The sequence below is a fragment of the Sciurus carolinensis genome, chromosome 8, assembly GCF_902686445.1.
Source record: "Sciurus carolinensis chromosome 8, mSciCar1.2, whole genome shotgun sequence".
In the NCBI taxonomy this organism is placed as follows: domain Eukaryota; kingdom Metazoa; phylum Chordata; class Mammalia; order Rodentia; family Sciuridae; genus Sciurus; species Sciurus carolinensis.
Genome location: NC_062220.1, coordinates 102,543,873 through 102,614,892, shown reverse-complemented (window position 1 = coordinate 102,614,892; position 71,020 = coordinate 102,543,873). Strand labels below are relative to the sequence as shown.

Below are 71,020 nucleotides of genomic sequence, written 5' to 3'. Positions count from 1 at the left end.
CTCTAGAACAATGGGGGAAATCTTAATATGGGTCAGATTATAGATTTTACAGGTTTTCTGAGTTGTGGTAAGCATTGGGTGAGTACAACCTTCTAGGATTCATGCCTAAGTCCTATAAGGAAAAATTTCCTATCACAAATCTGTAAGACATGCATGAGCTAGGCACTGTAGTGCATGCCTGTAATCCCAGCAACTCAGGAGTCTGAGGCAAGAGGATGGCAAGTTAAAGGCCAGCCTGGAAAACTTAGACCCTGTCTCAAAATAAAAATAAGGAGTCCTGGAGATTTAGCTCAGTTGTAGAGTACCCCTGGGTTTGATCCCAGATACAGAAAAAAAAAAAAAAAAAAAAAGCCTGACTCACTTCCCCAGAAGTGGTTCATGATGACGCACAACTACAATCCCAGCTACTTTGGAGACTGAGGCAGAAGGATTGAAAGTTTTAGGCCAGCCTGTCTCAAACTAAAAAATAAAAAGGACTGGAGATACTGGAGATATGGTTCAGTGCCCCTAGGTTCAGCCCCCAGTACCATTTAAAAAAAAAAAAATGAGTACCAAGGAGGAAGACGAGGAGGAGAAGGAGGAGAAGAAAAAGAACAAAGAAGAAAGAAGAAGAAGAAAGCCCCTTACAGGTATCCTATATAACAGTGGTTGTATAATCCCTTTGTATGAAATGGACCTAATGACTTCCCTGTAACAGAATACAGCAAGAATACAGCAAAAGAGATAAGCTGTCATTTCTGTGACTAAGCTATTAAGTTACAAGATTACAACTTTCATCTTGCTGGACTCCATTGCCTTTCAGATTGCTTACTTCTATAAAGCAAGCTGCATGTTGGAAAGTCTTTGTGAAAAGGATCTCAGCACAATCTGTCGACATCCCACAAAGAATTGAATCCTGCCAAAATCCATAAGAGTGTGCTAGGAAGGAGATCCTTTCCCACTGGAACCTTGAAACAATTATGGGAAAACTTGACTGCAGCCTGCAAGACACCTTGAAGCAGAGGACCCAGGTAAGCCATGCCCAGATCCCTGACAGACACTGAGATGTTGCCTAAAGTCACTAAAATTTTGGACTAAATTGTTACACAGCAATAATCAATATACTTTGTATAACTCACAGTACAAGAATTTTAGGTTCGATTCTGAAATACTTAAAACAGGACTCTTCAGGGAACCTATATTCAACACAGTTCACTGAACCATTTCTTGTGAGCGTCCCTGGACCAAGCACTGGCCTAGATGCTGGAACCACTGGTGAACAACTTAGTCTGTGGTAAGATTTTACATGCTAACCGTTCACACATACACATGTGCAAGTCACTCAATTCATTTGGTTATATGAATTGCTAACAGTTCTCAAAGGATGGGTGTGGCAAACCCACACTATCAGCTTTGAAACTGATTTCCATGGGCATCCATGAAATCTTCCAACCAATGGAGAAAGATTCACCTGGTTACCTCTTTCCTTCCCTTCATGTGCCCCCTTTACTTAAGGCTGCCTTTTGGGGTTTTCTGACCAGGTTAACTCTTATTACATATTGGTAACATTATCAACTCGACATCTGATCTGCCTTTCCCCTAAAAGCTCTGCAAGGGAGGAACCTGCCTACTTTGGCTCAAGATCCTTTTCATAATATCCAGTATGATGCCTGATGTCTAGTACCGAGTGCAATAAACACTTGAATAAGAAGTGACTAGCTGTAGTCACAGAGGACTAATGTACACATCAAGACAAAGATTTGGGTTGTTGAAAGCAAGGTAGGGTAGAAGAAATGGGTAAGAGACTAACATGAAAGACTAACTTAAATTTAGAAAAGCTCCATGTATACCTTCCCTTTTGCTCCTGTTTTCCTCCATGTCTGAATTCTTAAAAAGCCCATGAATTTTAAGAATATTGTCTATGCTTACAATACATTGCTAGTTTATACAATGTATTTTCTTTAAAGAAAGCCACAGGTAAAATATTAATATGCTTACAATACATTGCTAGTTTAAACAATGTATTTTCTTTAAAGAAAGCCAAAGGTAAAATATTAAGACTTGCAAGGGTACATTCCAAACATTGATTGGATTACATTGACCTGGAGCTTCTAAAAGAACTAGAACACAAGGACCCAACCAGTGGTCAATGATTACAACTAAGCTCATCAGGATGTCAACTCCAAACACTTCACATGTTCACCAGTTTTCTTTGAAAATTTTCAAGACCCCAGAAACTTGTCTTCCAATTTTCTCCCTTTGTGTATCTTGCTTATTGCTTGCTTTTCTAAATAAATTGTGTCTCCTGACATATCTTGAAATTGTTTTCAGTGGCTTAAGAACCTGCTAGGGCTGGAGTTGAGGGTCCCTTCCCCTTCCTAGGAAAATTTCCTTAGACCTCTGTCCAGTTAACCAAAGGATGTCTCATCTCCAGGACTCAGCTAAAAAGCACATACTGAGTTCACTGACCCTAGCAAATAACCCATGTTTTATACTGGGGTTTGAACCCAGTCACTAGGCTACATCCCCAGACTTTATCCTTTTTGGAGACAGGGCCTAAATATAAAGTATCCTGATGTCTGCACATCCCTCATGTTTAAGGTGTGGAGCATCTTTTCCTGGTGTCACCTAAGGCCTTCAGCTAAGTATGTTTTGGATAAGTTGTTTGCTGGTACTGGTAATTGAACCTAGGAGCCCTATCACTGAGCCACCATCTCCAACCCTTACTTTAGCAGTGCTAGGGATTAAACCCAGGGCCTTATACTTGTGAGGCCAAGTACTCTACCAACTGAGCTATATCCCCAGATCCAACTAACCCTTATTTTTTGCTAAGTTGCTGAGGCTGGTTTTGAATTGAGATTCAGCTGCCACCATAACCAGCTCAGCACATAACCTAATTAAAAGAAAATGTTTTGACATTCACAAGGGGCTTGATGGTACATACCACCAATTAAGAGCAGCCAGGCAGCCCAAAAAAGTTCTGGGACACATCAGTTGTGAGTGCAGCATCCCATCATGAGAACATACAAATCACAAATGTTGGGCCCAATTTAACAGGTCAGTTTAGGCGAGCAGTTAGCCCTAGAATTTGAGGTATACTCAGCTTGGTCTCTGGACACGTAGATCAGTGATTACTTGCCTTAATTATGCATGAGGCCCTGGATTTAACCCCAGAAAGGCAAATCATTTTATATTCAAAGTTTATTGTTCCAGAAACATGATTCCAAGAATTCTTTTAGAGGTTGAAGCCTGACACATTCTCACAATGAATCCAAATGTTTTCAAGTTAGGCTTTGTCAAAGAAAGTATGCCATGACATATTAGTGAAAGTAATTATCTTAATACCTTTAAACGTACCAAGTAGAAATTTCCCACTGATGTTATAGAAGCACTGGTCTAACCTGGTTCTGGCTGTTTTTCCCTACCCTTACCTACATTTTCAGTACTATACTTACAACCTTAGCTTGGGTTATTCAGTGATATTAAGACTTCCTGGGTCAGGGAAAGCAAAAACAAAGTACCCTGTGGAATACTTGGTATCTAAGTAATCTGTTATTGCTGGGCTGGGGTATAGCTCAGTATTAGGGCACTTGCTAACGTGAGATATCCTGGGTTCAACACCTAGCACGTTAAAAAAAAAAAAAAAAGTATCCTGTTGCTGCTTAAAATAAGACCTATATCAGCACCCTAACCCAAGTAAGGACAAACAAATGTCATTTAGTTTTTATTCATAATCCATAAACTTAACTCTGCAATCCAGCTAGACTTGGGAGGGAAATAAGGAAAATATGGAACCCAAAGAACTGCAGCGAGAGCACAAAGATTATGGGATATTGCGAGCAGATGGGGTGGAGGGGTGCTCTCCTGAGCTACAGAGGAATGGTTTGGTGGTTAAGATAAACACAAGTCAAATGTATTAGAGTTGTCCACAGTCGGTAATGGTGATCTTCTTGCTGGTCTTGCCATTCCTGGACCCAAAGCGCTCCATGGCTTCCACAATGTTCATGCCCTCTTTCACCTTCCCAAAGACCACATGCTTGCCATCCAACCTGGAAACAGAAGAACAATTACTAATACCAGTGACCAGAGAAAACTAAGCAGACTGTATTGTGTACCAAATGCAATAGTACCCCTTACAAACCAATATAGCACCCACCAAGAGAATCTGAACAGTGGTTTACTCAAGCTTTTCTATTAAATCCAACCATTATATTTATCTAAGAAATGACCAACACCTTTGAACCAATCTTAAGAGACACAAGACACCTATCCCTTGAAAAAAGTCAACTAATCAATATACTATTACATAAAAGGAACACTGTTGATGGAACCTTCCAGCTTAAGTGCTAGTTCCCCCCCCCATTTTAAAAATTGGCATGTTAACAGTTGTACATATTGATGGGATCTGTTATAACATATTCATATATGTACACAATATAACAACGTTATTTGGCCAATAGCACTCCCCAGTACTTCCTACCACTCCACCCCCCTCTACCTAGTTTCTTATAGTATCTTGCAATCTGTATCACATTGGTCAACTTTGTAACTATGCATGCTCTTCTTCCACTACCTTAGAGATGGAAACATCAAGAAAAGGCTGAAACAAGTTAACTAGTATTCCCAGAGCAAAAACTCATTTAGTCTTTTTGTTGTACTTGTGTTTCACTCTTACCACTCAGTCTTGGCAGTGCAGATGAAAAACTGAGAACCGTTTGTGTTTGGCCCAGCATTTGCCATAGACAAGATGCCAGGGCCTGTATGCTTCAGGATGAAGTTCTCATCGTCAAACTTCTCCCCATAGATGGACTTGCCGCCAGTGCCATTATGGCGTGTGAAGTCACCACCCTGTGAACATGATAGGAACCCATCACTTTGGCAAAGTATCCAAAGACATGCCAAATCTGCAAAATTCAAACTTGAAAACTCAAGTTCAAACTGAATAAAAGGGTTAAGTGGAACCAAAATGGTAGCTAACAGCTCATAAGATAAAATATACCCTGAAACATTCTGGCTCAATCCTAAATTAAGGGAACAATTCAAATAAAAACCACCAAATTTCATACCTGGCACATAAATCCTGGAATAATTCTGTGAAAGCAGGAACCCTTATAACCAAATCCTTTCTCTCCAGTACTCAGAGCACGAAAATTTTCTGTTTAAGAAAAAAATATATATATTTATACACACTCACAAATTGCTGTATTCACAATACCTTTGTTAAACTTAAAAAATGGAACCAACCTGCTGTCTTTGGAACTTTGTCTGCAAACAGCTGTAAAAGAAAAAGACAATTAACAACACATGCTTACATATTTTGTTGCACAGTCCCCAGGTCTTTAGAGGCTTCTGAATTATAAATTCATTTTCTCACTAGAATGCTTCCTCAGGAATTACTTTGAATCCCAAATAAGAACTGCTCCTATAGTCAGCCTTAAGATCTTGTAGGTTGAGCTGAAAAACACGAGACCCAAAGACATGCCAAAAATCGAGAACCAGTAATAACTTAAATAGTGAGAGGCTCCTAAAAAGTGACTCAGAACTTTTAATACATCACACCTACTTTTGAACAGATATATGGCTTCTCAAATGTATTATCACCTCCCCCAACTTCATGCTGGAAACCAAGAACACTATTCTAAGGAATAGCAAGCACCACTGTATAATCAGAAGTAAACAGTAAAATGTTTTAGTCACTGGCAGTGAAAATGCTATTACCTTCAACCTGTTTACATGGCTTTATAAATTCCATGGTCATTTTATGGTTTCCAGGTCCCTTGCCTATTAATGTGGTAAAGAACAAATTCTGGTTTCTAGCACATTGCTTTGAACCTTTCCTCAATATGGAAAACATGAGGGCTAGAGATGTAGTTTAAATACTACAGAAAAACATTCAAAAGTCCTTTCATAAGATAGCTAATTTTAAAAGAACATTCTGTTAACTATATTCTTACAGCAATGTATTAACATTTAAAAATTTTAAGTATTGTACCCAATGTCGCTTCTTTTTGAACTTGTGCCAGTAGGGATTGAACCTAGGGATGCTGAGCTACACATGTTGTTTTTAGCCAGTCACTAGTTGCTGAGGATGGCCTTGAATTTGATCCTTCTGCCTCAACCCAAATTTAAGTTACTACAGCTTCCCCTCTAGACCTTAGTAAGTTAAAGACCTCCTTGGCAGTTTCACCGCCATTCTCACCAAGACACGAAAGAGGTTTTATTTCCATTAAGCTCTCTGGCTAACCTGATACTAACTTGCTGCCCAGTATTAAGCTCAAGCCAAGTTTCCACAAGGGCCCTTGTCAATTATCACCTCTGACTGCAGATAAAAGCAAGGTGAAGATTGATTAAGAGCTAACGTTTCTGCAACAAGTATTTATGTGCCTACTATGTGCCAGGCACTGTGGACAAGGTAGCCAATAAGGAAATTCCCACTGTTTATGAAGACCGCTTTAGGGGGATATCCTATCTTTAGAGTAAGGCCCTAAAAACCTACACTGGTAACATTTTGCCTATAGGCTTAAGGGAATACCACTAAGCAATATCTCACTTCATTACACCCTAAGCCTACTGGCTTAGAATGAAGTATTTGTAAAATAAATACCGAGTTGTTTAGATATTTTGATATGATTACTAGCTGATCTCTAGTCATTTAACACCTTCAAAACCAATGAGGTAACCACTGGTAATCCACTTTGGTCAGAGAGGGCTGATGTGAGGCCAGTCTCAACATGCCTGTTATATAGAGGGACAGCAGGGAGGGGCTCACGAGCGCCTCCCCGCCGGCGCAGTCACTGCGGCGGAAGGCGGTCCTCGGGCACTATCAAAAGCCAGGCCCGTGTTCCCATTTCCGCTCGCGGGTGGGGGAAGCGGAGGGATGTTAAGGCCTATATCTAAGTTAGTGTTCTATTTTAAACCAACTGGGGAAGCAGTCACGTCACAATCAATCATAACCTCCTTATAAACCCTGCATTTTTTTTTATTTTGCAAGACACCCAGGATTATGGGACCACTATATTAACACGAACCGGCGGACGCTGCGCCTTGGCCCTGGAAAGGCCAAGACCTCAGGAAGGTCGCTTCCCTGCTCCGGCTGAAGGGCAGCCAGTGACCCCCGACGGGTCCCGAGGTGGAGCTTCCAGGGAATAAACTACCAGGGCTCGGAAGCCGTCAGGATCGGCCGGGCAGGGGAGACAACGGCTCGCAGGCACAGCGTGAGAGCGATGGGCGGGAGCGCGGAAGCCGAGCACGTGCGCTGGGTGGGCAAGGAGCGGCCACGTGGGGCCGAGGACCGGCGGGGTAGGCGGGCGCGGCCCCCTCCCCCAACGGCCGCGCGGCCGCCCCACCCGCCTTTGTCCGCCACCGCCCCGGCCTCCTCCCCGTGCATCGCCGCCTCCCAAAATGGCCCCTCGTCAGGAAATGGCGCCACCGCCCGCGCCCACACCTCGAGAGGGTCACCCGTGCCCCGGGTCGCCGCACCAGCCTCACCCTCCCCCTGCTCCCCGGGCCCCACCCTGGCGCGCCGCTGCCCTCCCGACCTCGAAGGAGACGCGGCCCAAGGGCTCGCCGTCGACGGCGATGTCGAAGAACACGGTAGGGTTGACCATGGCTGACAGAGAACGACCACAGGCGACAGCGGCGTCTTGAAAGCGGCACGAGCCCGGACGCCCGCTTATTTTATAGCGGGCTCAGGCCCCGCCCATAGCCCGGTCGCGCGCCTCAACTATGGCCAATCGCGACCGCGATCCAGCCAGAGTGGCGGTGTGACTGGCTTATAGGTGAAGAGAAACGCTGCAGGGCGGAGCAGGTGGCGCGCGTGCGCCCTGGAGCGCGGAGGCAGTTCCCGCCCGCGGGCTCCGTCGCGGTGGCTGCGGCGCGGGCGGCGGCGTGGTCCGCAGGGAGGGTCCAGGCAGGGCCTGGGAAGGGCTGCGGGGCGTACAGGCAGAAGGCTGGAGTCCTGCTCCACTACAAGGCGAGACTCCCCATTGCACAGAGGGAGCAACTGAGACGAGTACAGGCCTCAAGGTCGCGCTGCCAGTCAAGGTCGAGCGGGGTCCGGTGCCGGACCCTGCGCGCCCCGGCGGAAATGCGAACAGCTTCTCTGGGCGGAGAGCCGTGCTCTGCGTCCTCATCTTGCGGAGCTACTAGCCCTCCCGGGATTGCCAGGCTAGGGTGAGGGTTCTTTGGAGAATTACCGGTTTCCCAAACCTGCGGGAGGAGTAAAAGCAGCTCCCCATCTGAGATTATGAAATACTTTAAAAATGCCCTACTTTCCGCAAATATCTTGCACACTATGCTTGAATTTTATCCAGGAGGAAGCCATTAAAGCAGGAGCCTGGCCAGGCCCTTTACCTGAGAAGACACATTGTACACATTTTTTCTCGAAAATTTGTGCTCTCTCTGCCTACCCAACCCCCGACGTGGTCCTTTAGGGGCAGATTGTGTTCTGATTTCTGGGTTAAAGATAAGCCATGACGAAAAAGTGCGTTCTTTTGGGCAGCTATTAAAAATTTTATTAAAATGCACTTATGAGACGTCTTTTTTTCAGACAATCTTGAAAAGAGTATATATTTCCAGCTGCCACTTAGTTGCAATATTCAGAATGTCATTCTTTAAACACATTGTCAAGTTTTTTGTTTTGTTATTGTTTGTTTCCTTTCTGGTACTGGGGATTGAACCCAGGGGCACCCCATCACTAAGCTACGTCCCCAGCCTCTCCCTCCACCCCTTTTTTTAAATTTTTGAGACAGGATATGACAAAATTACCCAGGCTGGCCAGCTTCTTGAATCTCTGGGATTACAGTCATGCACTACCACCCCTGGCTCTAAGCACATTCTCTAAATGTGTCCCTAAAACTGAGTTTCTTCATTTGCAATAGAATAAGGCCGGGCTGGGCAGCGCATCTTCTAATCCCAGCGGTTCAGGAGGAGGATTACAAATTCGAGGCTAGCCTCAGCAATTTAGCGAGGCTCTAAGCAATTTAAGTGAGACCCTGCCTTAAAATAAAAAATTGAAAGAATTGGTGATGTAGTTAAGTGGTAAATTACCTTTGTGTTTAATTCCTACCTCCAAAAAAAGTGTGGGTGTGTTTAAAAAATAAGGTTGCGGTGAGACACAGATGAGAAGTAATATGGTGGATAAAGACTAGTATCACCTCTTGCCATTGTTAATCTTCATGAACCTGGCATGTGCTAAGAATTTATAGTGTGTGGTTTTGTTATCCCCACTTTGCAGATGTAAAAAGTAAGGCTGTAGCTCCTTGCTCAGAGTAATCAGTTTATGAGTGTCAGAAAAGCCAGAACTGCATTTTTCTTTCACTTGTCATCCACTGCTTTGTGACCTTCAGCAAGCTACTTGTCCTCATTTGACTCTGAAAAAAATTGCCCAAAGCCATCAGGCATGAATTCCCTGGACTTCTCTCTCCTCCATCCTGAAACAGAATTAGGAACACCTCCAAAGAACTAAATGAATACATGTGTAAATAGACAATAAAACCATCCTGTGACTTTTTTTCCCCAGAAACCATGTTTGAAGTCCTGCTTTCTCATCACCATCAACATTGTCACAGCAAGGTCTTCTCATTTTATCACATGGGCATAGGCTCAAAAATACAAATGCTCGTCTGTTTTCTTTGTTAATGGAGGCAGTCAATGTCATAGAGGATCCTTCACTAGCATTATCTGCAGAACTGGGCTTCCTTACTGTAAGGAATTAGCAGACACACAACCTCAGGAATGTGGGGCTGCCCATGCCTTATTTGGATGAATCAGATCGAAAGCAAATCCAACTGAACTCCACAGTGCCCTGAACTGACTAGCTGGAGATGTTCTATACCAGCAAGTAGAACTGTATAACTCAAGTGTAGCGTTTGTTCATATAACATTTTATAAACAAATGCTTAATTCAAAAATGTCTCTGAGCCAGAGAGAAGATAGTCAAGGGAAATAATCAGGATACTCAAAATTATGAAAATAGACTACTTTGGAAGAGAGTAAACTTGTTTTTTATGTGCCTCTTGCAGGGGCCTAGCTTAGTACCTCTGTGCTTTCTTGCTTCTGCTCTCAAGCCCAAGTGGAAATGTTCCTCCTGAGATCATCAGTGACCTTACGACCCACAAACCTACACTGCCTGGATCAGGCATATTTCACCACCTCATGCTTGAAAAGCTTGCTTTCCTTCATGGCTTTGACTTCTCTCATGGTTCTTCCAACTGTGACCATTGATGAATTGATTGAAATAGGGTCTGGATATTCTTGCCCTGGCTGGTCTTGAACCTTTGGACCCTTGGGCTCAAGTGATCCTCCTGCCTCAGCTCCCCTCCCCATCCCCAGTAGTTGGGATTACAGCAATAATGTTAGCTGACCCTTTCCCTTTAACTATTTCATAGATTTCTCCTCTGTCAGAGTTTCACATTTGATCTTGTGTTGTTCCCTCATGCACCCTCCATTTTCAACCTACTCAGTCCCATGGTGCAGATTATCACATGATTATACTATGCTTTCCACCTAAACTCACTCCCGAGCTCCTGGTGGATTCTCCCAGTCCACTGGCTTCTCTCCATAGCAGCACTTCTCTCATTCCCCAGGACCCCTCCTCCAATCCTCTTCATCCTAGGCCTCCTCACCCGCTTCCCCTGGCCACTCTGCAGCTCCTGCTTGAGCTTTCATAGCAGTACAGGTAATTCTGTAATGGCAGTTTTCAAATCCATGTGATTTTGTAACTCCCATGCTAAATGTGGGAGAGGGTTCCTGTGTAGAATGTAAACCATTCCTTCACAATCTGGTCCAAATGGGCTTGTCCAGTCTTCTTTACTGACTTTTCATCTGCTATATTGAATTTCTCATCCCTCCATCCCCACTACCCAACCAGTTAGCTTTCCCAGGATTTATGCCTTTGTCAATGCAGGGTCTTCCCTGAGACACACCTCTGTGATCCCTTCTGAGAAGCATACTGTAATGCTTCAGGACCATCCATTCTGGTCTGCTAACAGTACCTGGTCCATCTGTGATCCCCATATGCTACCAACATCAGAACTCAGTAAAAGTTGGTTAAAGGATGAATGAGTGAACAGTCCCACAAGTCCCACAAGTAGGGCTAACAAAAACTAGGCCCTGGACTCCAAGCATAGCATGTTCAAGGCCCTGGGTTTGAGCCCCAGCACTGCACACCCCAGGAAGAAGAAAAAAAAAAAAAAATCAGAAAAGCTGTGTAAAATATCCAAGATTCAAATGGCATCCCATTACTACCCCTAAGAGTTGGGCAGACCTAGGAAGTATATTAATAAAATTCAGAACACCTGTCAAATTCATGGCTGGTCAGAGACAGAAAAGAACTTCATGGAGGGCTGGGGTTGTAGCTCAGTGGTAGAGTGCTTGCCCAGCAGGCGAGTCACTGAGTTTGATCCTTGGCACCACATTAAAAAACAAATGAATAAAAAGTAAAGGTTAAATTCCTAAAAAAAAAAAAAAAAAAAAAAAAGAGAGAGAGAGTGAGATTTTATAAAGTAAGATGTATAGAGGAGGAAAAAAATACCTGCACGTCCCCACCCAAGGTGCGTTGTAGGGAGACAGGACTCTGCAAGACCCAAAGAGGACTCTTTCTAAGAAAGACACCCAGGGGTAGCCAAAAGGGCCCTGTCTGCAACTGGGCCAGAATGTTACCACACATCCCAGGTAACTGTTATGGAGTTAAAATGTAAGAGAAGGTGAATTTTTAGAGTGACAGCTTGCAATTTCCTTTTAAAAGGTGTAGATAATTGCTATTTAATTATAATTAAAATATATAGTAGCCTTTTCTCACTTTGATTTATGTATGCATTTTTAACAGCTTTTTTCCTGGGGCAGGGGTGGAGATGGTACTCAGAGCCTGGCATATATTAAGCAAGTACTCTATCACTGAGCCATACCCCCAACTCCAACAGCTACCAGGGATTGAACCCAGGGCCACTTAACAACAGAGCCACATACCCAGTCTTTCTAAAAAATATTTAGAGACACGGTCTTGCTGAGTTGCTTACAGCCTCACTAAGTTGCTGAGGCTGACTTTGAACTTTTCTTCCCAAACCACTGGGATTACAGGCGTGCACCACCTCACAACAGCTTTTTGAAATATATTTCACATACCATCAAATTCACATTTTAAATATGCAATTCAATGATTTTAGCCAATTCCAAGCTGTGCAAACATCATCCACAATCTACTTTTAAAAATTTCTCTCATCCTCAAAAGAAATCTGTGCCTATTTTTGGTAACTCGTTGTTCTCACCCAGTAACTTCACTTAAAATATGTAGTTAAAAATTGATTAAGACTTGTGATTTAGGATTGAAATATTAGCTTATGTATTGCATTTTAACACTTAAAACACGTAAGTGAACTTTAAGTTCAACATATTTAAAAGTTTATATGCTGGGCGTGGTGGCACACGCCTATAATCCCAGTGGCTCAGGAGGCTGAGGCAGGAGGATTGTGAGTTCAAAGCCAGCCTCAGCAAAAGTGAGGTGCTAAGCAACTCAGTGAGACCCTGTCTCTAAATAAAATACAAAAATAGGGCAGGGGATGTGGCTCAGTGGTTGAGTACCCCCGAGTTCAATCTCTTCTGTGATCCCTTCTGAGAAGCATACTGTAATGCTTTTTGGTACCCCCCCAAAAAAGTTTATCTGTGTTATTTCATATTCACAGATATTCACAGAGGTTTTCTTTGTTAATTTGGACAACCAGGTACTCTTTTTGTTTTGGTACTGGGGATTGAACTCAGGGGTGCCTTACCACTGAGCTTCATCACCAGTCCTTTTTATTTTTTATTTTGAGACAGGGCCTTGCTGAGTTGCTGAGGCTGGCCTTAAACTTGCAATCCTCCTACCTCAGGCTTCTGAAGTCACTGGGATTACAGGCTTGTGCCAATGAGCCCAACTAAACAACAAAGTACTTTAAAAGGAAATTAAATGTATTATATTGACAAATGTACTTTAAAATATTTGAACATGTATTAAAAGAACTCAAATTTGCTATATTTATAAGGATACTAATATGATTTGTAAGATAAATTTATGTATTTATTATTTATTTATTGATATTGGAATCGAACCAGTAAACTCAACCTAAAACCAATAAAAGATGTAGGTTTTTTTAAATTGTGTTTTTTTTGGGGAAAACTGGGGATTGAACCCAGGGATGCTTTACCACTGACCCACATCCCCAACCCCCTTTTTAAAAATTTCTTATTTTGAGACAAGCTCTCACTAAGTTGCTTAGGGCCTTGTTAAGTTGCTGAAGCTGGCTTTGAAATTTGTAATCCTCCTGTGTCAATCTTCTGAATTGCTGGAATTACAGGGGTGTACATCCATGTCCAGCTCTTTTTCTTTTTCTTTCTTTCTTTTTTGCGGGGGCAGATACTGGGGGTTCAACCTGGGAGTGTTTTACCACTATATCCACAGCCTGTTATTTTTTATTTTGAGATGAAGTTTGCTAAGTTGCTGAGGGTCTCACTAACCTGCTGAGGTTGCCTCAAATTTGCTATCCTCTTGCTTCAGCCTCCTGAGTTGCTGGGATTACAGGGTTGCACCAGCATGCCAGGCCCTACTTTCATTTTTTTTGGCAATATACTCAGCCGTGAAAACTGCTGAATCAAAGGGTAATTTGGTGTTAATTTTTTTAGGAACTGCCATGTTTTCCACAGTCTATACCATTTGTGTTTCCATCAGCAATGCATAAGGGTTCTAATTATCCCCAAGATAAGTATTCATTATCTTGTATTTTGAATACACATATAGTAGCTATCCTAATAGGTATGAGGTGGTATCTTACCCTGGTTTTGACTTGCCCTTAACTAATGATTAGTAAAGTTGAGCATCTTTTCCATGTGTTTGTTAGTCATTTCTAAACTTTTCTTTGGAGAAATATCTGTTCAAAAACTTTGCCTACTTTTTTTTTTAATTATTTTTTTTTTTAAATTTTTACACACTGCATTTTGATTCATTGTACATAAGTGGGGTACAACTTTTCATTTCTGTGGTTGTACACAATGTAGATTCACAACATTCATATAATCATACATATACATAGGATAATACTATCTGTTTCATTCTACTATCTTTCCATCCCCCACTCCCTCCCACACCATTTTCCTCTACACCATCCAAAGTTCCTTCATTCTTCTCTTCCCCCCACCGTCACCCCTCCTTATATATTGTCATGCACTTATCAGAGAAAACATTCAGCCTTTGGTTTTTTGGGATTGGCCTATTTCACTTAGCATGATATTTTTCCACTTCATCCATTTACCAGCAAATGCCATAATTTTATTCTTCTTTATGGCTGAGTAATATTCCATTGTGTATATATTCCACAGTTTCTTTATCCATTCATCAGTTGAAGGGCATCTCACTTGGTTCCACAATCTAGCTATTGTGAATTGAGCTGCTATGAACATTGATGTGGCTGCATCACTGTAGTATGCTGACTTTAAGTCCTTTGGGTATAAACCAAGGAGTGGGATAGCTGGGTCAAATGGTGGGTCCACTCCAAGATTTCTGAGGAATCTCCATACTGCTTTCCAGAGTGGCTGCACCAATTTGCAACTCCACCAGCAATGTATGAGTGTGCCTTTTTCCCCACATCCACGCCAACACTTACTATTGCTTGTGTTCTTGAGAATAGCCATTCTAATTGGAGTTAGATGAAATCTTAGGGTGGTTTTAATTTGCATTTCTCTAATTACTAGGGATGATGAGCACTTTTTCATATATTTGTTGATCACCTGTATATCTTCTTCTGTGAAGTGTCTGCCCATTTCCTTAGCCCATTTGTTGATTGGGTTCTTTGTATTTTTGGTGTAAAGTTTTTTAAGTTCTTTATAAACTTTGGAGATGAGTGCTCTGTCTGAAGTGTGTGTGGAAAAGATTTTCTCCCACTCTGTAGGTTCTCTTTTCACATTATTAATTGTTTCCTGTGCTGAGAAAAAACTTTTTAGTTTGAATCTATCCCATTTATTGATTCTTGCTTTTATTTCTTGCACTACGGGGATCTTGTTAAGGAAGTCTGGTCCTAAGCCAACATGAAGGAGATTGGGGCCTACTTTTCCTTCTATTTGGTGAAGTGTCTCAGTTCTAATTCCTAGATCCTTGATCCATTTCGAGTTGAGTTTTGTACAGGGTAAGAGATAGGGTTTTAATTTCATTTACTGAATCTGGATTTCCAGTTTTGCCAGTTTCATTTCTTGAAGAGGCTATCTTTTCTCCATTGTAAAAACTTTGCCTACTTTTTAAGTTGGATTGTTTTCTTCCTTGTAATTGAATTTTAGGAGTTCCTTACATATTCTAGATGTGAACCTTTCATCAGATACATGATTTACAAATATGTCCCCTCATTCTGTAGGTTGCCTTTTCATTCTATTGATAATGTCCTGATTTTTAAATTTGATTTAATTTTTTATTCTTATACTGAGGATAGAACCTACACGAAGCTACATTCTCAGTCCTTTTTATTTTTTATTTTGAGTCAGGGTAATGTTAAATCGCTGAGGCTAGGCTCCAACTTGTGGTCCTCCTGCCTCATTCTCCCGAATCTCTGGGATTACAGGGTGCATACCACCACGCATCTTTTTTTTTTTTTTTTTTTTTTTTTGATACCAGGAATTGAAACCAAGGGCACTTTACCACTGAGCCACATCCCCAACCCATGCATGTGTGTGTATTTGTGTTTGTGTGTGTGTGTGTGTGTGTGTGTGTGTGTGTGTGTATACATCTTATTTTAGAGACAGGGTCTCATTGAGTTGTAAAGGACCTCGCTAAGTTGCTGAGGCTGACTTTGAACTTGAAATTCTCTTCCTACCTCATCCTCCCAAGCCACTGGGATTAAAAGCATGCACTACTGCACCCAAACCCCAATGAAGATTTTTTTAAAGAGTGCACAGGTTGTGTCCATTTGGCTGTATATCATATTTCACTCCATAATAACCCACTTTTAGTTCTGGCGTGGATTTGGATCCTACTATCAAACGTATGGTCAACATTTTCCACAAGTCTCTGTTCTTCAGGCTGCTGGGTGATTTTTGACAAAGCCCTGGCCATGACCATCTTGACCTCTGGTGCTGAAGGCAGAACTGCGACAGATGAGGACAAAAGCAGGAGGGGAAAGAGAGGCAGAAGAAGATTCAGTCCTCTGTTCAGGAACTGCATGTGGGACAAAATGAAATGTGGAAGCACCTGTTTAAAACTTGTCAAGAATTTCAAGATGGTGACAGTATTCATTAAACTAAGCCAGGACTCACCCAATCTCTCTCTCTCTCCCCCGCTCCCTCCACCTCCTTCTTTTTTTCTTTTATTGAAGTGCTGAGAATGGAACCCTAGACCTTGCACATGCTAGCAAATGCTATACCACTGAGCTACATGCCTAGCCCAAGTGGGGGCCCTTCTGAACACAGGGCCTTGCATGGGTGCACGGTCACATACCCATAACTCTCTTTGTCATTGCCCTTGAAGACAAAGAGTAAAATCTCTGGAGCCCCAGCCATAAGAGTTTGCACCTGCCTACTTTTTTACAAGAGTCATCGTTGAGCTAGGCACAGTGGTGCATGCCTGTTATCCCAGCAGCTCAGGAGGATCGCAAGTTCAAAGCCAACCTCAGCAACTTAGTAAGGCCCCAAGCAACTCAGCAAGACCGTGTCTCAACATAAAAAATAAAAAAGGCTGGGGATGTGGGTCAGGGGTTAAGTGCCTCTGGGTTCAGTACAAAATAAATAAATAAATAAATAAATAAATAAATAAATAAAATAAAATATAAAATAAAAAATAAAATAAAATAAAATAAAATGTCATGAGAAAGAGGCCAGACCAGAGAAATAAGAAGCTGTCTAGGAGTGGAAGAGCAGTCCCAAGAGAAGTCTTCTCAATACAAGGGGGCTTGCAACAAGACCCCTGGATCTTGGATAATTCTGTTTATGTTTTGAGGAACTATCATACTGTTTTCCACAGTGCCTATACCATTTATATTCTCCCCGATAATGCACAAGGGTTCTAATTTCTCTATATTCCCCACCAATATTCATTATTCTATAAAAATTATTTTTATATATTATATATATATATATAAAGAGACAGAATAGCCTATATATACATATATATATATATACATACACACACATATATATAAATATACATATACATATATATATATATGGGCCAAGGGTGTAGCTCAATGATAGTGTCACTGATAATTTCTTTTTCCAGAGCAGGGCCGATAATGACACTGGAGAACAACTACACAGAGAGACAAACCTTTATTCAGTGACCAGTGAAGCAGGGGAATAGAATGTCTCTGCTCTCAAAGCATGCCGCACCAACATCCCCCGTGAGTAAGCAAAAGGAATAAGATTATATAGATTTATGGGGTGGGGAGGGACCAGTGGGCAGATGAATGGGCAGAATATTTATGACTTTACCAGGAAGGCGCCACTTTGTCTTTGAGAACTCTGCCTCCTACAAATCTGACCATATTTGGCCAGTTCCGGGGGTTGCCATAGAAATTGTTAACTGTCATGGCGGTAGCAGGCAGCAGTTTTATTATGGAAATGCACTAAAATGAGGCTTGTGGGGCAAACACTAGTCAAGATGGTGCCCAAACCTGCGTAGACTGGTTTACTTTTGCTGAACCCAACATCCTACTTGCAGACGCCTTGGCTGTATCTTTTGCTTTTCTATAGAGTCCAGATGTCTCACATCTCTGTCCTAGATCAGCATTCTTTGTACATGCGCCAGTCATGCAGCAGTGCTTGATGCTGGATGAAGGGAACAGGTAGTGAGGCAAGAAGGGAAACAGGAGTATCTCCAGAAGAGACTTGGTAACAGCAAAGCCTTTGCCCATCGAGTGAGAGGCCCTGGTTTGATGCCCTGGGGAAACAATACCTATCCCTGAGCACCCGCAGAGCCTGAGGGTGCAGCGGAGTACTGGCTACCATGGGGCTATGCCGGGAAAGCCGAGGCCCCAAGGGTGCAGGCACTTGGCCCCATGTGTTCTGAGAGCAAGGGGATTGGGAGGAATGACACAGGTGTCTCCAGGGGTTACACTGATTGCAGGCAGCAGGGACTCACACTGGGGAGGGGAAGGTCGGCAGAGTTTGTGCTGCTGTGACGCAGGTGCACAGGGCAGGCTGCAGCAAATCCTGCAATGCTCAGATGCTAGCCTGACTGAAGGGAGGTGTCAGTCTCAGATATGGTAGAGCCTGTGGTGAGCTGAGTCTGACAGCAGAGCTGGGACCCAGCTCCCTGCAGACGAGACAAACTTGACCCCAACACTATCAACTTGCCATGCAAAAGGGGTGCACAATTCTCTGGACAGAACTGCTGTTTACTTTAGTAACTACTGTTCTTTTACTTGCAATTCCTAGCACTTAACAACAAATGCTTGGCTGCCTTCTAACTGGGACATCAACTTTATCCTGCCTTCAGACTCAAACTGAAATATTGGTTTTCCTAAGGTCTTAGGCTTATCAGCCTTTGGACTAGAACTTAATGCCATCAACTTTCCTGGGGCTCCAGTTTGACAACTCACCCTACAGATCCTGGGACTTCTCATCCCATTATCATGTGAACATATAAGCAGATTTCTTGTAAAAAATGTCTCTCCCTCCCCTCCACCTTTTGTGTATTCCCTACTGATACTGTTTCTCTGGAATATCCTAATACAGACCCCACCCCCACCCCCCAAATAAAAGCAAGATAATGTGACCTATCATTCAGAAAGGCAACAGTCAGTAGTCAGTAGGCACATGCCTATCATCCCAGCATCTCAGGAGGCTGGGGCAGGAGGATGGCAAGTTCAAAGACAGCCTCAGCAACTTAGTGAGGCTCTACCTAAGCAATGCAGTAAGACTCTGTCTCTAAAGAAAATATGAAAAAGTGCTGGGGATGTAGCTCAGTGGTAAAGTACTCCTGGGTCCCTAGCACCAAAAAAAAAAAAGTATATATATATATACATATATATGTGTGTGTGTGTGTGTGTGTGTGTGTGTGTGTGTATATATATATATATATATATATATATATATATATTTCACAGGATGTGGGTGGCATGCATGAAAAGGGCAGGATATTTCAGTAGAGATACAGAAACAATGAAAAGCCAGCTGGAAATGATGCAAAAGAAAAATATGATATTGAAATGAAGGATTCTTTTGTATTTTATAGACTTGACAACAGACTAGGCCCAGCAAAGGAAAGTATCAAGAACTCCAAGATAGTTCAATAGAAGTTATCCTGTCTGAAGCACAAAGAGAAAACAATAAGAAAAAGAAAACAACAAAGCACTCAAGATCTAGGAGACAATGTCACGCGGTCTAACTTTGATGTAATTGGAGTCCCAGAAGGACAAGATAGAATGAATGGGGCAAAAGAAATATTTAAACAGATAATGTTCTGAAATTAATGAAACACGTCAACTGATTCAAGAATTTAGCAATCTCAAAACAGGATTAAAAATGTGTATGCGGGGCTGGGGATATAGCTCAGTTGGTAGAGTGCTTGCCTCGAAAGCACAAGGCCCTGGGTTCAATCCCCAGTACACCCCCCCCCCCAAAAAAAAATGAGTATGGGCTGGGGGTGTAGCTCAGTAGTAGAGTGCTTGCTCAGCATGCCTGGGGCCCTGGGTTCAATCCCCATTGCTACAAAGAAAACAAAAAAAGCAAACAAAACTATATTTAGGTACATCATGGTAAAACTACTGGAAACCACTGATAAAGAGAAAATCTTGAAAGCAATGAGAGAATAAAAGACAGAGAGACAAAAAACAATAATATGGTTGTCTTCCTGTTGGAGACAGTGGAGAAGCACTTTTTCTTTTCCTTTTTTTCTTTTTTTGGTACAGGGGACTTAACCCAGGGGTGCTTTACCACTGAGCTACATTACTAGCCCTTTTTATTTATTTAAAAAAAATTTGGGGGCTGGGGAGATAGCTCAGTTGGTAGAGTGCTTGCCTTGTAAGCACAAGGCCCTGGGTTCGATCCCCAGCACCCCCCAAAAAAAAAAATTTATTAACCCTTTTTATACTCTTTTAGAAACAGGGCCTTGCTAAGTTGCTTAGGGCCTCACTAAGTTGTTGGGGTTGGCTTTGAAATCATGATCCTCCTGCCTCAGCCTCCAGAACTGCTGGGGTTACAGGTCATGCACCACTGTGCCCAGTTTATTTTTGAGAAAGGATCTCACTAAGTTGCTTAGGGCTTTGCTAAGTTGTTGAGGCTATCCTTGAACTTTCAATCCTCCTGCCTCAGCCTCCCAAGCTGCTGTGAATACAGATGTGCTTCACCATGCCCAATAAAAAGCATTTTTTAAGTGTTGAAAGTGGGGAGGGGAAGACTGAGAAAAGAGTGGGATGCACAATTAGTGGTATTGGGAAAACTATCTTTTTAGGTATAAGGTTGAGTTTCATAAGGTCATATTTACTAATATGAGTCATTGGAGTGCTGGCTTACCTCTGGATTTCCCTCACCTCTGGGGTGCAGCTTAAAGTTCTTGAGGAGGGGATGTCACAGTCCCTATCTTCGATGGCCCTGAGCCTTGACTTCTATTCCCCTTACCTAAAAGACCCATAAACACCCACCCAGTTCTGCAGCTCTTTTTCAGAAATTGTCAAATTTCCTCAAGGAATAAAAGCATCTCTAATGTTAGATTTACCTCTTTGGGTTCTTATCTTCTTCTCAATCTTGGTCTAGTAACCCCACATTACCTTATTACCCTGTCTTAGTCCTTTTCATGTTGCTATAACAGAATACCATAGACTGGTAGTTTATAAAGATAATACATTTTTTTTTCTCACAGTTCTGGAGACTAAGATCAAGGTACCAGTACCTGGTGAGGGCCTTTTTGATGCATCATTCCATAGTAGGAGGTGGCAAAGCAAGACAGGAAGTTAAAAGAGGACTGAACTTTGTTTTATAACACTCTACTTGTTACCACAGTCTAAAGCCAGAGCCCTAACTCCAGGGATTTACAAACTATATCCAGTCACTCACCACAGACACAAACACACACACACACACACACACACACACACACACACACAGGTCTCCAGGTGTTGGAGTAGTTTCTGGTTTTTTTTTTTTTTTTGTTGTTGTTGTTTTGTTTTGGTTTTTGTTTTTGTGGTGCTGGGGATTGAACACTTGAACCTTGTGCCTGCTAGGCAAGCATTCTACCAAATGAGCTATATTCTCAGCACCAATAGTTTCTGGTTTTTATTTTGTCATTGATTTCTAATTTCATTCCATTATGATCTGATAGAACACAAGGCAGTATCTCTATTTTTGTGCATTTACTAAGGGCTGCTTTGTGGCATAACATATGGTCTATTTTCAAGAAGTTTCCATGTGCTGCTGAGAAGAAAGTGTATTAACTTGTTGATGGATGGAATATTCTATATATGTCTGTTAAATCTAAGTTATTGGTTGTGTTATTGAGTTCTATGGTTTCTTTGTTTAGTTTTTGTTTGGAAGATCTATCCACTGGTGACAGTGGTGTGTTAAAGTCACCCAGAATTATTGCGTTGTGGTCTATGTGATTCCTGGAATTGAGAAGGATTTGTTTGGTGTACATGGATTCACCGTTGTTTGGGGCATAAACATTTACGATCGTTACATCTTCCTGACTTATGGTTCCCTTAAGCAGTATGAAATGTCCTTCTTTATCCCTTCTGACTAACTTTGACTTGAAGTCCACTTTATCTGAAATAAGGATGGAAACCCTGCTTTTTTACTGAGTCCGTGTGTGTGGTAGGTTTTTTTCCCATCCTTTCACCTTTAGTCCTGGATGTCTTTTTCTATGAAATGAGTCTCTTGAAGGCAGCATATTGTGGGTTTTTCTTTTTAATCCATTCTGCCAATCTATGTCTTTTGATTGATGAGTTTAGGCCTTTAATGTTCAGGGTTATTATTGAGATATGATTTGTATTCCCAGTCATTTGGGCTTATTTTTGGTTTTTAACTGGGCTTGGTTTCTCCTTTGAATGGATTTTCCTTTAAGGTAGTTCCTCTCTTTGCTGACCTACATTGTTGTTTTTCATTTCTTCCTCATGGAATGTTTTGTTGAGAATATTCTGTAGTGTAGGCTTTCTATTTGTAAATTCTTTTAATTTTTGTTTATCACGGAAAGATTTTATTTCGTCTTCAAATCTGAAAGTTAGTTTTGCTGGGTATAGGATTCTTGGTTGGCAACCATGTTCTTTCAGAGCTTGAAATATGTTGTTCCAGGCCCTCCTAGCTTTTAGAATCTGGGCTGAGAAATCTGTTGATATCTGTATTGTTTTCCCGCTATATGTAATCTGATGCTTTTCTTTCACAGCCTTCAAAATTCTATCTTCATTTTGTATGTTAGGCATTTTCATTATGATGTGCCTTGGTGTGGATCTGTTAGATTTTGTGCATTTGGTATTCTATAAGCCTCTTGTATTTGATTTTCCATTTCATTCTTCAGATTTGGGAATTTTTCTGATATTATTTCATTGAATAGGTTGTTCATTCCTTTGGTTTGTATCTCTGTGTCTTCCTCAATCCTGATAATTCTTAAATTTGGTCTTTTCATGATGTCCCATAGTTCTTGGAGCTTCTGCTCATGATTTCTTACCATCTTCTCTGGGCAACTTTATTTTCAAGATTAAATATTTTGTCTTCATTATCTGAGGTTGTATCTTCCAAGTGGTCTAGTCTGTTGGTGATGCTTTCCATTGAGTTTTTTATTTGGTTTATTGTTTTCTTCATTTCAAGGATTTCTCTTTAGTTTTTTTGAAAATCTCTGTCTCTTTGTTGAAATGATCTATTGCTTCCTGAAGTTGCTCTTTCAACTGCTTATTGGTATGATCATTCATTGCCTGCATGTGCTCTCTTAACTCATCCTTTGCTTCATGAATCACCTTAATCATGTATAATCTGAAGTCCTTTTCTGACATTTCTTCTACCATACTGTCACTGGATTCTATTAATATAGAATCTAGATTTGTTTGGATCATTTTCTTCCCTTGTTTTTTCATGTTGTTCATGTATCTTTCCCTCTAGCAGTGCAGATCTGGGGTATTGCAGTTTCCCTCCTATAGGCTTACAGTGACCCTATAGATTTCCAAAACCTTTTCTTTAAGGGGGAGATCAATATTAGCAGTGCCCAGTTCAGACAATATGCAACCCTAGACCAAATAACCCCTATGAGGATATTAACAATATTGTCATAATAAACAGAGTGAGTTCAATTATTATCTTCAATATAACAAATAGATTTGCAATAAGGCCTACAGTTTCTAATGGAGGATAAAGAGGATGAGGAGGGGTATAACTGTTAATGGGATAAGAAAAGAATATATAGAAGTTCTAGATAATAGAAAGAGTGACAGTGTAATCAAAAGAAGTTGGTTGTTAGCATGGGAAAAGGGAGAAAGAGACTCTGAGGGAACAGGTAAACAAAAGGAAAAGAGAGCAAGAAAAGTAAAGAAATAAAAAATTAAAATTTTTCAATAAGGAGAAAGAAGAAAATCTACAGTATAACAGTCATATAGTATTCAAACCTCCCAGTCTTCAGTAGGCTGATGTATGAGAGGTGCCTTACAATGAGCTTCCAGTCTCCAGCAGGCGTCTCAAGATGGGATTTGCCCCACCTAAAGGTGGGAGATACGGCTTCTGGGATTATCCAAGATGGCTGCTGTGGCTTCCAAATGTTTTGGCAAATGGGGAGCTGCAGCTTGGGGTGTGGGCGTGGTCGGCTGGAGGTCCTGGAGGCGTGGTGCGGTTGGTCAGGCAGGGATCTTGGAGGTGGGGTGTGGTCGGTATGGGGGTCCTGGTGTTAGGGTGCAATTAGTCATTCTGTAAGTCCTGGTGGTGGGGAGCAGTCAGTCAATGTGAGGGCCCTGGAGGTAGGGTGGTCATTTGGACTGAAGGATCCTGGAAACGGAGCTCAGTCATTCTGGGGTACTACAGGGCCAGGGGTACTATGGGGCCTGGCTGTTATCTCAAAATGGCAGCAGCTACATGTAACCAAATCTGTAGGTACTGTGACAGTGAATTTCCAGGCAGCAGCAGGCAGCTGACGCTCCGCTGGCGGTTTGTGGTCAGTTTGCTGACGGCTGTTGGACGATCGGGAGGTGAACCTCGGGCGGTGGGTGATGGATAGGTGAAAGGCAGGCGATGGACAGGCAAGAGGCAGGCAAATGGCAGATGATAGGTGCCTGACAGTGAGCACTCTGCAAATGAAACCCCTCAAGGGCTTCCAGTTTTTTTGTTGCCAAAAGCTTGGTCTTTATTTCAGATGCCAATTCAATAGTCTAACCTTCAGATTTGAAGAGGAAATAAAATCCTTCCATGATAAACAAAAGTTAAAAGAATTTACAAATAGAAAGCCTACACTACAGAATATTCTCAACAAAACATTCCATGAGGAAGAAATGAAAAACAACAATGTAGGTCAGCAAAGAGAGGAACTACCTTAAAGGAAAATCCATTCAAAGGAGAAACCAAGCCCAGTTAAAAACCAAAAATAAGCCCAAATGACTGGGAATACAAATCATATCTCAATAATAACCCTGAACATTAAAGGCCTAAACTCATCAATCAAAAGACATAGACTGGCAGAATGGATTAAAAAGAAAAACCCAACAATATGCTGCCTTCAAGAGACTCATCTCGTAGAAAAAGACATCCAGGACTAAAGGTGAAAGGATGGGAAAAAAACCTACCACACACAAGGACTCAGTAAAAAAGCAGGGTTTCCATCCTTATTTCAGATAAAGTGGACTTCAAGTCAAAGTTAGTCAGAAGGGATAAAGAAGGACATTTCATACTGCTTAAGGGAACCATAAGTCAGGAAGATGTAACGATCGTAAATGTTTATGCCCCAAACAACGGTGAATCCATGTACACCAAACAAATCCTTCTCAATTCCAGGAATCACATAGACCACAACGCAATAATTCTGGGTGACTTTAACACACCACTGTCACCAGTGGATAGATCTTCCAAACAAAAACTAAACAAAGAAACCATAGAACTCAATAACACAACCAATAACTTAGATTTAACAGACATATATAGAATATTCCATCCATCAATAAGTGAATACACTTTCTTCTCAGCAGCACATGGAAACTTCTTGAAAATAGACCATATGTTATGCCACAAAGCAGCCCTTAGTAAATGCACAAAAATAGAGATACTGCCTTGTGTTCTATCAGATCATAATGGAATGAAATTAGAAATCAATGACAAAATAAAAACCAGAAATTGCTCCAATACCTGGAGACTAAATAATATGCTATTGAATGAAGCATGGATAACAGAAAACATCAGGGAGGAGATTAAAAAATTCTTAGAGGTCAATGAGAACGACGATACAATGTATCAAAATCTCTGGGACACTATGAAAGCAGTACTGAAAGGAATATTCATTGCATGGAGTACATTCAAGAAAAGAATAAAAAGTCAATGATTAAATGACCTAACATTACAGCTCAAAGTCCTAGAAAAAGAAGAACAGAACAACACCAAAAGAAGACAGGAAATAATTAAAATCAGAGCTGAAATCAATGAAATTGAAACAAAAAAATTTCAAAAAATTGACAAAACAAAAAGTTGGTTCTTTGAAAAAGTAAACAAAATAGACAAACCCTTAACCACACTACAAAGAGGAGAGAGAAAACTCAAATTACTAGAATTTGTGATGAAAAAGAAAATATCATGACAGATACAACTGAAATACATAACATAATGAGAAGCTACTTTGAAAATCTATATTCCAACAAAATAGAAAATACCGAAGACATTGACAAATTTTGGCTGGGGATATAGCTCAGTTGGTAGAGTGCTTGCCTTGCAAGCATGAGGGTCTGGGTTCAATCCCCAGCACCACAAAAATAACAAAAACAGACATCGACAAATTTCTAGAGACCTATGATCCTCCTAAACTGAACCAGGAGGACATACACAATTTAGACAGATCAATATCAAGCAATGAAATAGAAGAATCCATCAAAAGCCTACCATCCAAGAAAAGCCCAGGACCAGATGGATTCTCAGCTGAGTTCTACAAGACCTTCAAAAAAGAGCTCATTCCAATACTTCTCAAAATATTCCAGGAAGTAGAAGAGGAGGAAACCCTACCAAACTCATTCTATGAAGCTAATATCACCCTCATACCCAAACCAGGCAAAGACACATCAAGGAAAGAAAATCTTAGACCAATATCCTTGATGAATATAGACGCAAAGATCCTTAACAAAATACTGGCAAACCATATCCAAAAACATATTAAGAAGATAGTGCATCACGATCAAGTGGGGTTCAACATCCCCAAGGTGCAAGTTTCATTCAACATCCATAAATCAATAAACGTAATCCATCATGTCAATAGACTTAAGGATAAGAACCATATGGTTATCTCAATTGATGCAGAAAAAGAGTTCGACAAATTACAACACCCCTTCATGCCCAAAACGCTAGAAAAAATAGGGATAATAGGAACATACCTGAACATTGTAAAGGCTATTTATGCTAAGCCCATGGCCAACATCATTCTTAATGGAGAAAAACTGAAAGCATTCCCTTTAAAAATGGGAACAAGACAGGGATCACCTCTTTCACCATTTCTATTCAACATTGTTCTCGAAATACTAGCCAGAGCAATTAGACAGACTAAAGAAATTAAACAGATACAAATAGGAAAAGAGGAACTTAAGCTGTCACTATTTGCTGATGACATGATTCTCTATTTAGAGGATCCAAAAAACTCCTCCAGAAAACTTCTAGACCTCTTCAATGAATTCAGCAAAATAGCAGATTATAAAATCAAAACACATAAATCTAAAGCATTTTTATACATAAGCAATGAAACATCTGGAAGGGAAATGAGGAAAACAACTCCATTCTCAATAGCCTCAAAAGAAATAAAATAAAATACTTGGGAATCAATCTAACCAAAGAGGTAAAAGATCTCTACAAAGAAAACTACAAAACATTGAAGAAAGAAATTGAGGAAGACCTTAGAAGATGGAAAGATCTCCCATGTTCTTGGATAGGCAGAATTAATATTATCAAAATGGCCATACTTCCAAAGGCACTATACAGATTTAATGCAATTTCAATTAAAATCCCTATGACATTTCTCATAGAAACAGAAAAGGCAATCATGAAATTCATCTGGAAGAACAAAAGACCCAGAACAGCCAAAGCAATCCTGGGCAGGAAGAGTGATGCAGGAGGTATCACAATACCAGACCTTAAACTCTACTATAGAGGAACAGTAACAAAAACAGCATAGTACTGGAACCAAAATAGACCAATGGTACAGAATAGAAGACGCGGAGACAAACCCACATATGTACAGTAACCTCATACTAGACAAGGGTGCCAAAAACTTACAATGGAGAAAAGGTAGCCTCTTCAAGAAATGGTGCTGGCAAAACTGGAAATCCATGTGCAGTAAAATGAAATTAAACCCTTCTCACCCTATACAAAACTCAGAATGGATCAAGGATCTAGGAATTAGACCTGAGACCCTTCACCAAATAGAAGAAAAAGTAGGCCTGAATCTCCATCACGTTTGCTTAGGACCAGACTTCCTTAACAAGACCCCCGTAGTGCAAGAAATAAAAGCAAGAATCAATAAATGGGATAGATTCAAACTAAAAAGTTTTTTTCTCAGCACAGGAAACAATTAATAATGTGAAAAGAGAACCTACAGAGTGGGAGAAAATCTTTTCCACACACACTTCAGACAGAGCACTCATCTCCAAAGTTTATAAAAGAACTTAAAAAACTTTACACCAAAAATACAAAGAACCCAATCAACAAATGGGCTAAGGAAATGGGCAGACACTTCACAGAAGAAGATATACAGGTGATCAACAAATATATGAAAAAGTGCTCATCATCCCTAGTAATTAGAGAAATGCAAATTAAAACCACCCTAAGATTTCATCTAACTCCAATTAGAATGGCTATTCTCAAGAACACAAGCAATAGTAAGTGTTGGCGTGGATGTGGGGAAAAAGGCACACTCATACATTGCTGGTGGAGTTGCAAATTGGTGCAGCCACTCTGGAAAGCAGTATGGAGATTCCTCAGAAAGCTTGGAGTGGACCCACCATTTGACCCAGCTATCCCACTCCTTGGTTTATACCCAAAGGACTTAAAGTCAGCATACTACAGTGATGCAGCCACATTGATGTTCATACCAGCTCAATTCACAATAACTAGATTGTGGAACCAAGTGAGATGCCCTTCAACTGATGAATGGATAAAGAAACTGTGGTATATATACACAATGGAATATTACTCAGCCATAAAGAAGAATAAAATTATGGCATTTGCTGGTAAATGGATGAAGTGGGAAAATACCATGCTAAGTGAAATAGGCCAATCCCAAAAAACCAAAGGCTGAATGTTTTCTTGATAAGTGCATGACAATATCTAACAAGGGATGGCGGTCGGGGGAAGAGAAGAATGAAGGAACTTTGGATGGTGTAGAGGAAAAGGGGTTGGATGGGGTGGGTTGGATAAACAGAGTGAAACAGACAGTATTACCCTATATACATGTATGGTTACATGAATGGTGTGAATCTACATAGCATACAACCATAGAAATGAAAAGTTGCACCCATTTGTGTACAATGAATCAAAATGTGTTTGTAAAAATAAAAAATATTTTAATTAAAAGAAAAAAAAAAGCAGAAAGGTAATGGTGAAAAGCATGGGAGGAACTTTAATCAGTGTAGCTACACTGGGAAGACAAGGGACCAGTGTCCTTAGCCCTGTCTTCAAGGGGTTGACAATGATTTTTTAGGTTTATAAAAAGGGGGATTGATTTCATTTCATTCTCCCTTAAGGCTGAATAATATTCCACTGTATATATACCACATTTTCTTTATCCATTCATTTGTTGAAGGGCACCTAGGTTGGTTCCATAGTTTAGCTATTGTGAATTGAACTGCTAAGTTCTTTGGGATAAAATGAGGAGTGGGATAACTTGGTCAAGTGGTGGTTCCATTCCAAGTTTTCTGAGGAATCTCCATACTGCTTTCCATAATGGTTGCACCAATATGCAATCCCACCAGTAATGTATGACTGTACCTTTTGCCCCACCTCCTCACCAACATTTATTGTTGCTCATATTCTTGATAATTGCCATTCTCATTGGAATGAGATGAAATCTTATTTTGATTTTCATTTCTCTAATGCTAGAGATGTTGAACATTTTTTTTTCATATGTTTGTTGATTGATTGGATTTCTTCTTCTGTGAAGTGTCTGTTCAGTTCCTTAGCCCATTTATTGATTAGGTTTTTGGGTGTTAAGTTTTTGAGTTCTTTATATATCCTGGAAATTAGTGCTCTATCTGAAGTGCATGTGGTAAAGATTTTTTTCCCATTCTGGTAGGCAGGAGGTTCTCAAGTTTAAAACTAGACTCAGCAACTTAGTGAGGCCCTAAGCAACTTAAAGAGACCTTGTCTCAAAATAAAATATAAAAAGGACTGGGGATGTGGCTCAGTGGTTAAGCACCTCTGGATTTAATCCCTCCTACCAAAAATAATAACAAAATAAAATAAAAATAAATTTAAAGAACTGGGGCAATAGCCCAGTGGTAGAATGCTTGCTTAACACACCTCAGGCCCTGGGTTCATTCCCTAGTATTGGGCGGGGCAGGGGGTGGTGGTGGTGGTCCAGGGAATAAGGAAAAGGAGGATGTATAGATCTTGGCAGGGCATGAGAATTAGGTCTTTTATAAGGTCAACAATGTGGAAAAGAGAACCTTGAGGCATGTGGCATTTTATCACATCAAAATGCCTTCTGGAGGGGCTGGGGAGATAGCTCAGTCGGTAGAGTGCTTGCTTTGCAAGCACAAGGCCCTGGGTTCGATCCCCAGCACCCAAAAAAAAAAAAAAAAAAAAAAATGCCTTCTGGAGGCTGGGGTTGTGGCTTAGTGGTTAGAGTGCTTGCCTAGAATGTGTGAGGCACTGGGTTCGATTCTCAGCACCACATATAAATAAATGAATAAAATAAAGGTCTATCAACATCTAAAATAATATTTTTTAAAAAAATGTCTTCTGGAAATTTGCCCTGACAAGATAATAGCACAGCTTTATAACTACCTATTTGCATACAGATATGAAAGACACACATGTTCATTGTACTACTATTTATAAGAGCAATAGTTGAAAATCACCTAAAAGTCTGGGTTTTGTTTGTTTGTTTGTTTGTGATGCTTAGGATTGAACCCAGGGCCTTTTGCATGCTAGGCAAGCACTGAACTGTACCCCCAGCCCCTAAATGTCTGTTAATATGAGGTTGGCCCAAGAGCTATGGCCTATACTTAAAATAGAATATTATGCTGCTATTAAAAAGGAAGGGTCTGGATTTGCCTGTGATGTGTTTAATAGCCTAGTCATATGTATGTAAAATACACTGGCATTGATATAGAATTTAAAAGAATATAGAGGTGGGAATAGGGAAAGCATCTCCTCATGAGTTATGAGGAGACTTCAATATTCTTGGTATTGTTAGAATCCTATAACAAGAGTTCAATTCACCCAGTTTACTGAATACTTACTTAATGCCTGTTCCTTGCTGGGCACTGTTTATTTATCATTAAAAAAACAATAAGGAAAAAGTGTGTGGTTGTGTGTTCCTGTCATCCCAGCTACTTGGAAGGCTAAGGTGAAAGGATGGCTTGAGCCCAGGAGTTTGAGGCCAGTGTGGACAACACAGGAAGATAATAAACAATAAAAAAATGAGCAGACTCCTACTAAAAGTACAACTCTTCAAGGAGTGAAATAACTGCTCATAGAAGATAGTACACAGCAACTAACTTCAGGAAAAGAAAGAGATCAAAAAAGTGATGTTTCTATCCCACTCCTTGGCCTATACCCAAAGGACTTAAAATCAGCATACTACAGAGATACAGCCACATCAATGTTCATAGCTGCTCAATTCACAATAGCCAGATTGTGGAACCAACCTAGATGCCCTTCAATTGATGAATGGATAAAGAAACTGTGGTATATATATACAATGGAATATTACTCAGCCATAAAGAATGATAAAATTATGGCATTTGCAGGCAAATGGATGAAATTGGAGAATATCATGCTAAGTGAGATAAGCCCATCTCAAAAAACCAAAGGACGAATGATATCGCTAATAAGTGGATGATGACACATAATGGGGGGTGGGAGGGGTTAGTGTTAGGGTTAGAGTTAGGGTTAGGGAGGGGGGGCAAGAATGGAGGAAGGAAGCACTGTTTAGAGGGAAAAGAGGGGTGGGAGGGGTGGGGGGAAGGGAAAAAATAACAGAATGAATCAAACAACATTACCCTATGTAAATTTATGATTACACAAATGGTATGCCTTGACTCCATGTACAGAGAAACAACATGTATCCCATTTGTTTACAATAAAAAAGAATAAGAATTAGGGATGTAACTAAGTGGTAAACTACCCCTGAGTTCAATCCCCAGAATTCTCCCCACCAAAAATAAAGTGAAAACTAAAACCAAAAAAAAAAAAAAGTGATGTTTGAGCAGGATGTTGAAGGAGGAGACGGCGGGGGGAGATAGGGCAGTGGTTCCAAGGTCTTTGCCAGAGTGAGGTTGGGGAGATAGGACAGAAGGATGAGGAGGGCTATTAGCTTTCAGGCCTTCAGTCAGTGATGGGCCTAAAGGTGCCCTCAGATGACCCACCCAGGGTCAAGGCTTTCTTCTGACCTTTGATCAGATTCTGAGGCTACCACTCAAACTCAGATACTGGAAAAGAAGCAAGAAACAGGCCAAGCTTCCATCCTCCTCAGAAATCCTCAGAATTCAGCCTGCTCCTTGTCCTTCCTTTCTCCTCCAGCTAGCCTTACTGCCTCCCACCAGTGATCCCTCCCAACCCCTGGCCTCTTGGTCCCTGTAGCCCTGTAAGCAGACTTGATGTTCAACAGTCCAGGATTCTACTCTGGCACTCCTCCTTTGGTGGGGTCCAAGGCCCTGAGGCCCTCTCTCATTGTCAGTCAGCAGCCCCTGCCCAGGCCCCAAGTGGCCCAGGCCCGTGCTCAGGAGGAAGCAGGGAGTGACCATAAGCACTGGATTCACCCAATACAGGAGCAGGGCCCATTGCTGGCTGCCTTCCCAGGGCAGGGTAGGGGTCAATAGGGAGCAGGGCCAGGCCTTGAGAACCACAAGAGACAGATGAATGATGGTCCCTGAGGATGCACATTAAGGCAAACTCCTCCCCAGAGTGACAGTCCTGGCTCAATGGGACTGGGGACCAGTAGGGCTGAGGCCTGAAAACTAATGATCCACTCACTCCTGTCTGTCCCACAGATTGCTGTGTCTACAGGGTGTGCCATAACTCCAAATCTATGAGAAATAGATTTCTGTTGTTTAGCTGATTGTGGTGGTGCACGCCTGTAATCCCAGCAGCTTGGGAGGTGAGACAGGAGGATCCCAAGTTCAAAGCCAGCCTCAGCAAAAGTGAGGCACTAAGCAGCTCAGTGGGACCCTGTCTCTAAGTAGAATACAAAATAGGGCTGGGGATGTGGCTCAGTGGTCGAGTGCCCCTGAGTTCAATCCCCAGTACTGAGAAAAAAAAATGATTTCTGTTGTTTATAAGTTACCCAGTCTGAAGAATTTTGTTAGAGTAGCCCGAGTGGTCTAAGACATGACCCTTTTTAAGTCTCATTCATCTCCATTTTGCAGATGTGTGTGTGTGTGTGTGTGTGTGTGTGTGTGTGTGTGTGTATCAGGGGTTGAACCCAGAGGTGCTTAACCACTGAGCCACATCATCAGCCCTTTTTATGTTTTTATTTTGAGACAGGGTCTCCTTAAGTTGCCTTGGGCCTTGCTAAATTGCTGAGGCTGGCTTTGAACCCGCAATCCTCCTGCCTCAGCCTCCCCAGCCATTGGAATTATAGGTGTGCACCAGTACACCCAGCTTTATGTCCTTTCATTTAATGTGTTTATTTTCATTCTTTTTGCAGTACTGGTGATTGCCCCAGGGCTTCTTGTGTACTAGGCAAGCACTCTAACACTGAGCTACATTCCCAGCCCCTTTCACTGTTATTCATAAGAACAAATCATATTGTGTACAGTGTTTGCATCCTATTTCTTCAACTTAATCTTAGAAGCATTTAGAAAAAAAAAGAGAGAGAGAGAGAGAGAGAGAGAGAGAGAGAGAGAGAGAGAGAGAAGAAGCATTTAGTTTGGTTCCAATTTCCTGGGTGAGCTTTTGACATTACTGGATAATGTTCCATGGAGAAGTAGCTTAGCTCTTTCATTTATGAACTTTGTATCTTTCCTGAGGGTGTGAGTGTGGGGGGGAGGGACGGGGGTGAACCCAGAGCGTGTTCATGCTAGGCAAGCTCTTTACCACTGAGCAACATCCCCAGCCTCTGTATTTTCTTGACCTTAACAAATAAGTGTATAATTTTCCCATTCAAGGAATCCGAGAATTCTTAGGGAAATGGCTGATTTGAAACAGGGAAGGAGCAAGGTGAACCCAGAACTCAGTTTATAGTGCCAAGAACTAAGAATGTACTCAAATTCTAAGGGGGGTCATGTCAAAAGGACACAGGAGCCAGATTCTATCAGTCAAATTTGGGTCAACTTGAGGACTGAAACCAATAATAGTAATCACAGGTAGTACTTACAAAATGCTGAATAGAAACAAATTCGATTTATAGTGATCCTAAAAGATAGGCATGTGTGTCTATCCCCAGCACGCATACAGTAAGAGAGGAAGAGAAACATCAGTTTTTTGAAATGTAGTCATTGATATTTTAAGGCCCTCAAGAACCACTGTTGAAATGATGCTGGCAACAGGATGTCCCCACTCCACAGAGGATTAGCACAGCACCCCATAGAGCCTGCTGGTTACCCTGAGTCAGGTGGCCAAACTCAACATCACCAAGGATAGGATATAGCCATATGACAGATAGGGTGCAGCAAAAATGCAGAGTTCCTTGGCAGAGTCTGGGCAGAAATCTTTGATCCAGATCTAAGCAGGAAACAAATTCAAAGACATGTGAGATGAACTCTTCAAAGTGTCCAAGTTATGAAGGGAAGAGAAAAAAAAAATTAGGGGGAATATTCTCATGAAAGGAGATTAAAGAGCCATGACATTGAAATGCAATTAGTGATTGCTTATTTGATCATGGATTTAGAGAAAGTTGTGCAGGACATTTCTAGAACAATTGAAGACATTAAAATATGGCCTATTTTCACAGAATGGTGATGATGTTAATGTTTAGGAGTACAATCAATACATTGTGGTTTTTTGTCTTTGTTTTTGTGTTTTGGTACTGGGAATTGAACTCAGGGGCGCTTAACCACTGAGACACCTACAACCTTTTTAACCTTTTTATTTTGAGACAGAGTCTCACTAAGACTTTTTCGGGCCTCGCTAAATTGCTGAGGCTGGCTTTGAACTCATGATCCTTCTGCCGCAGTCTCCACAGAAGCTGGGATAACAGCGGGTATAATGCCCTGCTGTACCCAGCATTGAGTTGTGGTTTCGTAGGAGAATGTCTATGTTTCTAAGAGAGACTTACTCAAATATTTAGGAGTCAAACAACATGATATCTGCAACTTACTTTTTAAATAGCTCAGGAAAAAACATAGAGTGAGATAAAGTAAGTTGATGTACAATGCTAGTGAATGGCAAATGTGGGTGAAGGTAGAGGAGTGTTCACTGAATTATGCTTTCTACTTTTCCATGACTGTGGAATTGAAATAAAAATTGGGCCAGGCACAGTGGTGCACACCTGTTATCCCAGCAACTTGGGAGGCTGAGGCAAACTTGGCCACAAATTTGAGGCCAGCCTGGACAACTTAGGGAAGACCCTATCTCAAAATAAAAAATAAAAAGGATTGGGGGTGACTGGGGTAGAGTGCTTGCTTGCCTACCATCATGCTCAGTACCAAAAAAATAAATAAATAAAAATAAAAATAAAAAAAGAGAGAAGCCTGGAAAGTGGTAAGGAAGCTGGAGGCCACCATTCAGGAAGCCCCTATGAATTGCTGCTTCCGAGCAGGCCCAGATTGTATGAGTAGTTGCCTCATCTATCACACAGTGGGCACAGTTTTTAGGAAGACAGAGCAGACATGCCAGTGCTTGTGTGGTTGGGACCTGTTAGGCCAGGATGTCATCTGGTGAGACCTGATCCAAAACCAAGAATCCTATGACAGAGACTGACTTGAATTCCAAGGAGTCGCATGCCCACCATAAGACCCTGCCTTCAGGACATTCCTTTAGGCACAACTACTCCTGAAAGACTAGGCAGGTACAGAGCACCTGTCTGGCCAATGTTCACTGGTGTCTCTGTCCTACCCCCCAAGTCCCTCATTCCCTCACTACTTCATTGAATCCATTTATTGACTTTTGACCAACCCTCGAGTTCTCTCTTTCCTGCTGTTTCATTGGTGCTCAAAATCCTGAGATGAAACTCAAACTCAGCCAACATATTGCTGGCTGTCCTTCCCTCGTCATGGGCTGGCATCTTGATGGCCTCCCAGTCACTGCCTGTCTGCCCTTTTCGGCTAGACCGTTAGCAGAATGGTCACTGATTCTTGGCTGGAAAACACATAGGGTCATAGCTCATGCCTCTGCCAAGGCAGAACGTATTTCCCTGAGTTTGCTGCTAAACTTAACTCTTCTCTGTCTTCAGCAGGAGCAGAAGCCTGGGGTCCCTCTCTCCAGGAAATCTTTCTCTCATTTCTTCAAGAATCCCCAGGGATTCTTTCCCTATTCAACTCCTCGCGGGGGCCCAGAGCTGGGACACTGCAGATAAACTCCCAATACTCTATAACCATCTCTGATTGAAAACCAAAACAGTTGTTGGGGGACATCACCCAACCCTGGTTAGCTAAACATGAAGTGTTCCTCTTGGACAGCTCACGTGGGTACCCTGGTCAGGCTGGGGAGAAGGGACATCCTGCTGCAGGATTTGTTCTCTCGTTTCCAGGCCTCTACTCATTCGGCACATGAGCACATCTACATTTCCCTTTTTCCTCCAAAGCCCAAGGTTGTGGGCTGGGATAGAGGAGTTCCTGTCCCCAGGTGCCAAGCCTGCAGGGGACTTAGAGCAGGGGACTGTAAGAAACACAGGACACCTGAGAGTTGTGAAATCACATTAGTCAGTGGTCACATGGGTGGGATGCCTGCGCCTCCTGCCAGACCGTATCCTTGCTCCCTTCTTTCGCTAAGGACACCATCCTTCCCTTTGGGGAATCCCTCTAATATATGTGTTCTGAGTAGAACTTACCCCACTTCAGCTCCTGGAGCGGTCACTTAGTTCCAACTTGTAAAATTGAAGGTATTTGGTTCAGTATGTCTAAATCTGGCCAATGTGATCCTTCCCTGAGACTTTTGCTAAAAATATTGGGGAAAAGGCTTCCTTTTCTCCTGGGATTCCTGGGACACCGGGTCATTCACAATCCCTCTTCCCTGTCTGGGATGGAGTGCTAACCTTCCCCTGGCTGTGCCACTCTCCTAGGATGTGTCGCCCCTGGAGTCTTGGCTCAGTCCTCAGTCCTAGCCACTGTTCTTTCCTTAACCTCTCATCTCATTCTGCCAGGGCAAGCTACATTAATTCCAGTTTCCAGCACAAAATGAAAACATCAACCTCCTGTTCAAATGTCGTGAAGAATTTTGTGACAGGGACCTCAGAGTGTTAACCCAGGCAGGAAACTTCTGAGCGTAGGTCACCTGATGGCCCCACTCCCTGCTTGTGCAACTTGAGCTGCAGCAGAGGCCCTGCAAGAGGGACAGCCACCCTGGCTTGGGCTCAGTACTTCTCTGCAGCCCTCTGGTTTTTGGGACTCTGTCCTACAAGTCCCAACTGCCTCGACAACCCTGGTGCAGTTTTCCCTCAGTGTGTGAGGCCTGTGCTCTCGTGATCCCGTTTTCCCAGTACTGTGCTCATCCGGTGCTAGAGGGAACTGGGCTGCCTGGAACCCTCACTTCTCCTAGAGGCCACAACTGCACTGACCAGTGGCTGAAAGCTGTTTCTTTTTGTGTTCAGTGTTGACAGGAGGCAAGTTTCACACCAGCTACCCTGTCATGACCAGAACCAGAATCCATGTGTCCTTTTCTAAAATGTAGGTTTCTATTCCAGGCATAGATTTGAGTTGCGATCAACAGAAACCAACACTAGCTAAATTAGGTCAACAAGGAATTTATTGGAAGACTCTCTAGTAACAATTTAGTGGGAGTCCAGGAGAATCAGGCTCAGAAAACAGTCAGAAACTAGGGGACTTACGTATAGGGTGTAATACCTTAAAGATAGGCCCATTTTCCTTGTCACCATCTGACTGGCCTGCACCTACAGTACCCAAGTCTAGACCACATACATGCCTGGTGGAGGCTGTCATCATAGGAAGGCTGAGGCCTAGTCCTCACGCCCTGTTGTAGGGACCCAGGCCAGTGGCAAATGTCTTTCTAGACCTCCATGTATACAGAGCATTTCTGAAAGACAAAGCAGATATCCTCTCTGCTTTCCAACTCTCTAGACTGATATGTTTTTATTTTTATCAATTGAAATAATTATTAACGTTATTTGGTATTTACAAATACTAATTCTTTTTTTTTTTTTTTTTTTTCTGGTGCTGGGGATCAAACCCAGGGCCTTGTGCTAACAAGGCAAGCACTCTGCCAACTGAGCTATCTCCCCAGCCCCACTAATTCTTAAAACAGACTTTTTAGAGCAGTTTTAGAGTCACAGTAAAAAAAATATATAAAAAGTTCATTATATAGTATTTGATACTATACTAATATAATTGCATGATTATAATATCAAACAGAATTTTCACTGCCCTAAAAATCCTCTGTGCTCCACATAGTACCCTTTTCAAATTAACTTTCTCTTTCTCTCTCTCACATACATTTGTATGTGAGGTACTGGGAATTGAACCTAGGGACACTCTACCATTGAGCTACATCCCCACCCATTTCTTATTTTTTATTATTTTTTTATTTGTAGATGGATGCAATGCGTCTATTATTTATTTACTTATTTTTATGTGTGCCGAGGATCGAACCCAGTGCCTCACACATGCGAGACAAGCACTCTACCACTGAGCCACGACCCCAGTCCCTTATTTTTTATTTTTGAGATGAGGTCTCACTATGTTGCTCAGACTGATCTCAAATTCATGAGTTCACGTGATCCTCCTGCCTCAGCCTCCCAAGGTTCGTGAAATTATTAATAAAGCTGAATAAACATTTACATGCAAGTTTTTGTGGGGACAAAAGTTTTCAGTCCATCAAGGTAAATACCAAGGAGCACACTTGTTTGATCTTTCTTTCTTTCTTTTTATTTTATTTTATTTTGTTTTGTTTTCAGTGCTGGAGATTAAACCTGAGGGTGTTCTACCACTGAAGTACACCTCCATCCCTTTTTGAGACAGGATTTTGCCAAATTCCCCAGGCTGTCCTTGAACTTGGGATATTTCTGCCTCTGTCTCCTGAGTTACTGGGATTACCACTGTGCACCACCACACCCTCCTACAAGTGCTTGATTTTATGGTAAGTGAATGTCTGGTTTTGTATAAACCACCAAATTGCCTTCCACAGTGACTACTAGACCATTCTGCATGCCCACCAGCAAAGAAGCAGGGACTCTATTGCTCAGCTGAGTTTTTATTTATTTGTTTGTTTGTTTGTTTATTGGTACTGGGGATTAAACCTAGAGGTGCTTAACCACTGAGCCAATCCCCAGACCTTACTTGAGATCCTCCTGCCTCAGCTTCCTGAGTTGCTGGGATTACAGATGTGTGCCACTGTGTCAGGCACTTTTTTTCTTTTTTTAACCCTTGACACTCTTGACACTATACAGAACCCTTGACACTATACAGAAGAGCATGCCCCTCTTGGTCCCTGGTGGCAAACAACTCAAGGTCAGCTGTAACCCTTCAGTGGAAGGGTAACACCACTGCTAACAAGATGGTCTTGCTATTAGTACTTTGGGCTCTTGTCAGGAGAGTTGGGAGAAAAGGAAGAGAGAACACAGATGTATTCAGGATCTCTGCAGAGAGAAACTGGACAAGCAGGTCTGTCAGCTTAGGGGCTGGGACACCACACCCTCAGGATTCACCCGCCTCCCCTCCAGGCTCTGTGGTCCTGGGAGGCTGTAATCACAAGAAAATTTGGCTTAGAGACAGAAAACACCAGGCAACACAGGCCTGACTGTGTGGACATTTACTTTTCTTCTGTCACTGAAGTCCAGGCTAGTCAATCTAGGCCAGCATTATAGTGCCACAATTACTGGACACAAGGCTCTTGTCATCTTGTCACTCTACAACTCTCAGGGTTTGGCATAGATTTCAAGTCAAATGCTGACCATTGTATCCACATTTCAGCTGGCAGGAAGAAAGAACAGCACAGAGGAAGGCAAGGAGACAGCCTCAAAATCAACCCACAGAACCACAATGTCCCAGCACCTGGGGTGACACAGAGTGACCACACAGAGTTGCAAAAGCAATGGAGAAGACTGGGTGTGGTAGCACATGCCTGTAATTCCAGTGACTTGGGAGGCCGAAGCAGGAGGATCACTAATTCAAGGCCGGACTTGGCAGTTTAGCAAGACTGACTGACTGAATAAATAAATGAATAAAGGGAGTTGGGGATGCAGCTCAGTGGTAAAGCACCCCTTGGTTTGATCCCTAGTACTGAGAAAGAAAAAAAGGAAGGGAGGAAAGAAGCAATGGGGAAGTGTCCAGCTGACAACCAGAGTTATGGTCACCCAGGCAGAGGGAAGAGGCAGGTGCCTAGCAGTCCTTACTATGCTGTGCTTAAAGGTGCTTCCAGCAGTGAACCCTCAACACCATGCTGTGACCCCTGGGCCACCAGGTCTTCCTTGGTCACCAATCCTTGCATAGTAGACTGGCAAACACTTCTTGATCAAACCTGCAAATATTCACTGGACACCCATGAGCACGCCATGCTGGCCTGCAGGAAACAAGTCCTTAGCCAGGATGTCCAGGCCGAGTGGTGACAAGGAGGGCAGGCATGCTGCCAGCCTGTGGGTGCATGCAGGCAACTCTATGCACGCTGGGGTTAATTTTGACAAATATTTTTGGCATTGGGAAACATTAGGGTGATGGTGCCCTTGAGAAAGGAGTTAAAAATCAGGGTTTCCTCTGGCTAACACTATTTTTTTTGTTTGTTTGTTTTGTTTTGTAGTACTGGGGATTAAACCCAGGCTCTCAAGTATGTGGGCAAATGCTCTGTCACTGAGCTACACCTTAAGCTCCCAAGAATGTTTAATTAGGCTCCAGACTTTCCTCTTAAGAAACAGGAGAGACAGTGATTAAAGAAGGAGTAAATGACACCAGAAAGGAAGTTCAGGGTGCCCGAGTTGTGGCTTAGTGATAGAGCGCTTGCCTAGCACATGTGAGGCACTGGGTTCCATACTCAGCACCACATAAAAATAAATAAATAAATAAAGGTATTGGGTCCGTTGGGCTGGGGTTGTAGCTCAGTGGTAGAAACTGGGTTGGATCCTCTGCACCACGTAAATAAAATAAAATAAATACATAAATAACAAAGGAAGCCCATACATGGCAACATGTCTGAACTGTGTGAAAGATGGATGTATTGAAAAAGAATTGTTCTAAGATGGGCACAGTGGCACACACCTGTAATCCCAGCAATTTGGGAGGGTAAGGCAGGAGGGTAAGTGCAAAGTCAGCCTTGGCAACTTAGCGAGGCCCTAAGCAACTTAGTGAGAGTCTGTCTCAAAAAATAAAAAAGGCGGGGATGTGGCTCAATGGTTCAGCACCCCTGAGTTCAATCCCTGGTACCCTCCCCCCAATTTTTTTTCCTCTAGATTAAAAGAGACTAAAGGGACTCAACAACAACCAGCTGAAAAATATGAACCTAGATTGGATTCTGGATTGAAGATAAAAGTTATAATTGGGACATAACATGATGCTATGGAATTATTGTGCATTTTCTCAGGTGTGGTAATATGTGGTTATATTAGAACCTCTACTTTTCTAAGATGCATGCTGAAGTATTTACAAATGAAGTGTTTATTTTGCCTGCAACATACTTTCCTAAGTTAGTAACAAAAAGGTGAATTTGTGTATACAAAAATATACATGGGGTGTGTGGAGGGGTGGAGCCCAGAACAATGAAAAATGTGGCAAAATAGTAACACTTGCTGCATCTCAAGGTTGTGTGTGTTCTTGGACCTTTTTTCTCTACCCAGGATTGAACCCAGGGGCACTCGACCCCTTTACAAAGGTACATTTTTTTTTTCTTTTTTTTTTTTTGCGGTGCTGGGGATTGAACCCAGGGCCTTGTGCTTGCAAGGCAAGCACTCTACCAACTGAGCTATCTCCCCAGCCCAAGGTACATTTCATAAATAAAACGTTGGGGAAAATAATCACACCACTATTTAATTGGTCAGATAGAGAAAGGACTGTGAAAGGTAGTTCACAGAAAGAAGTGGGGCCACAGCAGGAGGTCCCACTTATTCTAGAAGCAGAAGCCTCCCCCAGGACAGGAAGGTTTGCCAAAGCCTGAACTAGGTGAAAACAGGGAGACTTACAGGATTGGGGCCAGGGAGGCCTGGGACTAGCAGGGGCCAGGAATTGAGACTTCATCTAAGGGGCGTGGGAGGCTTCCTATACTCCCTCTTCTAACAGTTCCTCTCCCTTGGGGAGTGCTCCCCACCCCACTCAAGTTGTAAGTGAGCCCATCCTGGGAAAGACACGCAGAGCCCATTCCTGAGATTTTTCACCTTAAGATCAGACAGAATGACAGTCAGGACCTGTCTAGGGTGCATTAATGAGAAGTAGGTTTTAGGCCCCAACTGCACAGAGCAGCTGGGTAAGAATGAATCCACAGAGGCTGAAAGGTCTTTCTGGAAGTGTGCCTGCTCCTGTTCACCTGTCCTTAAGGCCTTTGATAGCCCTTTGCAGAACTTATTTTGAGCCCCTTCCTTCTTAAACTGGTATGAATCAGCCACTGTCACTTGTAACCTGTAGAGTCCTGGTTAATGCATCATGAAAGACTTCAAGCAATGAAAGGCCTAGCCAGGGAAGAGCTGGTATTGGAGGTGGGAAGGGGTTTCCATTAATTCCCCCATCCCTTCTCTTTTTGGTACTAGGGATTGAACACACAGGCGGTTAACCACCGAGCCACATCCCCAGTCCTTTTAATATTTTATTTAGAGACCGGGTCTTCTGGAGTTGCTTAGGGCCTTGCTCAGTTGCTGAGGCTGGTTTTGAACTTGCAATCCTCCTGCCTCAGCCTCCTAAATTGCTGGGATTACAGGCATGCACCACTGGACCCAGCTTCAATTAATTCTCTGGAGTCACAACTGAGATAGGAATAACTTACAGGCAAATGAAAATAAAAATAAAAATCCAAGCTTCAACAAGAGTCAATCAACAAAAGGGAATAGACCTTAAGACTGACTTCAAGACTGTTGAAGAACCAGTAAAATTAGGGGTTTAGGAGTTCAGGCCAAAAGGCTGGCAGGGACACAGGGTATACACACACCAAATCCCACTGCACTTCACATCTATGTATTCCACTTTATGATTTTTAAAAATTAATCTACCAGGGAAGTGGTACAAGGTAAACTGTGGCAGGAGAGAGGAAGAAGAAGAGGAGGAGGAGGGGAAGGGAAGGAGAAGTAGTAGTAGTAATGGTGGTGTCAATGTTCCTTGTGCCAATTAGATGGCCCTTGTACCAATTAAATTCTTCCTGGTCATGTCTAGATTTCTTTCTCTGATAGCCTTGATGTCCGTGGCTTCCTTTTTAACCCAGGGGTTCTTTACCACTGAGCCACATTTCCAGCCCTTTTTATTTTTTATTTTGAGACAGGGTCTTGTTAAATTGCTGAGCCCAGCTTTGAACTTGTGATCCCCCTGCCTGAGCCTCCCAAGTTGCTGGGATTACAGGCATGTGCCACCGCGCCTGGCTCCGGGTTTCTCTCTTGGAACCAACCTGGTCAAAGTCGTCCTTAACTGTTCCCAACATGGGACTGTTTTGACGACCACTGGGAGCTTGGGAGGTGGCGAGGAGCCTTTTGAGTGGGTAAAGCTAAAGGGGAAGAGTGGGAAACGGTTCCCTGAAGGGGAGGCCAATTGGAAGGACTACTGCAGTGGGAGAGGGGAGCCAGCCTCCCATCCAAATTAGAAAGTATTCTTTATTCTCCAGTGTTTGAGAGAAGGGAAGGCCTCCTGGCCGTTCGTTCTTCAATGTTTGGCAGAATTTACCATCTAGTCCTGTTTGTGTGTGTGTGTTGCTGGGGATTGAACCTAGAGCCTTGTGCACGTGAGGCAAGTCCTCTATCACCTGAGCTAAAACCCTGGCCCCTAAGTCCTGGTTTTTTGTTGGGAGGATTTTGATGAACAAGCCTATGTCTTTGTTATAGGTCTGTTCAGATTTTCTATTTTTTCCATCAGTGTCTTTCTACCAATTTATCCATTTCATCTAATTGTTGGCGTGTAACTGTTCATATTTTCTTATAATCCTTTTTGTGAAGTTGGTATTACCATCTCCCATTTCCCCCCTTTTGATTGAACCCAAGATCTTCTGCATGCTAGGCAACACTCTACCACTTAGTTACACCCCCGTCTCCCACTTTCACCGATTATTTTGTGTCCCCATTCACACGCCTCTGGTACCAGAAATTGAACTCATGGACCTTCTGACATCTTCAGACCCCAGCATTCTTTTTTTTTTTTGAAACAGGGTCTAAATTGCCAAGGCTTACTTCAAACTTGTGAACTTGTGATCCTCCTGCTCAGCCTTCTGGGTTACTGGGATCACAGGTGTGCGCCACTGCACCCAGTTATTTGTATCATTTTTACTAGTCAAAGGTTTATTACACTTGTCAAAAAACCACCTTTTATATTCTCTATTCTCCATTTCCAATTTTTATTTTCTTTCTTCTGCTAACTTTTATTTAGTTTGTCCCATTTCTAATTCCTTGAGATAGAGAGCTATTATTTATTTAGGTTGAGGGATTGAACCCAGGGACGCTTTTACCATTGAGCCACATCCCCAGCCCCCAATTTTTTTTTTTTTTTTTTTTTTTTTTTTTTTTTTTTTAGGGTCTTGCTAAATTGCTTAGGGCCTAAGTTGCTGAGGCTGGCTTTGAACTTGTGGTCCTACTACTTCAGCCTCCTGAGATGTTGCGATTACAGGCATGCACCATCACACCTAGACTGACTCACTTTTTTAAAACATTTTTAGTTTAGATGTAATACTTTTATTCTTATGTGGTGCTGAGGATCAAATCCAGTGCCTCACATGTGCTAAACAAGCACTCTATCACTGAGCTACAACTCCAGCCCTCATTCTGTTTTGGAGGGAGAGCAGGTGCTGGGGATTGAACTCAGGGGCACTTGACCACTAAGCCACATCCCCAGTGATATTTTGTATTTTATTTAGAGAGGGTCTCACTGAGTTGCTTAGGGCCTTTCTAAGTTGCTGAGACTGGCTTTGAAGTATCAATCCTCCTGCCTCAGCCTCCCAAACTGCTGGGATTACACCATATATAAATAAATAAATATATATATATTTTAAATGTTTTTAATGTGGTGCTGAGGGTCGAGCCCAGTGCCTCACATGGGCTAGGAAAGCACTCTACCACTAAGCAACAACCTCAGCCCTCATTCTCTTTCTAATGAAAGCATTTACAAGTATAAATTCCCTCAGGATTGCTTTTGCTGTATCCTGTTTCAATGTTTTCATTTATCTCAAAAGTATTTAAATTTTTCCCTTATGAATTTTTCGACCCATTGATTATTAAAAATCATTAATTTCCACAATTCGTGAATTTTCCAGTTTTCTTCCTGTTAAATTTCTAATTGTGTTCCATTGTGATCAGAGAACACAGGATTCCAATCTCTTGATTGAGACTTGGTCTGTCTTGGAGAATGTTCTCTACACACTTGGAAAAAAAATGTGTTTTGCTGTTGTTGGGTGGTATTGTTAGGCTCAGTCAACTTTTTGCAAGTTACATATACTTAGCACATACACAAGAATATAGTGACAAGTGCAGTGAAGTGAAAATTCATGAGGTCACCACTCACCTTAAGAACCTCACCAACATTTATGCTCTGCTGAGTGCACCTGTCATGTCTCCACAGGTGAGCATGTGTGATTCCCTTCCTTTCCTTTGTGGGTTTAATACATATTTATAAATTCTATGCATTAGTTCTTTATTGGAGTTTCATAAAAATGGCATTGTACTCTTTGAGCTTCTACACCTTTTATTTCACATTGTTTCTGGACCTGTTCATGTCTAGAATGTTCTGACACAGTAACCCCTTATCCACCCTCTAAGGATGGACTTCTGGGTAGTTTGCATCCTCTTGTCTGTCCCAGTCTCCTGGTTTCTCCTTTTACCTACGTGCACCCAGACTTACAACAGGCTGTCCAGCAATCAGGTGGCACCCCAAGTAAGAAGAGCCTGTTCCCCAACCCCCCAAGGTGGCCTATAGCTGAGGGGACTCTGCTAAGCATGTTCCCACATTTCCTTAGCTCTGGCGTTGGCCCACTATTGTTCCTACACTTTTCTCCATTTCTGCTTCTAGGGCTTCAGAGGGCAGAAAAGTTGGGAAAAGGCTCTTTAGGGGGCAAAAAGGCCCACCTGCGTGGTCTCAGATGTTAGTGGTACTCAGAGCTGCCAGAGGCCCCTCCCACCCTGACACCTCCCTTCTGTCTTCCCCTGCAGCCTCTAGGCTCCTAGACAGGCACCTCCTCCAGGACAGGCCTTGGCAGCTGGCCAAGAATACCAGGCACTCCCCTCCTCCCTGGGTTCCTGTTTCCCTCACAGTTCTAGTCTCTCTTGCTGGACAGGAAGGCCCTCAGGGGCAAGGTCTCAGGGCCAGGATGAGAAACAGGGGCCACCTGGACCCCACCAATCTGGATGGGCAGATAGTAGCCAGGATCAACTCTGCACCCTCCAGGGGGCAACAAGCAGAGGCCTCCTAGGGACAGAGCCTAGTGCTTATGAGGGCCTTGGCTGGGTTGGGGTACCCAAGACAGCTGGCTCCCTGCCCCAGGACACACCCAGGGAAGGTGACATGATGGCAAATGTCACCCAGGCAAGCCTGGGACACTTCACAAAATAGCTCTCCAGCTGAAGCCAACTTGGAAAATTCCAGGGAAAAGGAAATTTACCATGGAGCTGGGAATAGCTGAGGCTTGGTTCAGAACATCCAGAGCTTGATGTAGGGCACCAAAAGCCAGCTGTGGGTTGGGCCTGGTCCCCAAGGGAGACCACAGCCCCCCAGCATGAAGGAGGGACTCGTCCAGGCCCACCAAGAGGGAGTCCTTTAATAGAGATAGTAGACAGGAGACACGACAGGGTCAGGAGCCCTAATTGCACGAGCAGGCCCTGAGCCAGCAGATGCAGCGGCTTCTTCCTCCCCACCTGGGTGTGGGCCCGCAGGGTGGAGATGGAGAGGTGGTTTTAAAAAACACAGCTGTACTAATTCTTCACTTTCACAGAAAAGGGGAACTTGGGATAGCAGCCCACTAGAGAAATTTTACACAGAGCTGAGTCTGCGAGCCCAACCAGAGACAGCTGAAGCTCACAGTCTCCTCCCACTGCACTGTTCCTCCCTGAGCTGTCTGCATATTAGAAGGGCAGAAAGCACAGGGAAGCCTGGGCTGGCTGCTTAACAGAGGAACATGCTGACTTAAATAGCTTTCCCCTCCCTTTCTCAGCTGTTAGTGTTTCTACACTATGTACATTGTTGTGCTTTATAGCTCCCCTGCCCCCCAGCCTCTGCCTGAAGCTTAGGATGGGGGGAGGAACCCCACACCACACACAATGCCAGCTGGGCAAGAGCTCTAGGCCCCTGAACTATGCATTCTGCATGGTTCTGAGAGCAGGGGCTGCAGGGCACAGGCCACTAGAGCTGCAGGCCAAGGAGACAGAGACAGCCTCATTGCACACCCGACTCTTCTCCCAAAAAGGAGTGGAAACAGAAGGGTCAATGCTGGACAAGATGCAGGCTGGGTGGGAGCAGGCAGGGGTGGAAGGACAAGGTGCAAGGCTGTGAGATTAGGGGTATAGGGTGTGTGTGCAGCGGGTGGGCAGGGCACCTCAGCAAAACCGTTTTGCAGCAGTGAGCCTGGTGGTGGGAGGGTGATGGTAGCCACTGGCTTAGGGCCCCTCCAACAGAGCACAAGCTGCTTCCACAGTTCAGGGCTGGGACCAGCAGTGGCAGACCCTGGCTCTGGACATGTGATGAGTTTTGGGAAGGTGTGCCAGGTGTCCTGTAGGGCTCTGCAAGGAGGGCAGGCTGTGGTGACATCTTTGAGTGTGTCCCTGCTAGGCCAGGGGTTAACACAGGATCAGTTGTTCTCAAAGAGAGAGAGCAAGTCATCATTGCTGTTTGTGGGGAGGTCAGGTGGGCCCAGGTAGGACAGCAGCTCATCAGGGTTGGTCAGTTCTGGGAGCAGCTGAGGACAAAGCAAACATGTTAGCAACTCTAGTCTCAGACCCATCATGCCAAGTGGCCATACTGCCCCTGCATCCAAGCCGTGTTCCAGGCCCTGCAAGGATGCTAAGTGGTCCCTTACCTAACAAAGGATGGATGGATGCCTGAGCCTTACCGACAGCCTGCATAGTTGCCTGAGATCTCCCAGTGAAAGGCTGCTCTGGGGCCAGGAATAGTTTATGGCATGCTGCTCTATACTACCAGGAACCAGAGTGCCCATCCAAGGTGGCCCAGCTGTGCAGTGGAGGTGCACAGGCCTAAAGAGGATCCCCACTGTGATTCTCAGGGGTGAATGTGGGTAGTAGAACTCCAAGCCTCTTTTCTGCTCTGGGCTGCTTGTACTAATCTTTTTCATGTGGAACTTCAATGAATTTCCACTAGGGTTCAGGAATGGTCAACCCTGTCTTTTAGGCACAGGGCTTGGGTTCACACACCACCTGTGTATCAAGAGGCAGAACCACTGAATGAGTGGACAGGTCAAGTCAGATTCTAAGGAGTGCAGCAGAAACTTCCAGCCCAGTCATCTCTGAGGACTCTGCATACACCTACTACAGCACCCAGACAGGCCACTCGTTAACCACACAGGGTACCTGGAACCTCACAGATATTTCAGGTACCCAACACATGAATAAGAGTTGCATTTGGTTGACATTATCTGGATAGTTCTCCCTGAGGGATCACTGTCTTCCCTCCTACAAAGCACAGTGGACCCAGGGACAATGGACAAGCCACCTCCAGCAACTCCCACATGTTCCCCCCGCACAGGGCCTAATACTCACATCCAGTGCTGGTTCTGGGGCCTCCCCCGCCCCAGACATGCTGGGGGGCCCCATCACGCCTGTGGCAGGATTGAAGGCCAGCTCACCAACAGACCCTGAGCTTGCTTGACCCAGGGTCTGCCGGGATGCAGGGGGAGGGTTTGGATGGTGCAGTTGGGGACCTGAGGGTGCCCCAAGATTGGAGGTGTGTAGCCCTGGTGGCCCAGGATTATGGGCTGGGTCCAAGTGGCCCACTGGTGCCATCTGAAGATGGAGAGAAAAACTTGTTAAAGTCTTTCCAAGGGCTCCCTGGAAAGATCTCACCCTCACCCTCTGGATCCTTTTTACCACACTGACCTGGCCTGGGAGGCAGGGAGCAGACTTCTCTGGAGTCAGGAGGCTGCTGGGAATGTCAGACTGATAGGAAATGGGAGGTGGCCCCGGGGTGAACTCAGGAAGGCTTGGGGTGCTGGGTGTAGTGGGTGGGAAAGACTCTGGGAAGGGTCCAGGCCCCAGGAAGCTGGAACCTACGAGAAGAGAGTCAGGTCAGGAGGGTTCATGTGGCAGAAGGGCCAGGAACATGCCAACTGTGGCATAGGTAGGACAGAGTGCTCACCCACCGACAACAGTGATTTGACATTTCTTTTCATTGATGGAAGAGGGAACTGGCCTTGGGATGATCCTAGGAGTAGGGGCCTCCAGGGTGATGAAATGGGACCCACCACAACAAAGTGCACTGTACCTGCATAGGAGCTCCCCAATGGATGCCCTGGCCAGGAGCCAGTTAGGGGGGTGTTCTAGTCAAGAGACCCTTACTCTAAATTGGGGGAAAGAGGTCAGAGGCCACACTATCCATTTCTAGGGCCATGGCCAAGACTGTACTTCCACCACCACACCCCTGAGATGGAATGTGAAGGACAGACACCCTTGGCATGTTTTGGTTGGATATTTATAAAGCAGGTGCATGGCCTGCATGGTGACACTTCCATAGGCCAGGAGACTCTCTAGAGAGGATGAGTCATTGGCCCAGAGTCACCTGAAGTTTGAGGCTGTGTGTGCTGTACTCACCCTGGCCAGGGTAGTCGCTGGGGGCAGGGGCTGAAGGGGGCTGCAAGGGGGCAAAAGGGGCAGCACCGGGGCCCAGGGCTGCAATCATCTCCATCACGCTGGGCATGAGCACATGGGCAGGGCTCACGGTGCGACAGCGCTTCAGCACCGGCCCATCTGGCTCCTCCTTGATGTGCACATCAGGCTTCACTGGTACTGGCTTCCAGCTGCATGTGGGGTCGATGGTGATCTCCTCATAGTCGGAGCTAGGCAGGGACACACGGGTACTGGTCACCTGCTATCTAACCAGCACCTGCTGCCCCTGAGTCCCAAGAAAGTTTCCAATCAGACCCTCTACTCAAACACTCTGCTACCCAGCACCTTTCAGGTGCTATGCATGATGCTGTGCCTGGGACTGATACACATGGGGGACATGGCACTGCCTCTAGTCTGGAACTGAGCCACTCCAGGGTAGTAAAGATCTCAGAAGACTACATTCATCCCAGGACTGCCCTCTGGTGGCCACAGACACAGGGGTGTCAGGAAGAAGACACTTACTTCTGAATGTATATCAGGATGCCCAGCATATACTGGTCCACCTCCAGACCCTCCAGCAATGCTGTCTTGCTGCAGATAACAAAGGGGATATGGCTTAGAGGCCTTGCCCAACCTCATCCTGGGCACAGACACTGTCATTTCTCAAGCCCAAGACCTGTGTGAGGCTCATAGTGACCCTGAGTGAGGCAACCCTGAATGAGATAACTGTCCAAGACGACCCCATGTGAGGTGACCCCGTATCCAGTGATTATAAGAGATAACCCCGTGTGACGTAAACTTAGATGAAGTCACCCTGCATAAGAAAACTGCCCATGATGCCCTTGTGTGAGGTGACTATAAGAAGTTAAGATTTGTGAGGTGAACGGGCATGAGGTAACCCTACATAAGGCTACCCCATGGATGGTTTCTGCCCCTGGGGAATACTGGCCAAATTATGTTGTTATATTGTGTGCAAGTATGAATATGTAACAACAAATCATACCATATGTACAACTATAATGTACCAATTAAGAAAATATGGGAAAAAAATAAGGTTTCTGCCCTGAGCTGAGCCCTCCTTCCAGCAGGCTTGAGTATTTGGAAATTTCACCTATATAAGTCTCTGAGGACATGGCAGTTCCTCCCTTGTCACACGCCACAAGACTCACTTGCATACAGGGCACCTCCAGGTCCCTCGCTCACAGTTGAGCTGCAGGTATGACTCCAGGTCAAAGCACTGCCAAGAGAAGGGAGACAGGTCATTTCTCAGTGTGAGCCAGGATAGAGGTAATCTGTTTTCTGGATTTCTGGAATGTGTCTTATTCACATGCATGTTTGAGATACCTCATGAATCAGGCTTCTGCTGTAATATCACTCCTTTCTTTCTTTCTTTCTTTCTTTTTTTTTTTTTTTTTGTATTGGGATTAAACCCAGGGGTGCTTTACCACTGAGTTACGTCCCCAATCCTTTTAATTTTTATTTGGAGACAGGGTCTCACTAAGTTGGTAAGGGATTTGCTAAATTGCCAAGGCTGGCCTTGAATTTGTGATCCTCCTGCCTCAGCCTCCCAAGTTGCTGGGATTACAGACATGCACCACCACGCCTGGCTCCACTGTAACATCATTCTAATGGACCAAGCTTTGGAATATCCCATGCAGCCCTCACCAGAACTGGAAGCCCCTGTGACCAAAGTAAGAATTGGGCAATTGTACTGACAAGGGACCACTGCCAGAATACCATGTTAAAGGTAAAACTATAGTACAGAGCAGCACATAACAGAGGGGGAGGAGCGTGCAGTTTCTTGTCTAATGCTGGGTATTTCTGCAAAGACAGAAACTCTCATGGTGGGGCAGGAAGAAGACTGCACCCGAATCTTTATGCCTTTTAACAGTGGAACCCTGTGAATGCAGTAGCTAATAGAGAAGTTAGTAAAATGGTGATTATATTTAGAAGAAACAAAAGCCTAACCTCAAGGCAGCCAGGCCCAGTGGCCTCCATGGCAGGCCTGGTCCATCAGCCTGATGGCTTAGGTGTTCAGATTCCACTTCTGCCCCAGAGGATGAGGCTGAGGTGTCAGCTCAAAACAATTTTTTTAATCGTTGATGAACATTTGTTTTTATTTGAAGCTCTTACAAATCAAATAGCTATGAACATTATTGTGTATGTTTCTGTTGGATATATAATCAGAAGTGTAACTGCTTCACTGTGAAGCATACATATTTTTAAAATGCTACCAAACACCTTTCTCAAGTTTTTCCAATTTAGAATCTATCCAGTACTGTCTCAATTTTCTGGTTGCTCCACAAGATCAAAATATTTTAAAGGCAGCAAATTCGGGCAAAGTTCTGCAGTGACCACCCACCTACCTGTATGTGGCGACAGTCATGACCACGGGTAGGGAGCTGGATTCTGCGGAAGGTGATGGGGCACTTCAGGGACACCTTGATAGCTGTCTGCTCCACCCCATCCTCTCCATTGGGTCCAGGGGTGCCAGGGATGGTGCCACTGCTGAAGTTCCGCTTTACTGACATCAACAGGGGAAAAGACTTGAGTAAAAGATCCCCAACATGGGGAGGACATGAATGGGGAAGCCAGTCAGGGACACTGAATGATCAACAGCTCCAGGGTGACACCTGTAGCTAACCACTGCCATCAGCCTGGGAGGAGATGCATTGTGTGAATGGGGATGTGCCACATGTAGTACTGTTCAGCTTAGGCACAGCCCCAATGGTTGGGGGGTCACTCACTCTTGGTGATGCAGTGCTCAGCAGGCAGGAGGCGCTTCTTGAGGAGGCCCTGCAGTACGGAACGGACGGATGGACGATGCACCAGCTGCAGCACGAAGAGATGGGACTGCAACACAATGGAGGATGTTGTGTGTAGGAGGAACACAGGCTGGGGGGATGCGGGGACATGGTTTTGGGGGAACACAGCTGGAGAGGAGTAGTTGTGTTAGGGGTGCCAGGCTGGAAAGGGAGGGTTTGGGGTAGGAGACAGTTGTGGGAGCGGACCAGGCCAGCCATGTTCCTTGTAACTAGGCCCTGTCTTCCTGAGTGCTAAAGCAAAGGCAGGATGCTTTCTACTTTCCTGAAGCCCAGAAGATTCTGGCCTCAGGCTGCTGTTCCTGCCCACACTCGAACATCTCAACAGCTTTATTGGGCATCCTGTCCTTGTTCATCCACTGCCCTAGGTTCTCACCTTGCCATAAAAACACTATACTTGGGCTGGGATTGTAGCTCAGTGGTAAAGTGCTTGCCTAGCATGTGTGAGGCACTGGGTTCAATTCTCAGCACCACATATAAATAAATAAAATAAAGGTCCTTTGGCAACTAAAAAAATATTAAAAACAAAAACAATACCTGAAGGTCCTATATATCTCCCTGTTCATGGCATCCAATCTTACTGATACTGTGTCTGAGTTCAAACCTAAGTCTGAGCTGCCCCATCCCTAGGCCCTGGGTACACATGTAGCTCATGTGTAGCTCTGTGTGAGATCCTGCTGGCTGGAACCTGGGTGATGTGGAACCCACTATGGATAGAACTGTATGAATTTTCTACATAACTTGGTTTCTCTCATTTTATCAATATGAGCATCAAATCTAGTAACATAATCTAACTAAAAAATAGCTAGGATGTATTTAACTGGATCCCTTTTCTTAAAAGGCAAGTAGAAAAGAGCTTAAGATAAAAAGTGGTAACAAGAAGCAAAGCCTTTTTCTTCAAGGATAAAGCCCCATGTCCCACAGTCTGGCCCTGGCCCCACCCATTCTCAGTCCATCCACAACTCCAGGGATGGTGAGCCAGGTGGTATTTCAGACAAGCCCTGCCCATGCCCTACAGGAACTCACGCAGCAACAGGCGGTGACGGTGATCTGGATGGTGTTGCGGCCTGGCTGGCACACGTGCTTCAGATAGAGGGGCTTGTGCGAGGTCTTATTGTCTCCACGCTCAATGGTGAGGGGGGTGGCATTGACGCTGACCTGCACCGAGGCTGGCCAGTTGGTGTTCATTTGTCGGTCCTCGTGGTGGTAGCACTTGAACTGCAGTTCCAAGTCAGGCCTGCACCAGGAAAAAGATGACCAGAGAATTCACACTGAGTATGGGTGGGGATGGAAGGGCTGGGGCTGGGCAGTTGGGCTCACCTCAGCATCAGAGTCTTATAGACTGAGTCTCGAAGCTGGAAGACATGGTTGCTAACAGCCAGGTTGTGCTGCAGTCGGAAGGGCTCCAGGACAACCCCATCCCTTACAGGGAAGGTCAACCGCAGTTCATCACAAGGACCATTTCCTGGTGACAGAGACCATGTTGGCTATAAACTGGGCACAGAGCATCTGTAGTTACTCAAAGAGGGAGGCTGTACCTGGGAGCCCCACTAGGAATGCCCCACAGTCAGATAAAGGGAATACCAGGACAGTGCCCCACAGTCAGGGTCTCAGACAGCTTCTCTCCTGAGACACTGCCCTATATAGGTCCTAATGTCAATTCTGCCTCAGTTACCCAGCTCAGTGTCCAGTGAACTATGATAGGGGAACATGATCTCAACTTGGGCAGAAGATGTTTACAATGTTAGAGACCAGAAGGCCAGAATGTCAGTGGACATCACACAATTGCTCAATTGAGGTTTCAGTAACTTCTGCCGTGCTGGACTCCTTCAAAGAAGGGATTCTTAGCCAAAGATAGGCTTCAATTTATATACAAAAATTGTATCCATGGGTATTTTCCTGTAGAGATCTACAGCTCTACCAGATCTACACAGAGCCATATATAGAAAACAAAGGTGAAGGTCTGGCACCAAACAGTCTATCTTTAAGATGGAAACCTTAGCTTTACTTGGGATCCAGCAACTGCCCCTGCTCTCCCAAGTTTCCCTGAGACTCTGGAGTCCTGGTTTTCCCTTTATCTACACAGCCTGCTACAGCTGTTGTCCCAAGAGGGAACACTCACCAGAGGGCGATGGGTGCAAGGAGCTGAGGCCTGGTTTGAGGTCAGGCAGGAAGGGAGACTTGACCTCCTGGCTTGGGGACATGTACGGGACACTGCTGCTGGGTGTCATGGGTGGTGTGGGGTTGCCTGGCAGTGGGGAACTGGGGTAGCCAGGGATGGAACGGGCAGGCTGTAGGGATTGAGCACAAACTGTTAAAACAGAATGGCAGGATGGGTGGAGGAAAGTTGTTCATGTAGCACCCACCGGGAAACATGAGAACAGAGGTAGAGAGGAGGCAGCCCCTCTGTCCACATGCCCACCCTGTGAGCCTCCCGGCCATCCACCCAGCAGAGCCCCATACCCCACTCAGGCCAGGCTGGCTGTAGCTGACGCTGCCCCCGTTGAAGCTGGTGCCCTGCCCGTTGAACTGCTCTGTGGGCTGTGAGAGAGAAAACTGAGTGCACGTGGGCTCTGCCCCCAGGTGAATCCCCAAGGCCTGATCCTAGAAGCCCACCACACACAGTGCTGCCAATCTACATAGTCTTTATGCCCTGTTGTACAGCCCACACATTCCACAACACGTTACCAATATCATAATGTAAAAAGTTACCACTATAGAAAAAGGGGTGACACCACATGTGGACGGGGATGAAATGACACAGGTGCACTCAACCCTCCCCTTCTTATCCTCCTCCAGCTGTACCAACCTGCCCACCCAGACTCCTAGTGAGGTGTTCTCCACCCACCATGTGCCCAGATGGTGTACCACCAGCAGAAAAGGCCTGTTTCCTTGACAGGTTTCTCTACAGCAAGCAAAGGGAATGGGGACACTTTTTCATAAAGAATGTCAGAATGGCTTGGGTGCCTGCCTGCTGCTCCCTATGCCAAACTTTCAGAGACATACATGAATCTTGCAGAGGTTCCTTTCAGAATTGAACCCTGCGCTGACTGGGAGCCCTGTGAGGTTCCACCCACTCCCTGGCTAGCCTGTACCCATCAAGGGCAGGACTGCCTCGAGGTCCCCACTATGTCCCATGGCAATGGGCCTGGCATAGGCCAGGGGAGCTGGCCCTACCTTGTAGTGCAGTCCTGCAGGGCCTGGTGCAGACAGGGACTGGCCCATACCCTGCTGCAGGGGCAGCCTGTGCCCAGGGTAAGAGGGGGAAGGGGCAGGGGGTTGCCCAGGGCCAGGCGCGTACTGGGCAGTGCCGGGCGTGTACTGGCCTCCTTGCAGGTACTGCTGCCCTGGATACACCTGAAGAAGAAGCAAATACCCCAGGGGAGAAAGAAGAGGCATCAGCAGGGAAGCAGTGCCCCATGTGCTGAGGGCAGGGTCCCCTGGTCCTGCTAAGCATGGGCAATTTTCTCACTGCAGAAGCTGCTCTTACCACAGCTCTGAGGTCACCTGGGTGAGGGAAATGGCACCCAGGGCTCCAGGTTGGGCAATCAAGACACTCACCTCAGAGTAGGCTCTCTTGACCCCTTGTCGGGGCAGCGGCTGGGCCTGGGGAGGACCAGGGTACCCATGCTGGGGTAGGCGTTGCCCTGCATACAAGGGCGTCATGCCTCCTGCCCGGGTGGGGTTCATGGCCATGGGGGAGAGGCCAGAGGGGCCCATCATCCCTCCCATGCCAGTAGGGTTCATGCCAGGGGGAACGCTGGGCCCCCGGGGACCTCCATGCTGCAGAAACTGGCTGTTAAAAGACTGTCCAGTCCCCATCTGGGAAGAGAAAAAGAAGGAATGGTCCACACTCCCCCCACAAATGGGCACAGGCCCACTGGTGCTGTGGGCACACACCCCTTGCTACTGACTTCAGGGTCTCCCCCTCAGAACCTTATTCTTCCTACTCGTTTCCCTTTCACTGGTCTCATGAGCCCCTAGTGAGCACATTCCATGCTTGACCCCAACACCTTGCTGATACCAAGTCCTCCTGCTAAATGAGAGGAGCTGGGGGGTGGCCCTCACCGCTCCATACTGGCTCAGCTCCTGGCTCTGCTTCTCTTGCAGTGCAGCCACGGTGGCTGTGGCTGTGGCGGTGGCGGTGGCTGCAGCGGCAGCCACAGCAGCCGCAGCTGCAGCTTGTGTGAAGTCAGTGGAGGGTCGTGCAGCATGTGAGGGGAGGCCCAGTCCTCCTGGGCCACCTGCATATCTGCAAGAGACACAGGACTGCCACGCTCTCTGCACAGGCTCACCCTAGGGCCACATAGCACTTAGGGGGAGCCAATTCTTTCCAGACTCTCCATGGTAGCTGCTGGAGCCAGTAGGGAAGCAGAGAGGCAACGTCCAACAATTCAGAGGTGCCCGCCAGGTTGACAGCTTCTAGCCATCTGTCAGGTGAGGGGTCCTGCTTACCCGGTGGTGAAGCTGGGGCCCCCGGGGTAGCCCCCACGGCCATACACACTTTGCTGCACGTAGCCCTTGCTAGCACCACCTTCAGCAAATGCCTGCTGTCCCAGGCATTGCGGGGAGGTCAAGGCGGAGCTGCCACCTGCCACACCAGGCATCATGGAGCCACCAGGGGGGCTTCCTGCAGGGCCCATGGGGTTCCCCAGAACCTACAAGGAAGTGGGAATCACCAAAGGGAAGCAGCCAAAGCACTCTCTTCAAGCTGTAGTTCTAAAGTACTAGAAACCAAAAGACCTGGTTAGGGGTGGTAAAGGGAACGAACTCTGGGGGGGAAGTAGTTGCCCATAGGTCAGGTTAGGGTGGTTTGTGGAGACCAGCTGAAGATGGAAGAAAATCCCAAGGCAGTGTGAAAGAACCAGCACCCAAGGACCTGAGAGAATCAGGAAGTCCCACCTTTATGTCCCAGCCTCCCCACTTAACCTCCTTGTCTCTCAGAGCTGAAAGGCACTGCCAAGGTTCTTGCTGCTTGGGGGAGGGACCCAGGTAGGTGCTCACCTGGCTCTGTGTCGCGTTGCCGACTCCCCACACGGTAGTGACCACGGATAGTGACCCAGCTGGCTGAGTGGCGCTTTGTTGCCAAGGCACAGACTCGTATGCAAATGAACCATCACTACAGGGAGAGTGGCTGGTGAGGCCTAGATCAGGAGGCCACAGGTGCCCAAGAGCACAGGGCCTGCAAGGGACAGGCCACAGGAGCCCACACTCACCCATGTGGCGCGGGGGGCAGGGCAGGTTTCATGGGGTTCATGGAGTTCATTGGCGATAGAGCAGCCCTACAGACCGGGTCTGCCAGTGCTTATCTGGGACTCTGTTGCTCTGGCTGCTGGACAGGAGGGAAAGGATGTGAACTTAGATGCAGCCAGAGACCCTTTCAGCAGAGTAGAAGGAGCCCATGGCCACCAGGCCAGCCCCTTCCTCTGATAGGGATGGCTGACATTGTCTCCAGTGCAGGGTAGGACAGTGGAAGAGGCTGATATTGGCTACCAGCCCAACCTCTGTGACTCAAACCCAACCTGGAAGCCGGCATGAAACCTTTCTGACCCAGGCTTTCCCACCCAGAACCACTGGATCCACACTGGAAACAAACTGATTCCAAATATTTTCCACATTCTCCCCAACACCAAGAACTGGATATCCATATAAAGCTATTTTTAAAAGTCACCCCATAGTGATTATGGGCTAGAAGAGAGGTTGTCAAAAGCCCCTTGGGAGGTGCTGGCATGGAGGACACAGGGCCAATGAGGGCATCACCAACTTGGGTTCTTGATTGACCTGAGCAGAGAACTGGGGAGGGGCAGCGCTATGTGTGAGTTCTGAGGCAGGAGTTGAGAAGGTCAAGAAGCAGGTACAGAATAGCTACCTTCCAGCCTGGGGAGGGGGATGTGGGATACCTGCTGAAGCAGGGCATGTAGAAAAGCAGCCCAGCCCCTGGCTGGCAGTTCCCTCCACCGAGAGGGCAGTAAAAGGGCTCCAGGCCAGGGAACCTCAAAACTGATCCCGATGCCACTGGAGAAGCTGACTGAAACTGCAGGCACAGGGACCTGGCAAGCAGTCCTGCCCCCACAGGCCCATCTTGACATTCAGAGTAAGCTTCCAACAGGGCAGGGACACACAAAGAACAACAGAAGGAGGCCTGGTGGGCACCAAAGCCTTGGCAGGGACCCAAAATGGCAGGTGTTTATAAGCAGGGGTGGGGGAAAGCGATGCTGTACCACCTCTGTAGGACCAGGGTAGGTGAACCATAGGGACGTGGTCATGGCAGACAGCAGGTCAGGAAAGAGTACAGCAGGCAGGCACTTGTAGGACATCACGCCAGTACTACGGAATTCAGCCTGCTGTACTGGGTTTGCTTCCCCATTTGGTAAGTGAGCCACAGGAATGACACCACCTTTGGTCTGTTTCCAAGTGCCATATTCCATACACTGCCACGAGCAAGGTCCTTACCCAAGCCAGGCCCAGACACCCCCAGGCCCTACCCCATACTGCCTCCTTCACCCAAAACTGGCACTAACTCGGGTACTAACAATATCTAGGCCACCCCAGGTCTACCTCTGCCTGGTCTGACTACAGAGGCACATAGGGCAAGTTGTGGGTGGTTCTCAGGAAGTCTCAAGGGGAGGCTAGGGCATGTTCCACCCTGGACCTCACAGCTTTTAGGGGCTGCAAGGCTGCCACACACACACAAATATTCCCACAAGGTATGCCGACTTCTTGTGGTTCCCATCTTGCCACCCTACTACTTACAGGACCAATCAAGAGAGAGAAGGTAAGAGAAGGTAACTCTAGCTTGAAGGTAACCCCAGCACCCACCTAAATTTCCAGTGTTGCTTGGGGGTCTCACTCATAACTCAGCACTGATTGAGGTAGAACATCCTCATCTGTTCTGTAAATAATGACCTAGAGTCTCAGCAAGGGTGAACTATGCACCCAAGGGCCCAGAGCAGGTTAAGAGTGAGAGGTGTCTTAGCTGTGCCTTCGCAAACTGGACACCTGGACTTCCAATGGCTCTTCCCATACCCAGCAACAGGCCTGGTGGGGAAGGAGATCAATTAGGGGAGGAGGGAGAGATGGGGTGATATACCAGCTACAGGAGTTAGGTCCCCTGTCCTCAGAGATGGCCAGACCCCACAGACCCTCCTCAAACAAGTCATGACCCAGGAAGCTTAGGACAGAAAAAAGCAGGGAATTAGGATGGCCCAGTCAGACAAGGGGAGACTAGCATCCCCATCCCCCACTGCCTTTCCTGGGATGGTAACCCAGTAGGAAGGGGGACCTGCCAAAAGGCAGAAACTTCTTCCCGGACATGTTGGGTAGGGTCTGGAGCAATCATGGGGATTTCAGGAATTTGAATAGAGATATAATAATCAAGACCGTGATACTGACAGAGGGACAGAACCATAGGTCAACTGAAGCACTAGAGACCTGGAAACAAACATAAAATATATCCAAAGGTATAAAGCAATTCAGTGGAGGAAGAAAGTCTCTCCAATGAATTGTGTCGGAAAAACTGGACATCTATAGTAAAACAGACAACAAAAAACATAAAACCCAGGGTGAGATGAGGTAGCTGGGGATGTAGTCTAATGGTAGAGTGCTTGCCTAGCATGCATGAGGACCTGGGATTGAGCCCCATTATTGGGGAAACAACAAAACAGAAAACAACCAAACCTCATACCTTATACTGAAATTAAATTCAAAATGAATTTGGTCCTAGGTATTATAAAATTATAAAATGTTTAGGAAAATTTGGAGAAAACCTTTGAGATCTAGGCTAAGCAAAGAGTTCCTACACCAAAAAACTAAATTCATAAAAGAAAAAAATTGATGAACTGTACTTCATCAAAATTAAAAATTTTTAGGGATAGGGATGTAGTTCAGTGAGAGTGCTTGCCTAGCAGGTATAAGACCCTGAGTTCAATACCCAGTATGGTGAAAAAGAAAAAAAAATTTTTTTTCAGCTCAGTTAGGTAGCGCATACTTGTGACAACTCAGGACGTTGAGGCAAGAGAATCTCAAGTTTGAGGCCAGCCTAGGCAACTTAGTGAGATCCCATCTCAAAATAAAAAAGGCTAGAGATGTGGCTTAGTAGTAGAGTGTCCTTGGGTTCAATCTCCAGCACCACAAAAAATAAAAATAAAAAATAAACTTCCCCTATATGAAAAACTGCTAAGAGGATGAAACAACAAGTTACAGACTGGGAGAAACATTTGCAAATCACATATCCAACCAAGGACTAGTATCTAGAATGTATAAAGAATTCTCTTAAAAAAAAAATCCAGGGGCTGAGGTTGTGGCTCAGTGGGAGAAGGCTTGCCTTGCATGTGTGAAGCACTAGGTTTGATTCTCAGCACATAAATTAATGAATAAAATAAAGGTCCATCAACAACAAATAAATAAACAAATAAGATTTTAAAAGATCCAAATGGAAAATACAGAGTCACTTCACCAAAGAGGATATACAGATGGTAAATAAGCATATGAAAAGATGCTCAGCATCAACTAGTCAGCAGGGAAATGCACACTGAAACACAAAAAGATATCACTATACATTTATCAGAATGATTAAAATAAAAAATAGTGACATTACCAAGCGCTGGCAAGGAGAAACTGGATATCTCAGACATTCCTGGTGGGAATGTAAAATGGCACAACTGCTCTAGAAAAGTGTATCTAGCCATTTATTTTTGTTTGTTTGTTTGTTTGTTTTGGGTACTGAGAATTGACCCCAATGGTGCTCTACCACCAAGCTACCTCCCCTGCCCTTCTAATTTTTGGAGACAGACTCCTGCCAAGTTGCCCATATTGGCCCTGCACTTGCAAAGCTATCTCAGTCTTCTGAGTAGCTGGAATTACAGGTGTACACAACCAGCCATTTCTCTTTAAAAAAAAAAAAAAAAAAAAAAAATTTTTTTTAGTTGTAGATGCACACAATATCTTTATTTTTTTATATGTGGTGCTGAGGATCAAACCAGTGCCTCACAAGTGCAAGGCAAGCGTGGGTTAGCCATTTCTTATAAAACTAAGTACACAGCTACTAAACTATGATCCAGCAACTGCACTACTGGGCATTTACCTCAGAAAAATGAAAACTTAATATTCACATAAAAGCCTGTACATGAATGTTTATAGAAGCTTTATTTGTAATAGGCATTTGTAAGAGCTGAAGGATGGAAACAACCCAGATGTCCTTTGGTGAATGAATACTTAAATCAATTGTGATACATCCATAGCCTGGATACCAGAAAAAGGAATGAACTACTGATAACACACAACCACCTGGATGAATCTCCAGGGAACTATGCTAACTGGAAAAGCCAATTCCCAAAGTCTATATATTATGATTCCTTTATTTGATTTTCCCCCTCTCTGGTGCTGGTGATTGAACCAAGGGCCTTGTACATGCGAGGCAAGCACTCTACCAACTGAGCTATATCCATAGCCCCTTATTTTGCATTTTTGACACACCAAAATCAGGGAAATAAACAGACTGGTGGTTGCCAGGGGTTAAATTTAGTGGGGGAGGTAAATTTGTAATTTTGGCAGGAGGGAGAAGGGTGTGAATATAAACCAGCAACAGGAAGAAGCCTGTAAACTGTATCAATGTAGTGTACTGTGGCGATGTTATACTAGTTTTGCAAAATGTTACCACTGGGGAAAACCTGGTAAAGGATACAAGGGACTTCTGTGTTATTTCTTACAACTTCACATGATTCTACAATTACCTCAAAACAAAATTTTTAATTATAAACCTAGGAGGAGGAGGAGGAGGAGGAGGAGGAGGAGGAGGAGAAGGAGGAGCAGGAGGAGCATCAGTAGCAGTAGCAGTAGCAGTAGCAGTAGCAGCAGCAGCAGCAGCAGCAGCAGCACCTGCCCCCCTATTAAGAGCTGTCCTGACAACCCTTCCCCAACCCAAAGTTAGTTGGGTTGGCCCAGCTCACTTTGCTGTCCCAAGTAGCATAGGGAGGAAATCAGGCAGTGAACAGAGCCCTCTGGTTACACAGGACAATAGCTCCCCAACTTCAGTGCATGACAATCAGCTCTCAGCCTGAGACAGGATGCCCAGCCCAATACTGTATCAAAAGGTTGGGCCAGGGTCCCAGCCTGCATTTCTAACATGTTTGTAGGTGCTATTTCTGCTGACCAAGAAGAGGAGCCTCAGATCTATATAGAGAGCTGGGGTGAAGGAAGACAGGGTAGGCAAAGAGAAGCCCACAGCAGCCTCATGTGTCACATGGGACTGGGGAATTCCACCTGCAATGCTTCTCTGCTACGGGCAGAGACCACAGACATTTCCAGTTCCCCTTGAGTTTTCCTCTCTAAATGGAGAGGATTTCCTGTCAAACTCCTGAAGTGATGCCTCTGGTCTCCTGAAGGCATTTCTCTTTGTAAAGCCCTCCAATTCCCTGGGTCTGGTGTCTTATGACCCTCTGCTCCTGACCACAGGGAGGTGTTCTGTGAATTCAGACCCTCCTCCCACCTTCTGGTTCCCAGCCAGGGCTGGGAAAGAGGCTGGTTTACTCAAGGCCTGGCCTGCCTGGGGGTTTTCCTCCCACACTCTCCTTGTGTACCAATTCCAGCTGAAAGCTAGGGTCTTGACTCACTTGAGGTCAGTCTAGAAATCAACAAGTCTTTCTAGGGGTCAAGTCACATTTTCCTCCAGAAACAGGGCTTCAAAAAACTCATTTTTCCAGACCCCCCTGCCCTGTGTGCTAGAGCAACCACACTCCAAGTCTCCTGGCTCCATTTACCTGTCTGAACAGCTAGGAGCAGGACCCAGTCAGTACGTAAGACTCCAGGATGGCAGCCCTGCAGCAGGCCATCCCTTCTCAACAGGTTGAATACAAAGCAGACTCTGCCTTCCAGTAACTAGGGTCAAGCCAACTCAAGAGAGGTTGGGGTCAAAAGGTCTGAGAGAAATGACAGCTTTAGAGTCTGGTACCTAGTATATGCCTATAGTTCCAGCTATTCAGGAGGCTTGGACAGAAGGATCACTTGAGCCTAGGAGTTTGGGACCAGCCCGGGCAACACAGAGATCTTCTTCACAAAACGGGACCAAAAAAGAAAAAAGAAAAAAAGAAAGAAAAAAGAAATGACAGCTCTGGAATGTGAGAGAAGCAGGGTCTTAGGTGCCAAAAGGTGAGGTGATCATGTGCACAGGCAACTGGAAGTCCTGCCTCCTCTACCTGTGAGGCCACAACACTAACTGGCCTTACTGTGGGGCTAAAAGTCAAGATATCGGATTTCATCAAGAAGTTCAGAATAAACATTGACCAATAGTCCAGGCATGGGGCATTTCAGTGAATGACTAAAGGGACAACCCAAATCTGGCTTCGGTTTACAGTGTGTAAAATGGGTATCTTGTGGCCACTCTAGGACTGCAGACACATGACTGCTTTTGTCATCAGCCCTTGAAGATCAATCCCAATAATGAGGATGCTCCCCAAACATGATGGGCCTGCCCTCCCAAAGTCTTCCCCTGATCTTTCTCTTCACTCCTACTTCCAGCCTGTGATCATCCCCTGGTGTGACAAGGGCCCCAGGTCAGTACTGCTGGGTGTAGTTAAGATTCCCTCACTTCTCCTGTTACCACTCTCAAGTGTCAAGGGATGCCCTCAGTTCTAGCATGCCAGGACTTGATGATGAGTCTGTCCACCTTATCTGTATCCACAAGTCACATGTTTTGTGTCCCTGTGAAATCTGCTACAACACAAATGTCTTAAAAGACATCACCACGGATGTCCTGTAACTACTAGAAAGAGGGTACCCTAGAGAGAAGGAGATCAGAGACCAGGGGACCAGGTGGAGAGGGGTTTTGTTTGTTTTCTTTTTTTGAGGGTTAGGGTTAGGGCAGGACAGGGAAGGTGAGTAAGGCAGTGGGCAGTGGGGATAAGATACCTAGAGGGAACAGGACACCTGGGAGACACAGGGCATCTGGGAGGGGTAAGCAAAGCACTGGGTGGTGGGGATAGGATATCTTGGGGGACTGGGGAACCAGGACACTTGGGAGGCACAGGGCATGGGAGGGGGCAGACACAAGGTATCCCAAGAGAGTAGGGCACCCTCATGCCTGAGCTTCAGTATGTCAGCTTTGGACAAGGTGGCCTCATGAAAACCACGGCTGGGGACTGACAGGTCAGTGTCGTCTGGCCCAGGAGCAGCGCATTCTCTCCTCTGACCGGTGACGACCTCGAAGGACCCCTAATGGTGGGCACACAACTGGGAATACAGGGTCGCACAGTGAAGGTGAGACCGCCTGGCCCCAGAGCAAGGAACCGCCAGGTTTGGGGTGAGGGCCGGATCAGTTTTCTTTGCTCAGAAGGAGCCAAAAGGCCACTTATACCCCTCGGCCAAACCCCAACAAAGGCTCAGGGTAAGGATGGGACGAACCAGACACCCACGGAGCCGAGTATGCCCGAGACCACGACGCAAGCGTGGCAGGTGTCGGCAGGTGGGCGGTAGAGCCCTTGGCCTCCAGCCCGGCCATGATACCCGCCTCAGGCGCTGCAGCAGGCCGGGGGCACCTCGGGGGACCGGCCGCACCTGCCGGCCCGCACCTGCCGCACCTGCCCGCCCCCGCCACCCCGCACCTGCCTGCGGGCGGCGTAGCCAGGCGCCACCCCCGGGGCCCCGCTCACCTCCTCCCGGCCTGGCCCGGCCCCTCGCCGCGGCGGCCCCCGGCCCGCGCCGTTCCATGCGCTCAGCCCGCCCTCCGCGCCGCCCGCCGCCCCGGGGCCGCCGCCGCCCGCGCCATCGCGCCGCCGCCCGCTCCGAGGGCACAATGGAGCCGCCGCCGCGCCGCTCATGCATATGCATGACGCCGCGCCGCCGGCCCCGCCTCCCAGGCCAGAGCAGCGGAGCCCCGAGCCGGCGCTCGGGCTAAGGTGTCCGTGGGCCTGCGCGGCGTGGAGGGGTTGGATGGGCCAGGACCGTGGGCTGCCAGGCTGACAGGAGACACGACCAGACCGTAATCTGTGCCCCTCGCCCCCTCCACACCTTTCAGAACGCCGCGTCGGCAGAGCCACCGCGCGCTTCCTGCTCGCTGTCCGCCGGGGGCGGGGCGGGGCCGGGGCACCGGGGCGGAGCCGGGAGGGAGGTGCAGCGGAGCAGGAGGCGGGGGCTAGAGAAGGCGGGATCGGGGCGGGGCTTGGTGGAGGCGGAGCAGAGTGCGCAGGGCCTGGCTGATCCCCGCTCAGGCCTGGTCAGCGGGCGGTCCATTTCAGGCCCTTCAAAACCCGGGAGGACCTCTCCTCTGGCCGCCGGGACTTGGCCCGACTAGTTTCGCCGCCTACTCTGCCTACGGATCCCTTTGAATCCTTCGTGCCGGCCACGAGGGTGAGGAAGGACACAGCGGGGGAGGCCGAGACACCGGGTGTCACCTGAGGGTTGGGGCTCTTGATAGGGACCCGAGAGGCCCCTCATTAAAATAGAAAAATATTTAGTGAACAATCTGCTGCCCTCACCGCTGAGTTCTCTCTTTCTCACAGCCCGTCTCCCTTGAAAAGTAACTATTAAGAACTTCCACCTGTATAAAATAGCGTCTCTTTGATCAGTTGGGACCATTCAAATGCTATGATCAACCTTTAAGTATTCTGAATATTTTCCTACCCTAAGTTTAGGAAGACCACATTCTCCCGATCATGCACAATTATGATTATTGTAATTGTGACAAAATACTTATAACAAATGTACCATTTTGATTATTTTGAAGTGTTCAGCTCTGTGGTGTTAAGTACATGCTTTGTTGTGCAACTGTCACCACTATCCATCTCCGGAACTTTTTCATCTTCCCTAACAGAAACTCCATATCCATTAAATACTAACTCCCCATCCCCACCTACCCAATCCCTGGCAATTCCCATTCTACTTTCTGTCTCCATGAGTTAGACTTTTTCATGAGTACCTCATATAAATGGAATCATACAGTATTTTGAGGTGAGGATACTGAGCTACATCCCTGGTCCTTTTATTTTGTGTGTGTGTGGATATACCATATTTAGTTTATCCATTCATCCATCCAGGCAACCCTACAGTTAGTTTTTAACGTTGCTGAAATTTCCTCCCTGAACCCTGTATTTTGTTTCTTGGGGGCAATTTGTAAATTGAACAAATGTGACAGGCCTGCCACATGGCAGTCTTATCTGATTGAACACTAGATTGGCCCTGGGAACAGGACAGACAGACCAATTGCCCTTGGAACAAGCATATTAGAGGGTAAAATAGAAGGAAATGTCTCAACAGGTAATGATGTATCCTTCAGGGAGAGTGTCAGGAAGAAAAATAATGGAAGACCTAATAAGAGGAATGATGGGACATAAGGGAAATTTTCTCTAGGGAATTGGCCTTAAACAGAACAAAGGAGAAGGCAGCCCCAGTCCATTCTGCCTCAGAAAAGCTGTGTGTTTGCAGGGAGCTGCAGGCAGGTTTCTGGGGGAGGTCAGAAGTGGCCACACAGTGTCCAGGTATCCCCCAGCACTGACAACTCTGTCATTCCCACCTGTTTCAGCAACTCCTGTCCCAGTGCCCCTGGGCAAGGCCACTTGCCTGCTCCTTTCTAAATGGTGCTTTCATTGATTACTATATACATTGTTAGAAACATTTTATTTACTGGAAAAAAAATCTGCCTTCATGAAACCTTCCCTCTAAAATTACATAAAATAAGAATCCCCACCCACTTCATTATTTGGCAGCTTTTCACATATTAGAAGAAACTTTTTAAAAATTTTTTATGCTTTCATTTTCATTTGTCCTAAGAATTTTTGTTTATTTCTGTTTTGAGACAGGGTCTCACTTTGTTGCCCAACCTGGTCTTGAACTCCTAGGTTCAAGTGATCCTCCAGCCTCAGTAAGAGTCCTGAGTAGCTGGGACTGTAGACACAGTTGCCATCCCCCACCATCACTGAACTACACCCTAACCCCTCTTACATATCTTTATGTTGTGAAGATTGTGGTATATACAATCATGTTGCGCATAACAGCATTTAGGTCAAGGATAGACTGCATGTTTGATGGTGGTCCCATAGCACTAAGTCACCTAGTGAGTGACATTGTAGTCATTTTAGTTAGTGTAAGTACATTCTGTAATATTGGCACAATAAAATCTAATGACACATTTCTCAGAATGTGTCTGTTGATCCAAGACTGTATAGGATTTTTGCATCTTTATATTTTCACATTATCACCATAAACATTTTCCTTCTTATAAACTTTATCTATAACCCTCATAGCATAAATTTGAAAGATTTATTTACATACATAATGTTTGACATTATGATCTTGAAAGACACAAGTTACATTCAATGATTCGAGGAGTTTTTAAAACATTTTAAGCATTTTATTTTTTCATTTTATTGGTGCATTATAATTATACATAACAGTGGGATTCATTGTTATGTATTCATACATGCATGCAATATATTAGTATAATTTGTTCAGTTTCATTCCCTAGTCCCTTTGCTCCCCTTCTCCCTCCCTCTGATCCTCTTTCTCTACTCTACCAATCTCCCTTCTATTTTCAGGAGATTCCACCCAGTTTTTTTTTCTTTTTTTCTCTCTAGCTTCCACACATGAAAGAAAACATGATCTGTGACTTTCTGAATTTGGTTTATTTCACTTATCATGATATTCTTCAGTTCCATCCAAATGACATAATTTCATTCTTTATAACTGAATAAAACTCCATGGTGTGTGTACAATGTGTCTAAATGCATTCTACTGTCATGTATAACTAATTAGAATAAATTAAAAAATAAAATTTAATAAAAAACTCCATTGTGTATATACACCACATTCTCTTTATCCATTCATTCATTGACAGACATCTGGGATGGTTCATAATTTGACTGTTGTGAATTGTATTGCTATAAACATAGGTATACATGTATCACTCTAGTATGATGACTTTAATTATTTATGATACATACAGAGGAGTGGAATAGCTGGATCGTGTGGTGGTTTCATTCAATATGAGGAACCTCCATATTGATTTCCATAGTGGATGCTAATTTAAAATTTCAACAAGAGTGTAAAAGGATTCCTTGTCCCCCAGATCTCTCCAGCATTTATTGTTATTTGTGTTCTTGATGACTGCCATCCTAACGAGTGAGATGAAATCTCAGTGTAGTTTTGATTTGCATCTCCCTAATTGCTAAAGGTGTTGAACATTTTTTCATGTATTTGTTGGCCTTTGTACTTCTTCTTTTGAAAGTGTCTTTTTAATTCATTTACCCATTTATTGATTATATTGATTAGGTTATTTGTTTTTTGGTTGTTTGGGTTTTTGTTTTTTTTTTTTTTTTTTTGGTGATGCTGGGGATTGAACTGAGGGCTTTGTGCATGCTAGGCAAGCACTCTACCAACTGAGCTATATCCCCAGCCCTTGATTAGGTTATTTGTAGGGTTTTTTGTTTTGTTTTGTTTCATCTGTTAGGTTTTTTTTGAGTTCTTTATATATTCTGGAAATTAGTCCTCTGTCAAAGGGTAGCTAACAAAGATTTTCCACCATTCTGTATGTTCTCTCTTCACACTTTTGTTTCCTTTGTTATGCAGAAGCTTTTTAATTTGATGTTATCCCATTTCTTCTTTTTTTTTTTTTTTTTTGCGGTGCTGGGAATCGAACACAGGGCCCTGTGCTTGCAAGACAAGCACTTTACCAACTGAGCTATCTCCCACAGCCCTCCCATTTATTCTTGATATTATTTCTGGAGCTTTAGGGATCCTATTGAAGAAGTTATTACTTCTATCTATATGTTGGAGTGCTGGCCCTACCTTTTCTTCTAACAAAGTTACAAAGTTTATGGTTCAATCCCTAGGTCTTTGATCTACTTTGAGTTGATTTTTGTATAGGGTGAGAGATAAGAATCTAGTTTCATTCTTCTACACATGGATATTCAGTTTTCCCAGCTCCATTTGTTAAAAATGCAGTCTTTTTCTCCAACATATGTTTTTGCCACCCTTGTCAAGGATCAGATGACCGTATTTATGTGCGTTTGTCTCTGTATCTTCTATTCTGTACCACTGATCTGTGTGTCTATTTTTATGCCAGTATCATGCAGTTTTTGTTATTATAACTCTGTAGTATAATTTCAAGTCTGGTATTGTGATGCCTCCAGCATTGCTTTATTGGCTTAGAATTGCTTTGGCTATTCTGGGTCTTTTATTCTTCCAAATGAATTTTAGTACTGTTCTTTCTAGTTCTGTGAAGAGCATCATTGGTTTGGATGGGGATTACATTGAATTTGTAGATTGCTTTTGGTAATATGGTCATTTCGACAATATTAATTCTGCCTGTCCATGTATATGGGAGGTCTTTCCATCATCTAGTGTCTTCTAATGTCTTCAGTGTTCTATATTAGATTTATTCTTAATTTTTTTGAGGCTATTGTGAATGGAATTTTTTCTTTATTTCCTTTTCAGCAAATTTATTATTGTTATTGGTATGTAGGAAAGCTATTGATTTTTGTATGTTGATTTTGTATCCTTGAGATGTTTGTATTATGTTTATACTCAGTGCCTGACACTGTTTTCAGTGCTGGAAAAATGACAATGAGTAAAACAAATCCTCACTGTTTGTGGAGCTTCTGTTAGGAAGCTAATAATTACCCCCAGTAGGTAATAGGTAAATGGAACACACCAATAGATTTGTACTTTGGTTTGAATATAGGTAGTGACCAAAGGTGTTAGGCTTTGGTCAATATTGGAATATTGGGAGGTGCTGTGGAATGGACTTTTAAGAGGTGAGGCCTAGTGGACAGTCCTTAGGTCATGGGGCAGGGGGGTGGGGATGGAGGGATGGCCTTTAAGAGAATTGTGGCATTCCAGTCTCTCAATCTTTTTCTCCTACTACTCTGTCATACTTTGTCCCATCATGTGCTTCTGCCATGGCCCAAAGTCGTGGAGGGCCCAGCCTTAAACCTCCAGAACTCCTGGCTATATGCATCTCTCTCCTCTTACCCTTTCTCTCTTCCCCCATGCCCCCCATACTGGGGACTGAACCCAGGGGCTTATACATGCTAGGCAAGCTATCACTGAACTACATCACCAGTACTTTTTATTTTTTATTTTGTCTCAAAATAAAAGTTGGCCAGACAGGTCTTGAATTTGTGATCTTCCTGCATAAGCCTTCCCAGTAACTGGGACTACAGTTTTGTGCCACTGTGCCCAGCAAATCTTTTTTCTTTATAAGTTGGATTATCTTAGTTATTTGATTATAGTAACACAAACTGACTAATACACTTAGAATTTATGGGGCACCAAAAATTGTGTTTTTGAAAAATATTTAATATTTGCTAAATGAAAAACAGGAGTCAAAGTTGTATATTGCCAACACTGTAGTTTCTAGAAAAAAATTTATTAAGTATACAGTCCCTACAGTCTCCACAGGTCACTAATTCATTATGGGAAGAGAAAGGAACCTTTACAATAATAACAGTCAGACAACACCTTAACTAAATGCCCAAAGTCTACACCATCAAAAGTGAGATCATTAGCTCATTAGCAGAGTGCTTGCCTGGCATGTGTGAGGCTCTGGGTCTAATTCCCAGTACTGAAAAAAATAAATAAATAAAACCAACTCAACTCACATCCTGTGTGCCTGATATCCTTACCAATTTTTTAACATCAAAGTTTGAGTCGTTTTTTTCCTCTTGGAATTGTGGACCCAATAACAAGACTGAGCACTGATTGAACAGTGAAGGAGATTTTACTTTTGGCCAAAAATTGGAGAAGTGGGAGATAAACTCTCAAATCAACTTCCTGCCCTTTGAGGGTTGGAAAGTTACAGTCATGGAGAAAAAGAAGTGAGAGGGAGGGATAGGCTAAGAGGAGAAATATTCACGAAATTTCTGGGAACAGGAGGAGATTTTCCAGGAATTCAGGGGTCACCTCTTTTTTGGGGGGCGGTGCGGGTACC

The 71,020-nt window shown here is 44.6% G+C and overlaps 2 protein-coding genes and 2 non-coding genes across 14 annotated transcripts; 2 read left to right on the top strand and 2 right to left on the bottom strand.

Moving 5' to 3' along the window:
- Positions 1-3,690: 3,690 nt before the first annotated feature.
- On the bottom strand, positions 3,691-7,651 carry Ppia (peptidylprolyl isomerase A). The gene is made up of 5 exons (XM_047559937.1): positions 7,518-7,651; positions 5,224-5,254; positions 5,046-5,134; positions 4,655-4,827; positions 3,691-4,028 (listed from the first exon to the last, which is right to left on the bottom strand). The coding sequence occupies exons 1-5, from the start codon at positions 7,584-7,586 to the stop codon at positions 3,896-3,898; spliced, it is 495 nt and encodes a 164-aa protein (XP_047415893.1). The 5' UTR covers positions 7,587-7,651; the 3' UTR covers positions 3,691-3,895.
- An 11,817-nt stretch (positions 7,652-19,468) lies between these two features.
- On the top strand, positions 19,469-19,541 carry Trnas-cga (transfer RNA serine (anticodon CGA)). Its single transcript has one exon. It is a non-coding gene; the product is annotated as a tRNA-Ser (tRNA).
- Positions 19,542-19,916: 375 nt separating this feature from the next.
- Positions 19,917-19,990, top strand: Trnat-ugu (transfer RNA threonine (anticodon UGU)). Its single transcript has one exon. It is a non-coding gene; the product is annotated as a tRNA-Thr (tRNA).
- A 25,192-nt stretch (positions 19,991-45,182) lies between these two features.
- Zmiz2 (zinc finger MIZ-type containing 2) lies at positions 45,183-65,180 on the bottom strand. Of its 11 annotated transcripts, none has more exons than XM_047561556.1 (19): positions 65,107-65,180; positions 57,321-57,433; positions 57,109-57,223; positions 56,560-56,762; positions 56,173-56,356; positions 55,666-55,926; positions 55,282-55,461; positions 54,568-54,660; positions 54,227-54,395; positions 53,425-53,569; positions 53,131-53,341; positions 52,030-52,135; positions 51,649-51,806; positions 50,452-50,519; positions 49,805-49,873; positions 49,268-49,512; positions 48,557-48,726; positions 48,221-48,463; positions 45,183-47,403 (listed from the first exon to the last, which is right to left on the bottom strand). In XM_047561556.1, exons 2-19 carry the CDS (start codon positions 57,368-57,370, stop codon positions 47,296-47,298), a joined length of 2,778 nt encoding a protein of 925 aa, XP_047417512.1. In that variant the 5' UTR covers positions 57,371-57,433; positions 65,107-65,180; the 3' UTR covers positions 45,183-47,295. The 11 variants fall into 11 exon arrangements, with proteins under 11 accessions (XP_047417512.1, XP_047417511.1, XP_047417509.1 ...); XM_047561555.1 differs by having other exon boundaries at positions 57,321-57,436; positions 65,107-65,170; XM_047561553.1 differs by lacking the exon at positions 65,107-65,180 and adding an exon at positions 64,749-65,073 and having other exon boundaries at positions 57,321-57,436.
- Between the last annotated feature and the right edge of the window lie 5,840 nt (positions 65,181-71,020).

Bases quoted from the DNA above. Each gene is read 5' to 3' on its own strand.
- Ppia (XM_047559937.1), bottom strand. From the start codon at position 7,586: ATGGTCAACCCTACCGTGTTCTTCGACATCGCCGTCGACGGCGAGCCC. The intron at 5,255-7,517 runs GTCGGGAGGGCA...TTTCTTTTACAG, and splicing joins TGGGCCGCGTCTCCTTCGAG to CTGTTTGCAGACAAAGTTCC. The intron at 4,029-4,654 runs GTAAGAGTGAAA...TTCTGTTTCCAG, and splicing joins TGCACTGCCAAGACTGAGTG to GTTGGATGGCAAGCATGTGG.
- Zmiz2 (XM_047561556.1), bottom strand. From the start codon at position 57,370: ATGAACTCCATGAACCCCATGAAACCTGCCCTGCCCCCCGCGCCACAT. The intron at 55,462-55,665 runs GTGAGTGTCTTG...CTTCTTCTTCAG, and splicing joins TCAAGAGAGCCTACTCTGAG to GTGTATCCAGGGCAGCAGTA. The intron at 49,513-49,804 runs GTAAGTGTCTTC...GTCCCTGCCTAG, and splicing joins ATCCTGATATACATTCAGAA to CTCCGACTATGAGGAGATCA.